General features: G+C 37.3%; 5 protein-coding genes across 9 annotated transcripts in view; 1 reads left to right on the top strand and 4 right to left on the bottom strand.

Moving 5' to 3' along the window:
- Positions 1 to 3,545: 3,545 nt before the first annotated feature.
- car15 (carbonic anhydrase 15) lies at positions 3,546 to 8,988 on the bottom strand. 3 transcript variants are annotated; one of them, XM_061733381.1, is made up of 8 exons: positions 8,608 to 8,988; positions 8,448 to 8,477; positions 6,403 to 6,579; positions 6,177 to 6,322; positions 5,196 to 5,288; positions 5,043 to 5,109; positions 4,050 to 4,210; positions 3,546 to 3,968 (listed from the first exon to the last, which is right to left on the bottom strand). In XM_061733381.1, exons 1-8 carry the CDS (start codon positions 8,657 to 8,659, stop codon positions 3,744 to 3,746), a joined length of 951 nt encoding a protein of 316 aa, XP_061589365.1. In that variant the 5' UTR covers positions 8,660 to 8,988; the 3' UTR covers positions 3,546 to 3,743. The 3 variants fall into 3 exon arrangements, with proteins under 3 accessions (XP_061589365.1, XP_061589367.1, XP_061589366.1); XM_061733383.1 differs by having other exon boundaries at positions 4,151 to 4,210; XM_061733382.1 differs by lacking the exon at positions 8,448 to 8,477.
- A 2,556-nt stretch (positions 8,989 to 11,544) lies between these two features.
- Positions 11,545 to 35,501, bottom strand: dgcr2 (DiGeorge syndrome critical region gene 2). 3 transcript variants are annotated; one of them, XM_061734202.1, is made up of 11 exons: positions 35,135 to 35,501; positions 25,359 to 25,391; positions 23,538 to 23,660; positions 17,482 to 17,568; positions 17,192 to 17,402; positions 16,046 to 16,122; positions 15,755 to 15,952; positions 15,469 to 15,672; positions 15,217 to 15,369; positions 14,760 to 14,996; positions 11,545 to 13,891 (listed from the first exon to the last, which is right to left on the bottom strand). In XM_061734202.1, the coding sequence occupies exons 1-11, from the start codon at positions 35,214 to 35,216 to the stop codon at positions 13,659 to 13,661; spliced, it is 1,638 nt and encodes a 545-aa protein (XP_061590186.1). In that variant the 5' UTR covers positions 35,217 to 35,501; the 3' UTR covers positions 11,545 to 13,658. The 3 variants fall into 3 exon arrangements, with proteins under 3 accessions (XP_061590186.1, XP_061590187.1, XP_061590188.1); XM_061734203.1 differs by having other exon boundaries at positions 15,770 to 15,952; XM_061734204.1 differs by lacking the exon at positions 25,359 to 25,391.
- A 3,795-nt stretch (positions 35,502 to 39,296) lies between these two features.
- Positions 39,297 to 46,115, bottom strand: ess2 (ess-2 splicing factor homolog). The gene is made up of 11 exons (XM_061734201.1): positions 46,070 to 46,115; positions 45,785 to 45,982; positions 44,652 to 44,820; positions 43,413 to 43,496; positions 42,171 to 42,340; positions 41,145 to 41,262; positions 40,925 to 41,058; positions 40,673 to 40,775; positions 40,302 to 40,411; positions 40,095 to 40,210; positions 39,297 to 39,933 (listed from the first exon to the last, which is right to left on the bottom strand). Exons 2-11 carry the CDS (start codon positions 45,926 to 45,928, stop codon positions 39,654 to 39,656), a joined length of 1,428 nt encoding a protein of 475 aa, XP_061590185.1. The 5' UTR covers positions 45,929 to 45,982; positions 46,070 to 46,115; the 3' UTR covers positions 39,297 to 39,653.
- A 2,670-nt stretch (positions 46,116 to 48,785) lies between these two features.
- Positions 48,786 to 54,905, bottom strand: LOC133454447 (homeobox protein goosecoid-2). The gene is given in 5 exon segments (XM_061733178.1): positions 48,786 to 48,863; positions 48,947 to 49,182; positions 49,264 to 49,569; positions 49,572 to 49,620; positions 54,717 to 54,905. Coding segments are annotated over 5 exon segments (858 nt in total).
- A 4,964-nt stretch (positions 54,906 to 59,869) lies between these two features.
- LOC133455250 (uncharacterized) overlaps positions 59,870 to 62,182 on the top strand; it is a 3,634-nt gene continuing 1,321 nt past the window's right edge. The window contains exon 1 of the mRNA XM_061734198.1: positions 59,870 to 60,058. Coding sequence (XP_061590182.1) covers positions 59,929 to 60,058 — 130 coding nt within the window. The 5' untranslated portion in view covers positions 59,870 to 59,928. The remainder of the gene's footprint in view (positions 60,059 to 62,182) is intronic.

The following is a 62,182-nucleotide window of genomic DNA, read 5'->3' as shown; positions in this document are numbered from 1 at the left end:
GGTGGCCCCCAGTTCCTTCAGCTGAGCCACAGGAGGAACTGTGGAGGTCAACAGTGGGACATCCACTGTGTTGCTACTGCAGACCTCTAAAATGTCATTTCAGTGGGGAAATCAGAAGCCTTTGCAATCAACACGGCTTCCCCGCAGGTGGGTTAAACTACGGTGCAGGTAAAGTTAATCAGTCTGAAAGGATAGCCTATGGCTCAGCCAGATCAGCTGGATCCCAGCTATGTTGAAGCCCTGGGGGATTGCAAGACAGAGATCAATTAGTCAACGCACAATTAGCACAACATGCACACAGCTTAGGTGCTTTATCCTCGGACCCTGCCACGTCAACCCACAGTCAGTTACTGTGGTCTGTCGGTACAATTAACAGCATAACAAAATATATTCTCATTAGAATATGAGTGACAATGCTCTGTTAAGTGTTTATTCACAGCTCAGAGGTCAAAGCAATACAAAGCGCTAACTAGCTAGAAGTAGGGTTGCCACCTTTCAGAAATAGAAATAAGGGACGCCCTGATTTCAGCAGCACAGGAGCCAAAAAAAAGACCCAAAACTTCTAAACTGAATAAAAATGTGTTTATTTTATATGAAAAAACAAAATGCTTTGATTTGAAGTTTAAAGTGCTTTAATAGCATTGAACTTGCATGACTGTACAGACAGACAACCATACTAGCAACTGAAATATCCTCCTATGCTACGTATGTCCATATCAGCCCAGATGTAATATAGCCTACAGGTGAAGAATATGGTGTAAAAGTTAATTTATTTCAATAATTCAACTAGAATATGGTGTAAAGGTTAATTTATTTCAATAATTCAACTAGAATATGGTGTAAAAGTTAATTTATTTCAATAATTCAACTAGAATATGGTGTAAAAGTTAATTTATTTCAATAATTCAACTAGAATATGGTGTAAAAGTTAATGAAAATACGGTACAAATCGTGTCCCGTATTAGTTCAATACGGGACGCAACATTTCTTTCTCAAATAAAGGACAATTCCGTATTTTACGGGACGGGTGGCAACCCTAGCTAGAAGGACAAAGTGGTATTACAAGACTATGCAGACCATCCACACTCATAGCAGTTCAGAATCATTTCCTTCTGACCATGCCCCATTTTAGGTGACAACAAATCCCACAAACGCCAAGTTGGAAACCCAAAGCTCAGCTTTATCTGGCAAATGACAAGTCAAGGGGCACTACAACAACATTTTGAACATGCTAAAGCTGGAAGGGACCTGAGGGCCAGGAGAGAGTTCTCATCGAAGACATCAGAATCCCATTTGTAACTCTGCAAACACTGAAACTCTGCAGCTTGACAATGCCTTCGCCCCAAACACTGGATCCAAATTCAGTTACAATCCAAAGAGAGACGCCTTACAATGTGGCCTGTGATTCTGTGTGTGTGTGTGTGTGTGTGTGTGTGTGTGTGTGTGTGTGTGTGTGTGTGTGTGTGTGTGTGTGTGTGTGTTGTTCCAGGGCCGTGACAGGAGGAGAATGGTGTGACTACAAGCAGAGAGGCAGGGCTGAGAGAGAGAGAAACCGCATGGGAGCCTAATTCACACTCATCTCCATCTGCCTAACACCATATCAAACACACCCATAGAGCTGCGCACGCCTCCACGCTGAGCCAGCTGATTGGTGGAACATCATCACTCCAACAGCCCAGTCCTTTTTCCAGCTCTTCTTGCAACCACAGACCTCAAAATGTCTCTCAAACAGAACACTGTCACTTTAAGTAGTTAATTTAAAGATGTACGAATGTTGTCTCCACTGTTTAAAATTTCTTACTACGACTGTCGTCATTTAGCAGACACTTTTATCCAAAGCGACCAGAGGTGGACAGAGTACTCGACCCCAGTACTTGAGTAAGAGTACAAATACTACTGGTCAAAATTTACTCCGTTACAAGTAAAAGTAGCTCAGTCAAAATATTACTCGGAGTAAGAGTAGAAAAGTACTTGCTTTTAAAAGGTACTTAAGTATCCAAAAGTAAATGCTTTTAAATTTACTTTAAGTAAAAGTAAGAGTAAGAGTAAGAGTACATTTCTTATTTTCCACATCAGTAAATTACTATATTTTTTCTAAATTAATTTAAGGATCTTTTAACTATTGTTTCTGAGAATTAACTCTTTGAAACCAGCTGCACTGATGTGCTGCTTTTAGAACCACAATGTTATATAAAACCTGCAGAAACACCAAAAACAAATCAAATGAATGGGATCATAAGAGGACAGCAGATGATGCAGAGTTTATTAACAATCTTGCTTGTGTCCAATAGGATTTTAGGGAAAAAGAAAAAAGAGCAGACCTGAAAGTAACGAGTACTTTTCAGCCTTCCTAGAAATTTACTCGAGTAAAAGTAAAAATATTTGTCTTGGAAATGTATTCAAGTAAGAGTAATAAGTACCAAATAAATCTAATACTCAAGTAAAGTACAAATCCTCTGGATATGTACTTAAGTACAGTACTCAAGTAAATTTACCCAGTTACTGTCCACCACTGAAAGCGACTTACATCTGAGAAAACAACACAAGCAAGAAATAACATGGGATGTTTTGCCTTTGGATGTTTAGAAAATTCTGGTCAGATTTTCTGTCGTAGTGAACTCTGAGATGAACTTATTGCAGACCAAAGGCTCTATTTTAATGTGCAAAAATCGGAGGCAGTTGTGGTAAGGACACATTTTATTTTATTTTATTTTAAGCCTATTTTCACACCTCAAAGCCCCTTTTAGCATATGTGGCCAGGCCACACTTATTGCGTTGACATCAGACATCACAAAAGTTATGTTGATTTATGAATGCAAACAAAATGAGTCATTAGTAAAGTATTATTACACTTTAATGGGCTCTATACCCCTTCATTGGAGAGGACGTTAAACACAATCTTGAGGTAGGGCTGAAAAAACATCAACACCATCTCTGCTCACTTCACATTACACTGTCAGCAAATAACTGCACATACCAGAAACAATGAATACAGTACTTATCTTTCACAGTTTGTTGTAATATTTTTAATGTGATGATTAGGAATGGGCGATATTTTACCGTTCACGATATACCGTCAAAAAATTCCTCACGATAAGAATTTGTCATGACGCGGTAAAAACGATAAATTCCCGTTGATGATGTTTTTGTGTAAAGCTGATTTTTGGAAGGAAGGGAGGAAGGAAGGAAGGAAGGAAGGAAGGAAGGAAGGAAGGAAGGAAGGAAGGAAGGAAGGAAAGAGGAAGGGAAGAAGGAAGGAAGGGAGAAAAGAGGAAGGGAAGAAGGAAGGAGAGAGCAAGAGGAAAGAAGGAAGGAAGGAAGGAAGAAAGAAAGAAAGAAAGAAAGAAAGAAAGAAAGAAAGAAAGAAAGAAAGAAAGAAAGAAAGAAAGAAAGAAAGAAAGAAAGAAAGATAAATTCCCGTTGATGACATTTTTATGTAACAAACATGGCGGATTTGAGAGTGAGATAGATTCATAGTTAAAAAGATGGAGTTGAATTGGTATTTTTTTTATCGTCATTTTTATCGTTATCGGGATAAATGCCAGAAATTATCGTGATACATTTTTTAGTCCATACCGCCCAGCCCTAGATCCTTTTATTGATATTTTTTTAATATGGTACCTTATTAAAACACACCCTATACTTGGAGTAATATAAGCATCACGCAGCAAAGATTTTGGGGAACACAGCCTGTGAGATCATATGAATAACTCTTCTTTGGGCAATTTGCACTTAATACAACGCTAAAGTCCAGGTATGAAGCTTCCCAGCACAAGAATCTGAAGCAGGAGCACCAAAGCTTTTGACCTGAGGGGCCGATCCGCTGTCCCTTTGAGGAGCGTGGCATCTCTGGAGGCCGACACACTGCGGCTGAAGGGAGGATGGATGTGCCTGAAGTTGTTTTGCAGCGGTGTCACCTGCTGAGCATCCTCCTCGGTGGAGAAGATCTGGGAGGTAAACTGAGCCAACTGAGGAGAAAAAAATCAATCAATCAAAACAAATGCTTCTTTTTTGTTCCTAGACATCATCAACTAGTAAAAATGAGCTACTTGAGTCCAGGAGATGTAGATGGGCACTTCATATAATGTCCAGAGAACTGCTTGAGAACAAGGAGGGGTGGTGAGGCTGCCGCTGTAACGGTAATACTGACTCATGTTGGACTCGGGCAGGAGGCTCATCAGAGGAAACGGCTTCACCTTCGTCGTTTGGCCTTAAGGAAAAGGATCATGAGAACATAGTTACAGGCAGTACTCGAGTTGTAAAAAGAAATCAGGGGGGATGGTGGATTTTATCATATGGGGACAGATAATTTGTGCTGATTACAAATAATATAAGATATTACAAATAATAGCAGTGACCAAAACACCTGCAGAAATACTGCAGGAATGACATAGCAGCAGTTAAATGCAGCCTTCTGTAAGCTTTAAATATCCACTGGGCTTACATCAAATACATCAAAACACAACAATAAAAAACTGTTTTCTGAACTTATCAATATGACTCTGTCCTTCACAGGATAAGTAAAATGGATCACTGCAAAAACTCAAAATCTTAAGAATATTTGTCTTATTTCTAGTTAAAATGTCTCATTTTAGTAAAAAAAATCTCATTACACTTAAAACAAGACTCATCACTGGAAAAAACCACAATTTTCACCTGTTTCAAGTAGATTTTCACTTGAAATAAGTAGAAAAATCTGCCAGTGGAACAAGATTTTATTGCTTGTAATAAGAAGATAAATCTTGTCCCACTGGCAGATTTTTCTACTTATTTAAAGTGAAAATGTATTTGAAACAGGTGAAAATTGTCAAATAAGTTATTTTTCTGGTGATAACTCTAAATGTTGAAATAGCAGTAAAACCACATTCATTGATGAAATGACATAAGGGATGGAAAGGGGGGATGGCAGTTTTACAGGGGGATGATTTGGACCGTTTTTATTTCAGGGGGGATGCCATCCCCTCTCATCCCCCCTCAACTCGAGTACTGGTTACAGATAACAAAACAGTGGGCTGAATTTGAATTTCTTTGTCTCCTCTTACCTCTGTAAGCAACAGAAGACAGCATTCGGGATATGTGTCCAAAGTGCACATTGTCTGCATAAACAACCTGAAATAGCAGACCAAATAAGCACTGTTTTGTACGGGGAAAAAAGTGGAAGGTATTCAACATTCAGGCTAAGTCTCACAACTGACGTCAATGAAGAAGCCAAGAACAGCAAGTCCTGTTGGATCGTCCAAGGCTGCTGAAATGTTTGGATGGATGGATTTCATATTGACTATATGCATCTGTCAAAAAATAAATAAAAAAATTGAAAAAATACCAGAAACATTAAGAGCGGGCTGCACTGAACCAAGTTTCTGAAGCATCTGACACATGACCAGTGGCGTCAATTCAGTGGAAGCTAAGGTATGGCAAGGTTAGGAGTCACAGAACTTAACTAGAGGATCAATCAACACGTCCAGCAAATACTCATCACAGAAGTCTATGTAGCTTATCTGTGTGGTCAAGAAAATTGGAACTTTTTCAAATGCAGTCTCGCTCACTGCAAAAACTCAAAATCTTACCAGGAATATTTGTCTTATTTCTAGTTAAAATGTCTCATTTTTAGTCAAAAAATCTCATTACACTTAAAACAAGAGTCATCACCAGAAAAATAACTTATTTGACCATTTTCACCTGTTTCAAGTAACTTTTCACTTGAAAAAAGTAGTAAAATCTGCCAGTGGGACAAGATTTATCTTCTCATTACAAGCAAAAAAATCTTGTTCCACTGGCAGATTTTTCCACTTATTTTAAGTGAAAATCTACTTGAAACAGGTGAAAATGGTTGTTTTTGAGTATTGTCTTAAATGTAATGAGATTTTCTTTGACTAAAAATTAGACATTTTAACTAGAAATAAGACAAATATTCTTGTTAAGATTTTGAGTTTTTGCAGTGTATAATAACTAGTGAAATCGATCATGTTGTTCTGATTTGCATTTGTAGTTATTCTATATGTATTAAGTAATAGAATAATCAATACAAATAGACAGAGTAATTCCATAAATGTATTTAAAAAACAAACATTTACATTTTCCCTTGAAGCCAAGGTGTGGCGGCTGCCGTACCTTGCCATACTGAATTGACGCCCCTGCACGTGACAATGCAGAGCTGCCTACTAACCGTACTGTACCTCCATTGGGTATCTGTGTCCGTCCACTGTGTGCTCAGAGCCGTTGGTGGCTGGGCCTCCCCAGTGGAAATGCAGCTGGATTGTGTGGTACACTTCTGGAAGGCCTCCGCCACTCACCGCCATGCCGCCGGCCACCTGCAGCACGACTGAGAGCAGCAACAGACACGTCAGCTCCCGCACAGGCCAGGCTGCAGGACTCTCTCTGAGAGTATGGCGGCTTATTCACCGGTGTGACCATCGTTGGTGAGCGTCCAGTGCCCTGGTGGGATCACGTCGAAGCCTTCTAAATGCAACGGCCCCAGGGAGTCGTTCCTGGCCATGTGAGGATCCAAATTGATGGGAGAGTGGTGGTGTTCAAGTAAGGGGTGACATGAAGGGAAGCTGTCTCCCCATGCGTAGGGATCTGATGGTGGAAGAGAAACCACATATGCATCATATCGTTACCTGAAATTGTTGGTATTAACAAGGGCTTTGCACTTTTACAACACGCATTTTGTGCATATTAGATACTTACTTTGATACACTGCAAAAAAAAAAAAAAAAATGGCGGGTCTTTATGATGAAAAAGATTTTTTTTAAAACTGCACCCTGCACTCTGCACAAAACTGCACTTTAATTTCTATTTTTGGTGTACCTGAAGATTTTAATAGTTTTACTAAGAAGGAGATTAATATAATTGCTTTTTCCTCTCGTGTAGCTCGTAGACGTATTCTACTTCAATGGAAGGACCAAAAACCTCCATCTCCCAATTCTTGGTTGAAAGACCTGATGTCATTTTTATATTTAGAGAAAATTAAATACGGTATTAGGGGTTGCTCTGATAAGTTTTCTTATATTTGAGAACCTATTCTTTCTTTTGTTAATTCTTTGGCATCCTTGGAAGATTAATTTAATCTGATTTAACTTAATTACAGAGAAGTATGATATTGCTAACCATGTCTAATTTCTTTTTAGGGTTCCTCTTATGTAAGTTTATTTTAATTTTTATTTATTTATCTTATTTTTTTTTTTGTTTTTTTTGTTTTTTTAAACTTTTTTTGTTGCTGCTGTTTTCGTGTCCTGTATTTTAGTTTATTACTTTATTTTTCCTATTATTATTGTCTTCAGTCAGAGTTTGATTGGTAATCGGTACTTACTTTGGGACCTGTTTATAATTACGTATTTTGCAGTGTATGTGTTTTGGGGTGTTTGTTATGTTAAGTTTTGTGTCCTTATTTATTTTATTTATTTTTATTTTATTTAGTTATTTATTTATTTAGTTTTTTTTAGAGTTTTTAGAGTGTGTATGGTAAAATATAAAACGGGGTATTCTGTCGAACCCTTTAAAAGAAATGTTTATTGTGTAATATAATTTACATGGATTACCCAATAAAGAAACATGTTTAAAAAAAAAAAAAAACTGCACTCTATGCAACTTCTTTCTGGATTGCCACAGCAGATCACTGATCCACTTATTGATTTGGTATAGGTTTAACATTGCACACAACAAAACCCCAGCTGAACGGTGAGCGGTGCAGTGCACCCGTTTTCTACAGTAAAGCACGGTGGAGGTTCCTTCACGCTGTGGTGTTTCTCTGGTTCACTATAATGATCGTGAAATTGGGGGAAATTATCAAATATTTTAGAGAATTGAGTCACCAAATCTAGAAAACTAGGTTAGATGAAAAGCTGTCATGTATCTGACCACAAAAGAATAGACTATTTATTTTTTAATGGAGTTTTGAGCCAAATCACAACAAAAATATTGAAAAGTTAGGGCAAGCATAAAGCAGCTGAAGGACATAAAAAATAAATATAGATCAAAGTCAGTAGAGAAAACAGCAAGAAACAAATACAATCTAAGTGAACGGTCACAATTGCAAAAAATAGTTCAGTTTACGTTTCTTCGTAAAGATGATCTTGAACCATCACATTGACCAGAACCACATTGATGTAAGAAATATCTCATTTCTTTTCAATTTTTTGGCATTCTCAGAGGTTTCCATTACTATTCACCGTTGTCATGTTTGCCAGGAATCATCCTGTTGTCAGGCGTTATCACTGATCCAGATGTGGAGAAAAGTCTTCTGATTCTGAGCAAGAGCATCTCAACAGATCCTTTTTGTGAGATTGTTTTTTTTAAACAAAAGAAACCTCTGATTGTTGCTTCCTTTTATCCTTGAATAACCTGAATAAACTGAACTCAAATTTCATTAAATGAGCCTAAATATCTCTCATGGGTATATACGGGTTAAAAAGACAGAAAAAAAGGCTGATTTATATTTTACTTACCACAATGTGGCTCATTGTAACAGTAGTCCTCTGGAACATATAAACAGCACAGTGTTGGCAAACACATTCGTCCTTTCTTTTAAATTACATTAACCAGAATTAATGTAGCAGATGCTAAATATCAGGACTTATTTGACTTAATGATGACTTAAACCCCCACCTGAAGCAGCAGACGGAAGGACGAGGATGAAGAGAGCTGCAGTCCAGATCATGGTAGATCCCAGCGGTCCAGACAGGTGTCAGTGCTCCAGGTAGACTGGAAAACCGCTATGGACGCCCTCTTTAAGTAGGAGTAGAGGTGAAAGCCGAGTTTGATTTCCTCCTGATCTGATCAGCGAACCATGTCATTAACAGTCTAGTGGTCTTTTCTGATCAACAGGCTCATTGATGCAGAGACAGCTCCCCCTCCTAGTCTGCTGCCAGCAGAGATGCCCGGTGACTAGTAACAGGGGCCATTCATCTCATGGGAAATGACTGAACATAATATATACACAGTACTCGAGTTGTAAAAAACAATCAGGGGGGATGGTGGATTTGATCATATGGGGACAGATAATTTGTGCTGATTACAAATAATATAATATATTACAAATAATAGCAGTGACCAAAACACCTGCAGAAATACTGCAGGAATGACATAGCAGCAGTTACATGCAGCCTTCTGTAAGCTTTAAATATCCACTGGGCTTACATCTAATACATCAAAACACAACAATAAAAAACAGTTTTCTGAACTTATCAATATGACTCTGTCCTTCACAGGATAAGTAAAATGGATCACTGCAAAAACTCAAAATCTTAAGAACATTTGTCTTATTTCTAGTTAAAATGTCTTATTTTAGTAAAATAAATCTCATTACACTTAAAACAAGACTCATCACTGGAAAAAACAACAATTTTCACCTGTTTCAAGTAGATTTTCACTTAAAATAAGTAGAAAAATCTGCATGTGGAACAAGATTTTTTTTGCTTGTAATGAAGATAAATCTTGTCCCACTGGCAGATTTTTCTACTTATTTCAAGTGAAAATTTACTTGAAACAGGTGAAAATTGTCAAATAAGTTATTTTTCTGGTGTTATTTTTCTGGTGATGACTCTAAATGTTGAAATAACAGTAAAACCACATTCATTGATGAAATGGCATAAGGGATGGCAGTTTTACAGGGGGGACGATTTGGACTGTTTTTATTTCAGGGGGGATGCCATCCCCCCTCAAGTACTGTATATACATCTATATGGCTTTAGGTTAGGGATGCCATAAAAATGTCTACCACCTTTTTAAATGGTGCTTTTACAAATTCATCTATTAACTGTTCCCCATATTTACCAACATAATCTGCTGTTAATATTACTTAAAGAATGTATTCTAATTGAATACAGAATGAACATTGAGAAACAATGATCATATTGACATGTAAAAACATCCATGTATCCACTAATGGTGCAGGTGTTTCATTTCTGCCTCAGAAAAACCAATGGAGCAGCTCAAGTGTTGCGTCCCCCCGATATACGAATAGATTGTGTGATTCTGTCACTACTCGGCCCTCGTGCACAAAGCCTCTTTTCTTCACTGACAAAGCTCTTTAGCAGAGTATCACTCTCTCTCTCTCTCTCTGCTCCGCCTGCTGCCTTATGACGCGCTACGCGGTGAATTATATCCACTTTGTTTGAATCTTCTGATGGCTTTTACATTTGCCCACAGCTAGGGTTGCCACCCGTCCCGTAAAATACGGAATTGTCCTTTATTTGAGAAAAAAATGTTGCGTCCCGTTTTGAACTAATACGGGACACGATTTGTACCGTATTTTCATTAACTTTTACACCATATTCTAGTTGAATTATTGAAATAAATTAACTTTTATACCATATTCTAGTTGAATTATTGAAATAAATTAACCTTTACACCATATTCTAGTTGAATTATTGAAATAAGTTAACTTTTACACCATATTCTAGTTGAATTATTGAAATAAATTAACTTTTATACCATATTCTAGTTGAATTATTGAAATAAATGAACCTTTACACCATATTCTAGTTGAATTATTGAAATAAATTAACTTTTACACCATATTGTAGTTGAATTATTGAAATAAGTTAACCTTTACACCATATTCTAGTTGAATTATTGAAATAAGTTAACTTTTACACCATATTCTAGTTGAATTATTGAAATAAATTAACTTTTATACCATATTCTAGTTGAATTATTGAAATAAATGAACCTTTACACCATATTCTAGTTGAATTATTGAAATAAATTAACTTTTACACCATATTGTAGTTGAATTATTGAAATAAATTAACTTTTACACCATATTCTAGTTGAATTATTGAAATAAGTTAACTTTTACACCATATTCTAGTTGAATTATTGAAATAAGTTAACTTTTACACCATATTCTAGTTGAATTATTGAAATAAATTAACTTTTACACCATATTCTAGTTGAATTATTGAAATAAATTAACTTTTACACCATATTATGTTATATTATTTATTTGTCTTGTTGCTTGTATGGATGTTTATTGTATTTTTAATTGTATTTCTTGTGTTTTTATTCTGTAAGGTGACCTTGGGTGTCGTGAAAGGCGCCTCCAAATAAAATGAATTATTATTATTATTATATTCTAGTTGAATTATTGAAATAAATTAACTTTTACACCATATTCTTCACCTGTAGGCTATATTATACATCTGGGCTGATGTGCACATACGTAGCATAGGAGGATATTTCAGTTGCTAGTATGGTTGTCTGTCTCTACAGTCATGCAAGTTCAATGCTATTAAAGCACTTTAAACTTTAAATCAAAGCATTTTGTTTTTTCATATCAAATAAACACATTTTTATTCAGTTTAGAAGTTTTGGGGCTTTTTTTTTGGCTCCTGTGCTGCTGAAATCAGGACCTCCCTTATTTCTATTTCTGAAAGGTGGCAACCCTACCCACAGCCTCCGTCTCACTGCTGTGGGATTCCCCCCACTCCCAGGTTTCACCTTAATCCTCTCTGACATTTGGTCAATGCAGGTGGAGGAATTTCTTTGAGTGAGAAGTGCAGAGTGCCTAAATGTCACAACTGATAAGATTCGGTGTGGGGTCACTGACGCACGAGTCGTCCTTTGTGGTTCAGTTTATTTGGCGTTTGATGAGATGTACATTTACATCAGAAAAACAGAAGCTCCCCGGCAAGTACAGCGTTTTTTTTCTCTTTTTTAATTTAAAGGCTATCAAATAAAACAATAAATTCAGCATTAGTTGTATTACATTTATAACATATCAAACCTTCCTCAAATTGTGTTTTCGCACCCCCGTAGTCGAACTACAGGGTGCATGAGTCTGTTTAGGTGGAGCGCAGGTTTTCAAAGTATACGCAGGACGCTGAACCTGCCCGGTTTCTCTCAAATGAAAAAACAAAAAGAAATTTATCTCAGCATGCCAAAAGATTAAAACATGCACCAAAAGGTCCATAAAGATGGTCGAAAAATAATATTTAGGCAAACCTGGTGCAAAAAAAAAAAAAAAAAAAAGCCCAAAAACAGTACATTACGTATTAAAACACACATGCACATTTTAAACAATTTATGAGACCATGATTTTGTTTCTCGGCTAATCCACTGTGGATTGTCAAAGCAAAAGAAAAAGAAGTAAAAGAAGAAAAAAAAAACAAGAACCATTTTAAAGGGGAGGTAAACTGAGCTTAAAGAATTTAAAAAAAAGAAAGAAAAAAAAAGAGCCTTTTACATTCAATACAAATGTGCAGTCTGACACATGGAGGGTTGGTTTGGATGCTGGTGGTGGAGGAGCCCATCTGGCCCGACAATCTGACTGAATGTTGTCCACTTGTTCCACGTATACAGTCTGCACTCGTCTTTTAATAAAAACTTTTTTTTCAATTTTTGAAAAAAGTGGATCCTGCTTAGAAAAAGGTAACAGACCCATCAATAACAAAAAAAGGGCTCACAGCTATGATCAGCAGCATCTTTCCATCAGTGGGTGAAAAAACCAAAAACCTTTATAACTGAGATCACAGATGAGCTGCGTTAATGTGGGGATACAATTTTTACGTAGCATGAACAGAAATCAAGAATTGAGGGAAAGCATCCAGATATTACGACTGATCATTTTTCTTGAAAACCAAATTTAATGAAGGGATAACGGAGCAGTTCAGTAGCAAACCATCCTGTTAAAGTAACAAGGACATAACTGACTTAAATGATTGAAATCGTCACTTTAAAACAAAGAGATTTTAAAATTTTATGGACAGAATATTACCCCTTATCTTCACATGTATGCTTAAAAAAAAATAATTTCTTCTTTGATCAACAGTGAAATCAGCCTATGTCTATCCCACAAACAAACAACCATAATTACAAACTACTCTCATAAATCCCACGAAATAAAATTATACCAAATTAATATTCTTATTTTCCGTATCACAACAATCTTGATACCTAAAGCTTTGTCAGCATTAGCCCGTAAAAACCCGATGGCATGAAACTAATCGTACCTGCTTTGCAAGGTTTACCTGTCATCTACAAAATATCACGTTCTGCAAATATGTGCTATAAATGTGGAAGACAAGTTCATGTATGAGATGATGAAAGTAGGGGGGCAGAAGGTTATTAAGAGCAAAACGTGTAGATGTTATTGTAGATTAATACAGATCCATCGCTTTGAAATGATTATGCAAAGAAAGCACACAAGCAGAAAAAGAGCTAGGATTTCTGTCATTATTTGCACTGCGCTGGACCCCGACACACAGTTCTGATGAGCACAGACCTGTGGGGGTATTTACAGCAGTGTTTAGGCCAATCAGGACACTTTGGAGCTGTGCTGAATCAGCGCTAAATGTGAAAGTGCAGCCACCTCAGCTTGAATGGACTGGGTTTTTTTTTTTCTCCTTTCTCTGTACAGTATTAATCCTCTGTGCTTCCCTTAGGTGCCAGTGTCTTCAAAACAAAACAAAACAATACATCAACACTTTGAAGAACAGATGTCTTCAGAAAGAAAGCATCCTGCCGTTGCTTTAACAGCTCAAAGAGAACAGCTGTTCCACCTTCTGATGTCTATAGAAACTGAAAGTCTCCTCCCTGAAGTCAGCGTAAAATGACAACAGTCTGCTGTGTCCTCCATCAGTGCAGAACACACATATGACCTTCCCCAACCAGCAGGTAATATCTGAGTATCTCCCTCCAGTTTGTTCCCAGAGATCCTATACCACCGTGCTAAGGGAAGAGACGCAGTCTGCAGGCGTGGGGTTGGGGGCGTGGCCATCTGTCGGTGTGTCAGGTCCCACCAGGAGGGTGCTGCTATCTATGGAGTCCTCCCTCTCCTGAGTGGACGGGGCTGAGTTTGGCACGGGACCAGAGGTGTTGGGAATATTGGCCTGGAGCCCATCTCCCATAGCGTTCATCTGGCTCTGCACCATGGAAACACCGCTGTGTCCTGAAGGCAACAACCAAGAGTGTTAGGAAGGATGATGAGATATTAGCACTCACAAGGAAGGAAGGAAGGAAGGAAGGAAGAAAGAAAGAAAGAAAGAAAGAAAACAAGAAAGAAAACAAGAAAGAAAACAAGAAAGAAAACAAGAAAGAAAGAAAGAAAACAAGAAAGAAAGAAAGAAAACAAGAAAGAAAGAAAGAAAACAAGAAAGAAAGAAAGAAAGAAAGAAAGAAAACAAGAAAGAAAACAAGAAAAAAAGAAAACAAGAAAGAAAGAAAGAAAGAAAACAAGAAAGAAAGAAAGAAAGAAAACAAGAAAGAAAGAAAGAAAGAAAGAAAGAAAGAAAACAAGAAAGAAAGAAAACAAGAAAGAAAACAAGAAAGAAAGAAAGAAAACAAGAAAGAAAGAAAAGAAAAAACAAGAAAGAAAGAAAGAAAACAAGAAAGAAAGAAAGAAAGAAAGAAAACAAGAAAGAAAGAAAGAAAACAAGAAAGAAAACAAGAAAGAAAGAAAAAACAAGAAAGAAAGAAAGAAAGAAAACAAGAAAGAAAGAAAACAAGAAAACAAGAAAGAAAGAAAGAAAAAACAAGAAAGAAAGAAAGAAAGAAAGAAAACAAGAAAGAAAGAAAACAAGAAAGAAAGAAAACAAGAAAACAAGAAAACAAGAAAGAAAGAAAGAAAGAAAGAAAGAAAGAAAGAAAGAAAGAAAGAAAGAAAGAAAGAAAGAAAGAAAGAAAGAAAGAAAGAAAGAAAGAAAGAAAGAAAGAAAGAAAGAAAGAAAGAAAGAAAGAAAGAAAGAAAGAAAGAAAGAAAGAAAGAAAGAAAGAAAGAAAGAAAGAAAGAAAGCACAAGAGGAAGACAGATGCCTCACCAAGGTCCACGTAGAGGAAACTGTCAGGGTTGATGGAGGCTTCGTATGGAGGAGGAGGGTCGTCTGGGTCCTGGATGTCGGGATATTTGTATGCTGCGTATGGTGGTGGAGGCTCTTGGAAATGAAAAGCGCCTCCTTCTCCATCATCGGACAGGTGTAGAGGGGTGAGACCGGTACCAAAGGCATCTGGGCCGTAGTCAAAGCCCGGGACTCGCCTTCCGAGGTTAAAGTGGTGCACTGAGCAAGCAAACACAGACACAGATGAAAGGGTTAATGTGACTGCCTTACTGCAGTTAATCTATTTAGAAAACATGTTTTCCTCAATGTTTTAAATATTTCTTAAAGTTTTACTGTTTGAAAAGACTGAAATACAGTTGTTGCCCATTGCACTAATTGAAAATAATATTAAATCTAAAACATGAGCTGCACACAAGCGAACTGATGACACAGTGCTCACAATTGCCTCCGATTAGCGTTTCGATCCGTTCACGTCTTCTCTGACGAAGTCTGTGCACCATGAAGAGCAGCAGAGAGAGGATGAGGAAGGACGAGATGCAGCTGACGATCAGCCTCATCCCACTCGCCATCGAGTCGAAAAGACTGTTTCCATCTGACAGAGGTGGAGAAAAAAGAAAAAAGAGGGAGAAAAGTTGCATCATCCTCTTAGTTGACGTCTGAGAGCTATCAGTGAGATGCAGCACAGCAGTACCTGAATCCAGACAGGTAAACTTGCAGCACTCTTTGGGATCCTTCCGGAAATGGTGGCAGCCCTGCGGCCGCTCACACAGCGCAGCCACGCACATCTCTGGCTCGCCGTCGTGACATGTGCAGCTCAGACATGGATCGTCTCCCTTCGGGGTGAAGTAGTAGCCCTCATTCACTACATTGTCCTTGATGTCGACGCATGTTTGCCCTGTGGGGGGAAAAGCAACATCAAGACATTGTCCAAAACAGGAATCGTGTAGCTGCTTTGACATTTATGAGTTTGCAAATACCAAATGTGGACGTACTCCTCTTGCACAGGAATGGAAACTTCTTGTAGCAGTTCTCGGCATGCCAGCTGTGCAGGCCTCGATCATTCATGTTCTTGATCTGAAAGCGCTGCAGCTGGGCACAGAAGACGTTGTCCTGAGAGGGAGACATTTCCCCAAGTTCTTCCAGACCCTCAGGTGGCAGAAACACCTGCATGGACCCTAGTGACGAATAACACCAACAGCCCAGTCATTAACATGATGAACAGAGTGGAGACAGCATAGGTAGTTATTGGAAAACTTAATGTTTACTACCTTTGTAAGCCACCTCCCAGCGGCCTTCCAGGGAGTGGCTCTTATTGGTGATCACATACTGATAGCCCACCCAAAACCTACAAAGAAAAAAGAAAAAAAAAGAAAACGAAGGCTGCGTTAACTTTTACAGAATCAAATGGTTTATGAATTAACCAATTATCACCACTAGATGGCCTGAACTATCACAGCACCAATGCTCCCTGAGAGTGATGCACTCCTTAAGAGAACCTTCGCACATTCATATTTGACATATTAAAGTTGACTATCAAGGGCAAATCGCCAGTTTAAGCATGACCCCTACTTGTAAACATAGTAAATGAAACATAAGAGAACTGGGGCCGGATTCACAAAACATTCAACTTAAGAAAAAAAATCTTCTTAAGTGTCATTTCTTTTCTTAAGTTCAGTCTTAAGAAGGAAAAAGAGAAGAAGTCATATTCTCCAAAAAGTTCTTAATTATTTTCTCAACTTTCTTCTTAAGTTTCTTCTTAAGAAAAAAACTTAAGAATAAATGGTATTCTTGAAATAAAAGTTCTCAAATTTGTTCTTGACTTTTTTCTTAACTTTGAGACAACCTTGACCTGTCTTAAAATTATTTCTGTGAAAAGGTAAGACTCTAATATCACCTTTTTCAACACATTTTAGACAAGTTTAGACTAGTAGGTCATAGTTTGAGGATATACTTTGTAATTAATTACACAAAGAGCCTGTTAACTGTTTGTTAGCATGTTAGTTAGCGTGGTAGTTAGTTATTATTAATTTTCCCCAATAGTAATTTTTTTCGCACATTAATCTCATCCACCATAACCTTGAAAAGTTCCTGCATCTCTTTTTCTCCTTCTCCATGTTTTGTGAGTGACTGACGGTTAAGACCCAAACTACCTGTATAAATGTTTGTTGGCGTGTGCAATGACATATTTTAAGAAGTTCTTAAGTAGGAAAAATAAGAAATTCGTAAGAAATGACAGTTCTTAAAACGGTTCTTAAGAAAATATTGAGGAATTGCCCTTAAGAACCTTCTTATGAACTTCTTAATTTTAGATCTTAAGACATTTCTTAAGATCGTTCTTAAGAACATATTGGTGAATCCGGCCCCTGGTCTGTGTCAGAAAAGGCCACATCAAAAGGGAAAAAACCCCAACTCACTTGCACTGGTCTTTGCGCTCACAGACTTTCTCATCAAAATCCACCTCAATCTTCAGTATGAACTGCAGCTCCTCGTTTGTCACGAAAGTAGCCAGCGAGCCGTTGACTTTCTGGCATGTATCCACAGCCTGCCAGTAGTTCTCGTTCCTCAGATACACTTTGTAACAGCTGGCTGTCTTCTCGTAGTGGTGCCACCCACTAGGACATTTCTCTGCGGAAAGAAAGATGGAGAATTTGAGATGTGGTGGATACAGGTGCACAATCTGCTGAGAGAAAAGGGAGATGCTCACTGTTGAAGCGCACAGGCTGAGCCACACCCATGACATCTTCCACTGGTTCATATCCATTCCCAAAGCGAAACCGTTCTTCCTTTATAGCTGCAAAAACATTTTATTTTTTTTGTCATATAACTCATGTACATTTAATCATGATGCAGGAAATTTAACAATGCTATTAATACACTTAAAACATGGATTTTTGAGTCAATTAGAGACCAAGAAAGCAAATACAGATTTAATGATGGAAGCAGAAGCAAAACCTTGCAGATTGAGCACATTTTATCCTCCCAATTACGATGAATACAAGATTCAAAAGGCTCCTGATGGTCTGGTACAAGCACAGCCGTGATAAAGTGGTATTTTGAAATACTGTTAGGACTTTCCTAAACCAAATCGGCAGATAAATGCAGTTTTTTTTTGTAGATATCAAATGTATTTTGTTACTATTGAAAAGAGGACAAGCCCTTAATATATTACAATTTCAAGCAGTAAAATATTGGGGCATAATCCTCTTTGCTGTAGTTTCCAGTTGAAAGGCAACAAGTCTTCACAGCTTTCCTAGAAAAACAGAAGATTTAAAGAAAGCTTCCTAATGATGTGTGTGTTTTTATCACGTCTTCCCACCTTCATCACTCTGAACTAACACAAGAGGACCCATAATAAACTGTCATGCCTACTACTTTGTCTCACACTGAATTTTAAGTACAGCTAAGTAATAACGCTCAAATAAAAAAGCAGCCCAGCCTTCATTTGAGCATATCACAAACAAGTCTCAGCAATGGAACTTTTTGTAATTTGCACACAGACTAGCCAATAGCGCCTAAATCCATTTTAGCACACCCTCATACACAAGCAGTGACTTCATCTGACTAATTTCCACAGAAAGCTCAGTCCCAGTAATCATTGTTTGCCAAACTTTATGCTGTTCTCAGCTGTGCGGATCTTGAAAACCATGCAAAGTTTAAACTGAACTAAAATTGCATCATAAATTAACCGTTTGAAAGTGCATTTAACAGTCCCACAAGCCTTTACTCCACTACATTTAACCTGAGCAGCTGATGAAGTGGAGCTCGACACAGTCAACACTCTCTTCTGCTAGGACTGAAAAGCAGCCACTCTCTTTCATCTTGGTGTAGATTTCTTCAGTAATGTCTTAAATATAGTGTTTTTCACTTGTTCCATGCTCAGATTCAAACCAAGGCTGAACAAGTCACATTTATCCCACCACAGAGTCCAGAAAGTAGAACTGTGCCAGCCAACTGCCATCATTTATTTATTTATGGTTTTAGACCACAACAGTTTTTCAAGGAGACGATGAGAAAAAAAGTAGACTATGCTCACTTTTACAGACTGGAGCACAGCGCCGTCAGCGAAAACTGGTGTGCGCACCCAGGGGTTGTATTCCTCATTTATGCCACGTTTGAAACATTGATTATCTTGTTATAAATCAATGTGACCTTGATTCTTTGCAGGTCAGCCTGGTACTTATTATTACTCAGTTTATGATAAAATAATAGGGGTGTAACGATACACTAATCTCCCGATACGGTACGATACACGATACTGAGGTCACGATAACGATACGATATTATAGCAGTATTTTTTTAACAACCTTGAATGAGGAACATATGACTGGAAAAAATTGTCTTTTATTTGAAAGACACAAAATACAAAACAATGCTGTGCATTTGCCCTATAGTTACAGTTTGTAATGCTTTATAACTGTTTAGGTTTAAAGTGAAAGCCAGGCCAACCATTTTCCATAAAACTGAATTAAAAGTAAATGTCAGGTTTGCAATATGCATCTTCAGTTTCATACAAGTACAAATATTTTGCCACAAACTGAATAGTTTCTCTCATGTATGATTTGACTTTTTTCTTTTCCAGAAATGTAACAACTAAAATAAAATAAATAAATAAAAGTAAATAAATAAATAAATAAATAAATAAATAAATAAATAAAATATAAATAAATAAATAAAATAATAATAATAATAATAATAATAATAATAATAATAATAAATACATTCTACATCATAAAAAAGATTGATTCATGCTCACCTTATAAGTGTAAGAGGACATTTATTTTTGTAAAGAAGATAATTTTGGTAATTCATGGTTCATTATTTTATAAATATATTCTTTATATTCTGATGTAAATCAGGGACTATAATGACACTAGTCAGTTTATCTGTAGTGTTTAGTATGTTTTAGATTGGGCGGAGTGATACGCCACAGTACGGCACTAGGTGCTGTGTTGATGCTCTAAAATCCTACGCTGTTGAGCGGACATTAAAGTACACTCAAACTCAGCAGAAGTTGTCCCCGTGTTTATCCTACTCACGACCCCAAAAAGGCTTAATTTAATAAGGTACGGCTTAACTCTACACCAGACTTAAAAGTTCAGAGCTCAAAACCCTGCTAGAGTCCCGTGATCGGGCCGCAAAATGGTACTAGTTTCTTCTGAGCGGAGGAAGATTTTGGTCCGCGGGTCGAGTCGCGGTCGGCACGCGCGGTCGGATGCGCGTTACTAGTCAACACAATAGATAAATATTAATAACCCAATATCGCGATACAGTTTGTCACCTCCACGACACGTATTGTGACGTTTTTGTATCGCGAAATGTTGTGGCACGATATATTGTTACACCCCTATAAAATAAGTAGTGAAGGCTTTCTAACAGATCATTTGCAGGTGATTTCCAGAGGTGGACAGAGTACTCGACCCCAGTACTTGAGTAAGAGTACAAATACTACTGGTCAAAATTTACTCCGTTACAAGTAAAAGTAGCTCAGTCAAAATATTACTCGAGTAAGAGTAGAAAAGTACTTGCTTTTAAAGGTACTTAAGTATCCAAAAGTAAATGCTTTTAAATTTACTTTAAGTAAAAGTAAGAGTAAATTTCCTATTTTTCCACATCAGTAAATGACTATATTTTTTCTAAATTAATTTAAGGATCTTTTAACTCTTGTTTCTGAGAATTAACTCTTTGAAACCAGCTGCACTGATGTGCTGCTTTTAGAACCACAATGTTATATAAAACCTGCAGAAACACCAAAAACAAATCAAATGAATGGGATCATAAGAGGACAGCAGATGATGCAGAGTTTATTAACAATCATGAACTGAAACCAAATGAACCTGCACCATCCAACTAAGTCTGGATCCCCCTCAAAGACCACTGCTTTACAAAAAACTACATCTCTGCTTTCAATAACTCAATGTTGAAGTCACTTAACTTTACAGGAAGGACATGTACCAGTACAATATAGCAATATAGAGCATAACAAACTGTCTCCCCATGTCTGTCTTGAGAGCGTGCACTGTGATAGGTCTCCTCCTTTGACAAAAACAGCTTGTGTCCAATAGGATTTTAGAGAAGAAGAAAAAAGAGCAGACCTGAAAGTAACGAGTACTTTTCAGCCTTCCTAGAAATTTACTCGAGTAAAAGTAAAAATATTTGTCTTGGAAATGTATTCAAGTAAGAGTAATAAGTACCAAAGAAATCTAATACTCAAGTAAAGTACAAATCCTCTGGATATGTACTTAAGTACAGTACTCAAGTAAATTTACTCCGTTACTGTCCACCACTGGTGATTTCAGACCAGATTACCAGCTGATCAACTGAAATAATGTTTGTCTGTCGCACTTGACTTGCTAAAATTATAACTTTTGACAGTGTGACTCAAGAGTAGGGCTGCAGCTTTCAAATTTTTTGGTAATTGACGAATATTCCATTAATTAATCGGATTAAATTTACTTTTGCTTAATTAAAGCCCAATTATATATATATATATATATATATATATATATATATATATATATATATATATATATATATATATATATATATATAAATGGAAAACAAGACAGACCATTTAATAAAAACAACCAATAAGTTTCCTTTATAATAAATAATTACCTTTATTTACATTTTGTGCAAACTAGTAAACTGTTTGTTAAATTTTCCAATAAAAATAAAGAAAACTGTTTCCCACTAATTCTTTCTAAGTATCAAAAATAGAATAAAAAATATTCTTAAAACACTGCGTTTAAATTGTGCAACTTCACATTCAGAACCAGTAAGTTTAAACAGAAATGCTTGGCGTGGCCCGGGATTTCCCAGTTATACTTCTGCCAACGATGTTCCTCTTTTCAGTTACTTCCCAGAAGTTTCTTTTAGTATTCGTCAATCCAATATTATTGGGAGTGATTGCACCACGTTTTATGATTATTCCTCAAAGAGAAAATTCCCAAAAAGACCATTGATTTCTATTAATTCTGTCAATTAAACAGTAACCCCTTCATAATGGACAGTGTAAGCGTGGAGATCTCCTGTATGGAGGTCACATGCTGTACTCAATCCTTTCACTAATTCCCATTATGTGGTTGGAGATCTGGGGATAAGTATTCTGGATTTAAGCGGAAACAAAAGGATTTTGGTCAAAGGTTGAGAACTGCATCATCTATACACTGTTGAAGAGATCAACGGTAAACAAAACCAGATACACATGTACACAGCCACTAAGGATGTAACCCTGCCTCCTCTTGTTGTCTGACTCCGTCCATCCAGACCTAGTAGTTCTGCATCCTTATTCACTATTCACTTACCCTGCGTTCACACTGAAAGCGTCACGGGCGTCATAGCGTCCGACTGCCATTCATTGTCTATGAAAACGCGCGTCGAGAAGCGGCGCGTCAATTTGAAGTTGAAAAATCTGAACTTTATGCAAATGAGCAGCGGCGACGCCGAGGCAGCGTCCAATCACAGACCGGGATTCCCGAAGCGAGAACTCTCAATGCTGATTGTACTTTCATGTTCACACAAACGTACACTCATTTACATGTGTACATGAGCAGAGCTGTCACTAACAAACTTATTTTATCAGGAATTAATATATTTCATCCAGCAAACTGACATTTTTGCTGATTTGACTGCCGTTTTTACCTGAACTGCTCACGTGAAACACGTATCTGATGGGTGAGGAGCTGGATTGTCTGAACGGTTTTATTTGCTACATTGATCCAACGAAAATTCATTAAAACCCGTGCTTATTAATCACAAAACAGAGGTTAAACATCATGACCAAATCCGCTCCGACCCGGTGTGTCAGTGATCAGCGCAGACAGACTGCAGCTTCGCCAGAATTATGGTTCTGCGTTAAATCGACGGCGTAGGGTCGCAGTACGGTGCGCGTCGCCGCATACCCTACGCCGTCGGTTCTGCGTTGGTGTGACGTGGAACCATAAATCAGCCTAGGCGTATTAATGGTTCACCGGGAGCAAGGGCTCTGGCAGTTGATGTTGATCCGCGGACCAAACTTGTTAAGGAGCATCAAACTCACTCTTATCTACGCGGAAATAAGGCTAAAATATAAAGAAGGCGTCCCAAAGTGTCATCTATGGTGAAATAGGAAACTGAAGATGTGCAGCTATATGTGTAGACTGTTCCCACTGTTCCCTCCAGTTCTGCAGCGCAGCTTTAGCCCCGCCCACTGCAGCTTTAGCCCCGCCCACTGCAGCTTTAGCCCCGCCCACTGCAGGCGTCGACAGTACATGCCGCTTTCAGTGTGAACGCTCCAAACAGCGAGATGCTGGCGTCGGGAGATTTTTTACGCTTTCAGTGTGAACGCAGGGTTATACTTATTCACTATTCACCCTGAAAAGTCCCGTTCAGTAAATGCAGATTTAAAAACGCCAACCGAGCCGTTTGGTGAACGCAAATCAGCTGGACTGAAATGTGTTTTGGGTGTTGGGAGGTTTACTGGAATTAAAAACACACACAACAAGTACAACCCTTTTGTCCAGCAGGTCAATCAATATCAACTTTGGATTCATAATATAATTCAAGACTGTTCAAATGCATTCAAGTAGCACAACTGTAGATCTAAATATGTGTTGGTGAGATCCCGGGACTATCTCAAGGCATTTTAGCTGCAATGAAACTTGTATTTAAAGTGTCTCAGCCCTTATTTGATCATCTTTTGTGTTGTTATTCTCTTCAGAAAAATCAATTCAGTGTTATAGATACTCTGTAGCATAAAGGGCTTCACTGAGATAAACTCACAGGGACATTCCAGCTCGTCACTCTTGTCCTCACATGCCGTCCAGCCGTCGCACTGCCAGGACATCGGGATACACTGCATCTTCCCACTGCGGCAGGCGAACTGCCCGGGGCTGCAGCGCTGCTCTGAAACACAACAAGAGAGTTTGTGTGGTCAATTGAACGCATGATTAAGAACTTTTTTTTACATTTTATTTTTCTTAAAGCCACAGAAAACCTGCAATGCCGTAAAGGCAGTAAATAAATCTTAGATAGCGTTGGGGTGGAAATCTGAGGCATGGAAAATATAAACCCATTGTTAATGTTCCTCTTGATAACAAACCTGCAAACAGCACATCAGCATTACCACGGCAACTAGCGGAACAAACTGAATCACCAACATCTGAACAATACAATGTCAATGTTTATATTAATTTACACACACACCCACACACACGTTTTTTCCAGTCATCCTGACGTCTCACTCAATCAAACACTGGTCTAGCAATGAAGAAGAAAGTGCAAACAGATCTAAAGATCCGAGACTGCAGTTGAGTCTATGGCAGAGACGTGGATAGACCAAAGTAAGAACATTTTGTTACTCATAAATCTGCAGACAAGTGTAATCTTGTCTAAAAGCTACTTCTTTGTGTCAGTAGATGGATGTTGGCACCGTATTTTTCATAGAGCAATTTATCACAATACAAAGGATCAAACCAATGAAAAACATGAGCACTACTTTACTACAGTAGATCATGATCAATTACAAAGATACCTGAGGACTAGGAATGGGCGATATTTTACCGTTCACGATAAACCGTCAAAAAAATTCCCTACGGTAAGAATTTATCATCTCGCGGTAAAAACGATAAATTCCCGTTGATGACATTTTTGTGTAAAGCTGATTTATGGTTCTGTGTTAAATCCATGCACAACGTACGTGAAGGAAGGAAGGAAGGGAGGGAGGAAGGAAGGAGAGCAGGAAGAAAACAAGGAAAGGAGGAAGGAAGGAGAGCAGGAGGAAAGAAAGAAAGAAAACAAGAAAGAAAGAAAACAAGAAAGAAAGAAAACAAGAAAGAAAGAAAACAAGAAAGAAAGAAAACAAGAAAGAAAGAAAACAAGAAAGAAAGAAAGAAAGAAAGAAAGAAAGAAAGAAAGAAAGAAAGAAAGAAAGAAAGAAAGAAAGAAAGAAAGAAAGAAAGAAAGAAAGAAAGAAAGAAAGAAAGAAAGAAAGAAAGAAAGAAAGAAAGAAAGAAAGAAAGAAAGAAAGAAAGAAAGAAAGAAAGAAAGAAAGAAAGAAAGAAAGAAAGAAAGAAAGAAAGAAAGAAAGAAAGAAAGAAAGAAAGAAAGAAAGAAAGAAAGAAAGAAAGAAAGAAAGAAAGAAAGAAAGAAAGAAAGAAAGATAAATTCCCATTGATGACGTTTTTGTGTAACAAACATGGCGGATCTGGGAGCGAGATAGATTTATAGTTAAAAAGATGGAGTTGAATTGGTATTTTTTTTAATCGTCATTTTTATCGTTATCGGGATAAATGCCAGAAATTATCATGATACATTTTTTTAGTCCATACCGCCCATCCCTACTGAGGACAAACAGTAGCCTTAGGCCTACAGCTTGCCCATCTTTGACATCTACGGTTTGTCCATTTTCAACTCTCAACATATGTCAAACACAAACACTTTCTCAGGAAATGAAACAACAGGTTTGTCAGCAAACTCAACAAGCTTTTGGATGATCACATGTTCTCTTTGTGGTTAAAATTGTGTAGTACTTCTAATTGCAAAAATCTAAATTAAAGAACAACCATTTGTGTCATTGGTTTATGACACAAACTACTTGCTTACCTGACAATAATCTTGCCAGAGCTAGCCGTGGACCTGAAACAAATAGAAAACAATAAAAGTGACTAAACTGTTTGTCAGAAAGTTTTAACTGGAAATTAAAATGATCAAACCCTGAGTGAATAATTTTTCAACAATTATTTTGTGTAAGCTCAACGTTTTATCTATAAGAATATTAAATACTAATGCTGTCAAAAGCTCTACAGGAGTGTTTCCATTAGTGGGGGGGTCTGGGGTAGTTTTATGGGGCCTCAACTGTTGGTGGTTTTCTTCCTTATCAGGAACATCCCGCAACGAGAAATTTCAGTAAAATGTCTCTTTGTGGGTTTGGTATTCTGAGGTGACGGTGTTAATCCACCTCAATATCCCCTTCAATATGAATCCTCTCTTCTACATCATCACCACCATGGAGGTGCATCCAAACAGAAATGTAACCACTCTGCTCCGTTGATGGGTATCTTGTCTTCTTGGTTTGTTTTTACTTCTTTTTATTTTTTCCCATAGTTTGCAACAGTGAAAGTGGAGCATTACTACCACTGGGTGGTTGTAGGGTAGTTTGCCTAATCAGACGCTCTTACCCCATCCACCATAAATGGAGACATGGAGGATGAAAGGACAGAAGGACGTTGGCTCTGTTACAGTTCCAGCCAAAGTTTCTCAAGGAATCTGTGAGATTATTCGCACACGGCTACAGCAGCACTGGAATAACAACACCTGTTTGATGGGGTGCAGGTAAATATGCACCAACAATGAAGCCAAGTCACACAATTGACAGAAAACAAAACAAAACACCACACAGACTAGACTTTCAGCTATTGCTGTCAAGTCAGCATAGAGCCTCAACATTTACTTTCATGGCGAACACAACTTCACAGGCTGTGATATTTTCTTTCAACAAAAACAGATACAATTAATTGATACATTTATTAAGAAACAAAACTATCCTATTTTCTTACTTAATTTTCAAAGAACCAGGTGACTGCTCAAGAATTTCAAATATTCCTAATATATTTTGAAGCCAAGGAATTTAACATACTATATTAGGGCTGGGCGATATATCGAGATTTTAATATATATCGATATATTTTCAAACGCGATATGGTACGAGACAATATCGTTTATATCGATTTTAATTTTTTTTTTTTTTTGATTTTGATATAGCTTATTTTGTGACAAATTGACTTGAATGTTTTATTTGAGATTTGCACAAATGTTTTGTTATTTGCACAACTGTCAACCTCAGTGGAAAAGTCTGCCTGTTACTGTCTACATTGTATTAATTGCACAGTGTATTTTAATTTAATTGTTATGCAGTAAAGGGATATTTGTTTTATTTTATTCAAGAAGCATTTTTATTCTATATATGCAGGCAGTTTATTTTTATTTCATTTGTTTTATACATTTTGATATTGTGCAGACCTCTGTTAATAAAGGTACCTGTGTGACATTTGGCACGAGGCTTTGTATTAAAACTGACTGTTTTTTTAAGGGTTTGCCTCAGAAAAAATTAAGCTAACAGAGATGCTATGCTATAATGCTTTGGGGGAAACCCCAATTTTGGCACAGAAAAAATATCGAGATATATATCGAGTATCGCCATTTAGCTAGAAAATATCGAGATATGACTTTTGGTCCATATCGCCCAGCCCTATACTATATGTATCCTGTTTTCATCTGTGACTTCAGCAACTGTTTTAAGAGGTTGCACAGAAGCCATGTCTAAATAAAAAGGAAGCAAGTAAGAGCATTGTCTTAAAAAATCTGAACACCCCTATAGTGAGTTTAAATAATGGCACAGTGGTTTATTTAACAAAGCTAAGACTATATTAAGCTACACCTAATGGTAATGTGAATGGATATTGAAAGAAAATGTAGGTAAGTGAGTAAAACTACACTACTGTATGAACCTGACAAGATCATCCTGCTAAAATGTGTTCCAGACACCATAGTAATGTATGCAAGTGGATTGAGATGCATTTCAGATCCATACTGGTCTCCGGGGACGGATGTTGGTATCATGACTGAGTGCCAAATTGATGGATCAAATTATAAATCATGGATTTCCAATTTAATACCCATCAATAATTCATGCACCATGAATATGTAGGGCATACATTTACGTGAAAAGATTAAAAAAAAAAAAAAAAAGGATTTTTTGGCCATCAACTTCCTGATGTATAAAACTTCCTGGATGAAAATGGTATGGGACACTTTCGCAATATGTAACTTGAGGACTATGCAAATGTACTAGATGATGTCATAAATCCTTGGGTTATTCAACTCGGTAAAATGTTTAATTTATTGTTATGAATATTTTGAAGCAAACAAAGCTCAAGTCCAGCACTATTTACATTGTATCTGGCTCTTTAAGCTGCACCTGCGTGGTGTTGTCCCGTAACCACAGATAAATGCTTGGTTGGTGTCTGACACATCTGAACTCCATTTGGATCAGTGTTCTGTGCATTTCTAATAACTGTGACGCTGGAAACTGTACAAGGACATAATTTATTGAAATGCTTGCAACTTTTAGTGATTAGATTCAACAAAGTGAAGACAAAGCTTGCTCATAGAGAGCTTTAACAATCTTTCATGCATACCAGCTTCATATTTAAATTATGTCATGATAATTCCTTGTTCGATGATCAGAATTTCCTGATACATTGAGATTGAGCATCTAAATGAGGTGAAGTTAACAGCCCTTAGAGAGCTCATTTTTCTCTTAGTGTGAAGTCAAGATTTTATAAGAGAGACACATGTTTTTGTAGCACAGCTATTTCTTATTTATATATTCTTATATTTATTTTACACTGTCCAATGGCTTAAAACTAACCATGTCAAATGGGGAGAGAGAGAATGGGCACGCTCAAGACAAACTGCATCAAAGCCTGCTGCTGTATAAAATGTGATGTATCTGCGAGGAAATCATAGCAATATATGATGGGTATCAAGAAACAGGCCTTTTTGACCAGAGAACTGTTTTTTATTTTTGTATAAAAACCAAGTTTCAGGCATTTGAGCCAAAGAAAATTGCTTGAATATGAACCTATAATACCACTTCAAAACAAAAATAAATGCCCACCTGACTAATGGGAGTCAAACAAATTGAGGAAAAGGGTGTTGCCTGAGGCATCTTTTCCGTATGTGAATTCATGTTTTAGGTTGAATCAAACTAATAATGATTCTGAGTGTTTCTGCATTTTTCACGTGTTCAACAGACTTGTTTCATTGCAATATGTTCATAAAAATAATGACATGTTGGACTTCAACTGCACCTTTAAGAGTGTTTAACTATGACTGTGACACTGATGGAAATCAGTGGGCTAATAAAACGCATTTCAGTCACGTTCTGAGGAAGAGGTTAAGCCTTCGGTCTCCTCAAAATTAAAGAAATATTGGTGGAGACAACTCAGCAACCAAAGAAAAGTATCCCTGGTGGTTTTCAGGTGTAGGTAAGTGTAGGTTCAAAGTATCTTTTCAGACCCTAAAGGTCCATTCAACAGCCTTAATGGAGTGTTTGGTCAAATGTGAAGCAAACTGAATGGGTGGCATATTTACACGTAAAATTGATGGAGGGGTGCAGACAGGCACTTTTGTAACACTAGACAATGCAAAAGGATGCAAATACATGACCATGCAGGTTGAACAATCTAAGAATCTTCAAACCTTAAAAATTACATCTGTCACATAATAATAGCAAAACTTCAAGTATACAAACATGTCCAAAACTAAAACTGATAACTGTTCCCGCAGTGCAGTCACAAAAAAGTAGGGGAACTTGCTCAAATAGGTATGAGAACTATGAATAAGTGCCAGTAATCTGAAAGCACCTATACCGGGGGTCGGCAACCCGCGGCTCCAGAGCCGCATGCGGCTCTGGAGCCGCCCTAGTGGCTCCTGGAGCTTTTTCAAAAATGTTTTCCTTTTTTTTTCCTTTTTTTTCTTCCTTTTTCATTTCTTTTTTTAATCTTGACATTTCGATTTTTTTCTCTGAATTTTGACTTTTTTCTCAGCATTTCTACTTTTTTCTCGAGATTGTACTTCAACATTAATCTCGACATTTCGACTTTTTTCTCAACATTTCGACTTTTTTCTCGAAATTCTGACTTTTTTCTCGACATTTCGACTTTTTTCTCGAAATTCAGACTTTTTTCTCGACATTTCGACTTTTTTCTCGAAATTCTGACTTTTTTCCTCGACATTTCGACTTTTTTCTCGACATTTCGACTTTTTTCTCGAGATTGTACTTCAACATTAATCTCGACATTTCGACTTTTTTTTAATCGACATTTCAACTTTTTTCTCGAAAATTCTGACTTTTCTCGACATTTCGACTTTTTTCTCGAAGTGCATAATGGAAAAAAAATCTTCCCCCAGTTCTAACTAATATAGATACATGCAGCATGTGTTGTCTTCATTCTAAAGCTGATACAAGAGTTTTAATTTTTTGCGGCTCCAGACATATTTGTTTTTTGTGTTTTTGGTCCAATACGGCTCTTTCAACAGTTTGGGTTGCCGACCCCTGACCTATACAGTATGCAAAACTTGGATCTGGTTCTTGGGGTGAGGGTTAAACTTTTTTTTTTTATTTAAAAAAAGATAGTTTATTCATTACAGATCTCACAAGTGGTGCATTCAGTTATACTAAATTGATTATTTGCTGGTCGAAAAAAAACCCTGTGATGGATGGGGAAGAATAAAATCCTCCTTTACTGTGGAGATTTTTCTCCGAAATTCTTAATTTTACCGTGCATCCACATATTACTAAAAATCTGTAAACAGTGGCTGCCCTGAAAATAAAATACTGCTTTGAGCCTCTCATCTAACCAACAGGAAGAAAAAGAAGAAGAAAAAGACTACAAGGTTGCCTACGACTCAGTCCAGATGAAGCATTTATAACTGCACAGTGAAGTGGCCTTGTGCACAGACTCGTCTCTAGCCACTGATGATTCAACTCTGGGGTTTGCCGTTAAAAGCGAGTGAGTGGGCTTGAGCAATCATTTTCATTGTGCCATAACCTCACATTTAAAACCATCATTATTCCCTACACTGCATGTATGAACGCAATGCTGATCCTTCAAAACACAACCCAAGTGAATCAGTGTTCAGATATGAACGTACTGCACAAAATGAGTGCAATGATGTCTGAATAGTTCAAATGCGCCAAAAGCTTTCGAGTGGAATTAATTAAAAAAGTGAATGAAATGCAGAGCAAATTCTCCCAAGGAAGTTTATGGATTAATATGTCTTCATTGCACAGTTTACTTGAGAGCAGAGGTGCGCAGAGAGTACTCGACCCCAGTACTTGAGTAAGAGTACAAATACTACTGGTCAAAATTTACTCCGTTACAAGTAAAAGTAGCTCAGTCAAAATATTACTCGAGTAAGAGTAGAAAAGTACTTTCTTTTAAAGGTACTTAAGTATCCAAAAGTAAATGCTTTTAAATTTACTTTAAGTAAAAGTAAAAGTAAGAGTTAGAGTAAATTTCTTATTTTCCACATCAGTCAATTACTATATTTTTTCTAAATTAATTTAAGGATCTTTTAACTCTTGTTTCTGAGAATTAACTCTTTGAAACCAGCTGCACTGATGTGCTGCTTTTAGAACCACAATGTTATATAAAACCTGCAGAAACACCAAAAACAAATCAAATGAATGGGATCATAAGAGAACAGCAGATGATGCAGAGTTTATTAACAATCATGAACTGAAATCAAATGAACCTGCACCATCCAACTAAGTCTGGATCCCCCTCAAAGACCACTGCTTTACAAAAAACCACATCTCGGCTTTCAATAACTCAATGTTGAAGTCACTTAACTTTACAGGAAGGACATGTACCAGTACAATATAGCAATATAGAGCATAACAAACTGTCTCCCCATGTCTGTCTGAGAGCGTGCACTGTGATAGGCCCCCCTCTTTTGACAAAAACAGCTTGTGTCCGATAGGATTTTAGGGAAGAAGAAAAAAGAGCAGACCTGAAAGTAACGAGTACTTTTCAGCCTTCCTAGAAATTTACTCAAGTAAAAGTAAAAATATTTGTCTTGGAAATGTATTCAAGTAAGAGTAATAAGTACCTAAGAAATCTAATACTCAAGTAAAGTACAAATCCTCTCGATAAGTACTTAAGTACAGTACTCAAGTAAATTTACTCCGTTGCTGTCCACCACTGCTTGAGAGTGAGCATTCCTGTTGAGGTTGAATGCATCACATCTTCCCCTGATTTCAGGTAACAGACGTGCTGTGAAAAGCCAGAACAGCTGTCACTTGCTGTGTCTGTGTTTTTGGAACACTGCTGATAAATGCCCCCCCTTAGTGTTTTGACTGCTAGGTCAAACAGTCTCAGGTCTCCTCCAATGACAAAGAAAAGCCTTGAGATATGCAGAAGGACAGAGCTGTCTAATAGCATCCTGCAGCAGGAAATAACACCTGAAAACCCACTACTTACCCCACAGAGCAATAAAAGGAGAGCCACAGCATAGCTTCATATGCGGCTGCCGCTCAGTTTAAATCTGTATTCAGTAGCTGCCAGAATACACTCACAGCCATAAAAACGTTTCCCACATACCAAGTTTCAAATAACTGCATTATAAATATTTAAAAAATGCTCATCGCTGTAATGATTTGTGCCCTCTTACAAGACAGAAGCATAATAAAAGCAGGTAGACCTCCAATTTTCTGTGCCAAGCAAGACGTGAGGGTAACTCGGGTCATTTAATTAGTTCAGACAATCGGCCAAGTCCAGCTGACTGCTTACTCAAATTGATGACCGTCTCTGGCATGTTTGGTTCAATCAGACTCTGTTAACTTTGTTCAAATATGTTACTTTACTTATGGGTGTTGACCATCTTGAACCTACTCAAAAGCCTGGCTGAAATACTGCAATCAAATTATGAATGAGATGTTTCTGCTCGCCAGCTGTTTAATGCTAATCCTGTCTTTATATCATGGGAGTAAAGCAATTACAGGACAAGCACATAAACAGTGAGCCTGTGTATTTAACCAGATCTGTTACATATATGAGTGGATTATGTAAATACTAGGAATGGGAGATATTTTACCGTACACGATATACCGTCAAAAAAATTCCCCACGGTAAGAATTTGTCATCTCGCGGTAAAAACGATAAATTCCCGTTGATGACGTTTTTGTGTAACAAAGCGACGAGCTCGTTGTTAAACAAGGCTCCAGCTCCATTATCTGGAACTGGTTTGGATTTAAAAAGAGTGATGAGGAGCAAACATCATCTATTATATGCAGAGTCTGCAAAAAAACAGTGAGTGCAAAGGATGGCTTTTATTTATTTGTCCTGTTTCTTTATCAGGTTGTATTTTTTTCCTACTTTGTGATTTTATAAGAAGAAGACTTGAAGGACAATGGTACTTTTGCTGTTTGCACTGTTATCCCACTGTTTAAGCCATACAGTTTGAATAAATGTTTAATCTGTTCTTACATTTCAAACTTGTCATTACAGTTTTGCAGTACAGGTGTACTAATTTAATTAGTTTTTAATAATTCAATTTAATTGGTGTAGTTTAGTAGCATTTAGTATTCCTTTAGAGCAGTGTTTTTGGGGCTCCAAAGACTGAATGTGGTGATAGATTTATAGTTAAAAAGGTGGAGTTGAATTGGTATTTTTTTATAGTCATTTTTATCGTTATCGGGATAAATGCCAGAAATTACCGTGATACATTTTTTAGTCCATACCGCCCATCCCTAGTGAATACAATAGCAAACATGAGAGTTGCACTATTTCCTTGTGAGTATCACCTGACCAACAAAAGTGATTATGGTCTCATTTTGTCACTTAAAAAGAAAACCACTACAGTGCATGTACATGAGTGCCATTAGGATTGGCTTTAGCAGACTGCTAACCCACACCCATGGATGGATAGGTGTTTCTTCTATAAAAATCATTAAGATGGTTCAATCTGAGTTATATCTTTTCTTTAATTCATTTGTATTCTAGACAACTTATTTACCATGTGAAAGTCCAAGTTTAGCAGCTAAGCTTAGGGAAACCACAAAAACACACCCTATGACACAGCCAGTGCAAAATATCATCACCCAAACAACCAGCAGTGGATTCAAAACATGCAATGAGCAAAGCGCTGGCAATACCTTTTTTTTTTACATGGCTGAAATGTCCTGAAGAAAATAACATTCACTTGTCAGATTACTCACTCTCATTATATAAATTAATTATGTTGTATTGACTCCAGGACTTTTAAGCAATTCTGAATTTGCTCTCAAAACCTGGCACATATTTAGACACAAGCTGGATGAGACGAGAGCAGTTCAAGGAAAAAGAAAAAAATCAACACAAATGAAAAGTGTTTTGTGTTTAATTTGTTTTCTTGTAAGAAGGTCAGTCTTTAGTTACAACCAAACAATAAACCGTTTATCCATGAGCTGAAGTGATAACAGTTTCTCTAATCCACACAATTGGCAGGATCACAAGACCAGGCCTAAGGAAACCACAAGAAGCATTTGTGCTCTTACTGCTTAAAGAACAGTTAAAACTTGTATTCAAAGCAGAAGTAAAAGCTCTTAGTTGAGACAAATTACATAACCATTTCCTTGTTTGGTTCATAAAATAATTTCCTGCCCAAGAACAGGGAGGATGGTAGTGTAGTGCTGCGCTGCATGTGGATAAAGGTTTTAAAGAAATCAGTATGTGTGTTGAAATATGTTATACTGCGTTTCTTTGACATGTGTTGCATATTGAATGTTTCCTCAGTTAATAAACACATCATTAGCCAGGGTTACTTTCTGTACAGTTTGTCTGTTAACCATAACCTTTTAACTTTTGAAAACTTTGTGAATTTTAGTAGTCTTAAACTGGTTTTTAAATGTTTACATAATCATGTTTCACCCCTGTTCTCTGAAGTGGTTATTAGGCATCAGAGCTCTGGTCTAGTCTCTAGTCTGTTTTTTCTGTGAAGGGTGCAAAACTCTGGAATTCTTTACCGACTAATTTAAAATTAGAAACGTGTGGCAATATTTTCAACAGAGGACTCAAACTATGGCTCAAGTCTAAACAACAGTGTCTACATGAATAGGTCAGGTCTGGTTCTGCTCTTGAATGTTGTCTTTGCTTTATATCTTATGTCATCCTCTAATTTTAATGTATATCTTATTGTATTGTATTTATATTATTTTTTTAAAAGCCTCCTGTGGACAAGTGTTGCAAATTAGCATGTATGCTAAAACACTCAAACAGTGCATTTGGTTTGTCCTATGTTATTGTGATGTCCATACCAAATAAAGACTTGGTGATGCAAGTCGTGAATCTTTGACATGCATTTCAAATTACAGAGACCAACCGGGATATGAAGAGAATGATGGATGCACAAATTGTTTTTTAGCAAATGAAGATGCTAAATTTTGACGAAAAAAAACCCCATCTCTGTCAAATCAAACTGAACTGCCTTCGGGACGAATAAAGGGGTGTTTGAATTGAAAAAAAAAAACAACATCTAATAGAATAGAGAACTACACGCACTGTAATATTTTTTAATCATTTTCACAGAAAATAATACTGTGGGGACTGAATGGAATATAAAGTTCTGTTACGTGGTTGATGGTTGATTTAGTTGCCTCACTTCTAGAGGAAAACGTGGCCGCAGCGCCTACAGCGCGGCGGCCGGGGACCGGCGGCCCCTCGCGGCCGGGAGCTCGGCTCTAACCCGCCCGAGCCCCGGCTGCCCCGGCAGGCCGGTCCGCCGGACCCCCGGTCCCCGAGGGAGGGCAGGACAAACAACCGGGCTCCGTTTACCTGTCCGTGGTGGGTCCGTTAGCGTGAGGACGAAGAGAAGAGAGAAGAGGACGAAACTGCTGCTATCAGACTTCGGCAACATTTATCCTCCATTCATAGTAACTCGTCTATCCAGAAATGTAAAAATACACCGCGGACCTGCAGCGCCGCCGCCCTCTCGGATTATACAGATACACGCTGGACACGATTCATGTCCATTTTCAGCCACTTAAACTGTCGAGTAAAGAAGCAAAACAACGTTTACTGAGCATTAGTCGCATTATCTACGCAGTGACACGGATTGTAGTTAATCTGTTGTGGCTTCACTGTGGACGGAGTCGTCTTCTGCTGCTGCGGAGCGACGCTCATCCAAGATGGCGGCGGCCTCCCATCACAACAATTCCAAACATCCGACGGTTCAAAACACGCATGCGCCTCGTCCGCTGGGGGCGGGGCGGGTCGTGGAGGGGGCGGGGAAAGTGCGGGGCCTTCTTTTTTTTTTTTTTAAGAAGCTTTATTGAATAGTTCTCATATTACAAAAAACATAAACAGACAGACATACAAAAGTCATTAATACATAAAAGTACAACAACACAGGAGCCAGGGGGATTTTTAAACAAACACATTAAATAGAGAGCATAAATTAACAGTTTTGACAGCTTTTTTGTTATTTGAGTCAGAGATGGAACTCAAGTATTGTTTGGTTTCATTCTCAAAAATTAAAAAAAGGGGTTTTGAATGAATGAATTTGGATTTATGAATATGAAACTTTGCAAGAATAATTATTAAATTGATTACAAAATATTCTTTAGATTTGTTTCTTTCATTGCTGATGAAACCAAACAATAAATTTTTCCAATACAGAGTGAAGTCAGAGTCAATTTTATCCATAATAAATCGGGATACATCTTTCCAGAATTTGTTATTGTAGGTGTGCGGGGGCTTCTCAACCAACTGCGTGGTCCAGCTTCTCCACTGTTCAGGTTCAGAAAACTTTATTTATCCCCGAGGGGCAATTCCAAAAACAACTAAGCAGCATGACGTTGAAAGTACAGAATAAATGCACTGTTTTCATAATAAAAAATGTGAACTGGAGCCTACCTGTCAAGTCTCCCGTTTTGGCCGGGAAACTACCGTATTTACACCTCTTTCCCGCCGTACTCCCGTATTAGTATATTCCCGTAAATCTCACGTTTTATAATATACGCCACAATATAATAGTTTAAAGGAGCTGTATGTAAGAGCAATAATAAAACGAATCATAAAATGACCCCGATATGTCAACAGACATTTAAAAATCATGTTAATTTCAAATACTTATGTCACTGACAACAGCACTCAAGTCAGGATATTCCAGTTTAAAAAGAGGAGTTGCAGCCCTCAACTGGTGTTTATGTTGTCATTTTTTGTTTTGGCCTGAAGCTCCACCCTCCACCTATCTCCCAATCACCAAGTCAGTATTGTTTCTGAAGCTCCACCCTCCACCTATCTCCCAATCACCAAGTCAGTATTGTTTCTGAAGCTCCACCCTCCACCTATCTCCCAATCACCAAGTCAGTATTGTTTCTGAAGCTCCACCCTCCACCTATCTCCCAATCACCAAGTCAGTATTGTTTCGGGATCCGGGTTGCCAGCTCGGCTCTAATTATCGCAGCCATGGCAGCCTACGTTCCTGCTGCATTCTGCAGCCTACCTGGCAACCTCTGGTCGGGGGGAGGAGGGGGAGGGTACACGCCGCTCAACAATATTTTGAAAGTGACTGCAGTACCAGTTTTGACCATTTCTTACAGACGGCTCCTTTAAACTGCAAACTGAATTGTCACTAGCCTCGCGAGAACTGCTGCTTGCTGCGTCATGGGTGGCAGTTATCGCGAGGTTAGTGGCGACAACGGGAGCAAACCATGGATCTATGGAGCAAACTCGGAACAACGAATCAGAGATGGATGGATGTAACGAGAGAGAAGACATTTCTGCTTAAAAAAAGCGAAGACTGGGGATGGGATTGGGATAGGCTATTTCATGTGGAGTGTTAATCAAAATGCAAAAATATGCAAATGTAGGAGGGGTGATCCTTTCCGAACCTTTTTTTAAAGTTATATCTCAATTTTTTTAACATTGTTTATTTTAATAATGGACAAAGATTTTCACCTGCTGCAATTTTCATCAAATTGTAAACAATACACTTCGTTGTTGAATTACTTTTTGTGCTTATTTTCCAGTTCTCTGCATTACTGCACACTGACTTTGTGTGGCTTTACTTTTTAGGGATTTGGCACTTTTAGAAGTAACCCATTTCTTGTACTCTCCTTAAAATGATCAATGAAGTTGAAAAAAATGAAAAAAAATGTTTGCACAGAAAGAAACATAACTTTTCCAGCAAGGGTTTAACTACTTTTTCAATGAAACAATGGAGTATACTGATATTAAAGCGTAGCGGATGATACATTTTAGTAGACAGAACATTGGTGTTCTAATCTTGGTTTGGGCAGAGTACTAGTCTGCACCTGTAGTCGACCAAAGCTATATTCTGAGGTTCTCTCTGCAGTTTTGTTTTCATCAAGTATGGGAAACATTTATCCATCACAACTTTACAAGTATAGGAATAATTAAATTGACATTAAAAAAAACAGATGCGCTTTTAAAAAAATTCAAAAACATGGCTCTTGAAAATGTATGATATTACCCACATTTTAAGTCTTTCCCCTACAACCAGTGGAGAGAAGCTGCTCTTAGAAAAAGCAAGGGTTTAACTACTCTTTCAATGAAACAGAGAAGCATACTGACAAAGCGTAGACTAGAGGATGATACATTCTAGTAGACAGAACATTAGTGTTCCCACCGCTAATCTTTGTTTGGGCAGAGTACTAGTCTGCACCTGTAGTCGACCAAAGCTATATTCTGAGGTTGTTTGATTTGATATGATTTTTTTTTCCTGTCCACCAGCAGAAAAAACAGATGTGCTTTTTAAAATTTCAAAAACATGAAATGTATGATATTAGCCACAACTAAGTGGAGAGAAGCTTTTCTTAGAAAAAGCAAGAGTTTAACCACTCTTTCAATGAAACAGGAGCATACTGATATTAAAGCGTAGAGGATGTTATATTCGAGTAGACAAAACATTGGTGTTGCTACTGCTAATCTTGGTTTGGGCAGAGAAGTAGTAGCAACTGTAGTCGACCAAAGCTATATTCTGAGGTTCTTGGCAGTTTTGTTTTCATCAAGTATGGGAAACACTTTTTTTCCCCCATTACAACAAAGTATTTGAACAATTAAATTGCTGTACATTTCAATGCTCATATATGGACCTTTTCTGTTTTTATCTGAAATTACCTTTGCCTTCAACTGGTTTTATACAAATAAATCAAAAACTGAACTGTTCAGTCCAGATATTCCAGAAATATTCAGAAACAAACAGTTTTGCAGTAAGAGTCAAAAATCCTTCTCATCTACACAGAAAAAACAGGACATATTGCTTGTTGATTTTTCCTGCTAAATTGGGTTCTAAGAGTTATTAAATTGAAGTTATTTTTTCCAGCCTTTACTGGCTGCTCTTTAGTTTATTTAAGAGGAAACTTTTTTGACCTAAGGTTTGCAAAAAATTGGTACTTAAACAAAGATCCCAATATTGAATTAAAACAGTACATTTTGTTTAATAATTCCTAAATATCAGTTTTGAAAAGTATATACAGAGTTTTGCAGAAAATTTTAGCCAACACATTTCAGTGGTATTGTTTCACTGTGAAGTAATGATTGCAGTGGTTAGTGCGGGAATGCACAAATTGTTTTAACAAGGACAGAATTCAGCCGTTCTTCTGGAACTCTTTATCAATGACAAAAATTTCCACATTGAAAACGAAGGGCGTCAAAAGATCAAGAGAGAGCTACAATTCACAAATGTAACGCAGAAAGTGAGTAAAAGCGTGAATTTCTCCTGGAAGAAACGTTTGCATCACAAACAGCGACCTATGAAGCACAAAGGATGAAGCTCTATCTTTCGGACGTGTTCAACTTTTTGTTGTTTGTTTTGTTAAGAACAGAAATATACCTTCTGTTATGTAGTAAACCTTTATTTTACCAGGCAAGAATTGCTAAGAATACATTCTTATTAAGGCAATGGCCTGGTAGGAGGTGAAAGACCTCCTAAGGGGAAGGGAGAGGGGGAGTAACATTAAGATAAGTTATCTCGAATATCACACAAAACAGACTGTGTGTAGAAGTAATTCTTGTAAAGAGGCCATCCAGTGATTGGCTGTATTATACTGTTTTTCCACAAATTTTTAGTCAATCATATCTAGTAAAATTTAAATATTTTTAGGAAAGGGAAGTAGAGAGTGGTGTTGCAGGGCTCAAAGAGGGTACCGGGAAACAACATAAAAATGTCATAAAAATATCATCAAAAAAAGATTCCCTCCATGGTTTTGTTTTCCTGTCCAGCAGCAGAAAAAAAAGATGTGCTTTTTTTGAATGTCAAAAACCTGGCTCTTGAAATGTACACAACATTTTAAGTCTTTTCTCTACAACCAGTAGAAAGCAGCTTCTCTTAGAAAAAGTCTGAGGCTTTCCGTCTCTTGGGAAGTTGGAGCAGATTGTCTGTGAGTGACGTAAGGTCCTGGGTGCTTGGCGTCTTGGCTTTGGTGGGTGTCGGTGTCCCTGAAGGAGTCGCCGGGCCTCCGAAGGGAGACTTGCAGCTGGTTATTCCGTGTGAAGGTGAAGGGGTGTAGCTTGCTCGCAGTGCTTTGTCCGTGTATTTGCTAGATGTCCGATTTACAAGCCGCTGCAGGGCGGGTGTGAGGGCTGGGCTAAGACCTTTAGGAGTGAGACTGTAATACAAAAATTGATACACTTTTATTAACAAATACGTCAAACAGGTGGTGTAAACACACAATCTTTAATCTTAATTGAATGTTTAATCAAATGGAAATATTAGGGATGTAGTGAGTTGTTATAAGATGCAATCAAAAGACAACCAGGTATTTTTTACCTTGCAAGGTTCTCTGTGACTTTTCGTAATGCCTCCTGTTTCTTTGCACGGTTTTTAGCCGCAGCTTCGTTGGCCATCTTCAAACCCAGCCTCTCTCGTCTTCCTGGTTCTGGAATCTGGATGAAAAGCAACAAACATCATTGATATTTCACAGCCTGAATAACTGAAAATAAACAGACACTTAATCTAACAGTAAATAGTAATCACCTTAAATGATGGACCATGGTTCCTCTCAACGTATGGAGTGTCGGATCCATCCAAACGAAATGGAGTGCTCTCAATCTCACCCCAGGTCATCAAAGGAGACTCAGCTACACCTGAAGGAAATCACAGACATGTCAGTGGCATGAACATAAAGACTGTCTTAAGGTGTTTTCTCTGCTGTTATTGAAAATAGATGGAACTGATTTTAAAAGGCGCAGATCTGATGGTTTAAAAGAACCTGTTGTATGTTTCATTAATTAATTAATTCCCTTTTCACAAAATATTTATGTCTATCTGGTGAACTCAAGAACTTTAGATTGACAGAAAAATTCAGACTCAAATCTGCAGCACGTGTGATTTCAAGGCCCACTCACCGGGTGCAGGGGAAGGAGTTCTTTCAAAACCAAATCCATTCACGGTTGGGGATTCATGCGGGATAAGCTCTTTCCCATCAGGGCCCACTTTACCCTGTTTAAACTGGAATGAAAACACAATGCATTTGCAACATAATTCAGGTAAATATCATTCAGCTGTGAAACAGCTGCCCTGCAAAGATAGCAATCAACTGTCAAACATGAGCTAAATTATTTGGAATTTTATACACAGGGTCAAATTGGTAAATATACCTGAGCGTTGAGGGCTGCAGCCTGTTGAATCTGGCTTTTGTTGAGAGCTTTGCTGAATGGGTCTCCTACGAAGCGGGTGTTCTTGTGAACTACCTCTCTTGGTTTCTTAAACATAGCGTCATCATCTTTAACACCTAATAAAAAAAAGGAGAAAAAAACATGCCTTTAAAATAGAGATTTGAGAGAGGGGAAAAATACAGCCATCCAAGTTTGAGCTTACCCTCTGGATAATACATCAAGGCATTTTTTGCTTTGTACTCCCATGTCTCCAGTCCAGCTTTGACACATTCAAGAGCAGCTTTCTCAGCTGATGGTAACGCGAGATTTTCCTCATGGCGCTGGAAAAAGATCAGAAATGTTTTATTTCTCAATGACAGACTGCTACGAGACAGATCAAGATAAAGTAATCTTTTAGTCATCAGGATTGTTTTAATCAGAGAACAAACTATAAACGTTTAAAATGATGTAAATGCTCAGCACAATGACATTATGACAGGTTTGTTGCTCAAAATAAGGCTCTCCAAAAACCATCAATAGGATTTTGAAGCTTAAGTTGCAACTAAGGGCTGTCGTGGATCATATCATGGTTTTTGAACAATGGGGTTGGATTCATTCAATTCAATTTTATTCATATAGCGCCTATTACAACATAAGTTGTCTCTACGCACTTTCCAGAGGCAAGGCAACTTTATTTGTATAGCACAATTCAACACAAGGTAATTCAAAGTGCTTTACATCAACATTAAAAGCAGCACGTGCATCTCTTGGTTTGATGCGGACTGTTGGTGACAGGAAAGCCAAACTGCTCCCATACTGGTGACTTGAATGAAAGGGGCTTTTCAGGCTCGTCCTGCTCTGAATATTTCCTACTACTTCTTGCATCTTAGCACTCACAACCAACACTGCTGCCCCAAACCTATGTTGTCTTTTGTAGTGAGAAAGATTGTACCATGGATCGATCTGAATCGTTTGCAATTTATTACAGACCTAGTTGTGATAATAAAGCAAAATAAAAGTAAACTAAAATTCTAGGGACAACAATTCCAAAATGAAATGACAAAATATTATCAAAATAATATATACACAATAAAATAAAATATAAGGCAGGTTATTGTGGTCAAATTGGAGGAAAAGCCAATGGAAAAAGGTGAGTTTTTAACAATGATTTAAAAGGATCAGTGGTCTGGACAGATCTGACACTAAAATAATGGCATCTATATTTTAATAATTGTGTTAATTAACCAACCTGTTTGAATTCAGCCTCTGCCTCATATAACCAGGCATGCTTTAGTTTCTCCTTGTCTTTTGCCAGATCCATTATCTGCTCGAAGGACGCATTATCCTCACTGGTATTTTTAGCAAGGAAACGGTCCAGACAGGGAAGTTTGTCTTCTTCCTTGTCGTCATCCTTTCTCTCTATGAAACATAATTGATAAAAAAAAAAGGGTTTGTATTATGCTTCACCATGAGCAAGTAGTAATTCAAAGTAACAAGTGTAGGGTTCCAGAAACTATATATATTTAAACTAGTGATGCACCGATTGTTCGGTAACCGAAATTGTTCGGCCGAAAATGGCAAAAAAAACACTTTCGGTGTTCGGTGGCGTTGTAATGTAAATAGACTGGCCGCTCCGTAACTGTTGCGCACCACATAAATCGTTGGCCAACCAAAAACTAACCACATAACGCTCCCGTAATGGTTGCGCACCACATAAATAGTTGGCCAACCAAAAACTAACCACATAAAAATTTAACTAACATTCACCAGCAGGTGGAACCAAAACAACATAAATAAATCTATTACAGGTGCGTTTAGATGACGAAATCAAACAGCGAAGAGCGTGGAGTGAAGTGGTCGGTGCAAACATGTCAGCAGTGTGGAAGTATTTTAGAGTGGCAAAGAATAATACAAGAATGGTTGTTTGCAATGAATGTTCTGCTCAAATATCTAGAGGGGGCACATCTGCAAAGTCTTTCAGTACTACAAGTTTGATTTATCATTTGAAATGATAAAAAACCCTGAGCGCTTTGATGCATTTTTATTGTTTTAAGGCCTATGTTACAATGTTCAGTAAGTTAAGCCTAACGTAAGCTCAAAGATGGCCAAAAAATTTATTTTGCTAATTTATTTATTTTAAGTTATTGTTCTTTGCTGGTATAATGTCTGCTGGAATATTTCAGAAATGCTGGGAAATTAAAAAATGTTCAGTTTTTTTATGTTCAACAAATGTTTTCTACCTTGTAATTTTGTAAAAGATTTTTTTCTTTTAAAAGCATGCCTAAATCAAATTTATTTGATTTATGCAATGGTGCAAAAATTGGCAAAATAAATGAAAAACTGCGAAGAACCATGTTCGGTATTGTTCGGTATTGGGCCAAGTGTTTATTATTATTTTCGGTTTCGGCCACAAATTTTCATTTCGGTGCATCACTAATTTAAACCATATATAAACCATACGGTGTGAACTATTTCAAACCTTGACACTCACCTCCATCTGAACGTTTACCGCCATAAGTGGAAGATGGAGATCTTGCGCGTTCCACTGGTGTCTCAAAGCTAGCTGGAGTCACGTCTTACACACAAAGATGCAAAATATAATTAGTGCAAAGTACAAGTGTGGGAAGCAGAATAAATCTTTTACAAACATTTAACAGGCAATTTTATCGGTTACAACTGTTAAACTGCTCACTGAGTCACAAATCTAACCAGCCAATCACACAGCAGCAGTTCAGTGCATTTAAGCATGTAGAGTTGTTGTTTTTAAAACCGTATAATGCCCATATGATGCAGTCTGCAGTAGCAACCCATTCCAATATGATCTGCATCCTACAGATTGTACAGTTGTTTGCCATAAAAAAAAAACATTGTCAAGGGCAAATATCAAATTCCCTGGATGAAAAAGCCAAGATGAAGTCACGGGAAGATAGACACATTGGTTAGAGATGACTGAGGGGGAAATGGTAACTCAGATAATCACTCATTACAACCAAGGTCTGCAGAGGATCCAGTCTGGGCACAGCTTAACTTGAAGCAAATGAGCCACCGCAATAAAAGACAAAACTGAGTAGTACTCCTGTCAATTATAAACAGAATAGTTAGACTCGTATTCATGTGCACTGTATTCTTCCAGTGTACCCAACATAAAAGGATCAATTATTCCTGGTATCAACAATCAAGCCTGATGCCATAGTGTGAGGGATAGTTTCTTGACATACCCCTTAACACCAACTAAGCAGTTTATAAATGCCACAAACTATCTGGGTATTCTTGCTGACCATCTCCATCCGTTTATGACCACAGCATGTAAACCTTCTGATGACTACGTTCAGCTTGACAGCGCACCACATCTCACTGCTCAAATCATTTCAAACTGGCCTCCTGAATATGACAATGAATTTCTGTAATCAATCTAACAATGTCCATGGTTACCAGATCTCAATCCAATAGAGTATATTGGATATGCTATGGGTTCTGTGCAGTCTGTTTTTATTTTATGAGTCTGTCTTATTTATTTTATTTGATGTTGTACGGCGACCTTGAGTGCCATGAAAGGCGCCCTATAAATAAAACGTATTATTATTATTATTATTATTATTATATATAGATGAATGGGAGATTTGCATCATGGCAAACAACTCTGCAATAACATCACGTGAACATAGACCAAGATGCCCCACAAACAAGTTGATAAAATACTATGTTAATTTCAAAATATCTTTGTACTCACATGGTGCAGCAGACTGTGGCGTAGATTTGCTCAAAGATGATCCGAATCGGATGGAGATCTCTCTCATTCTTTCGAGATCTCCAGTTTCCTCGGCTTCAAGATAGTCCTTTTGTGCTTTCAGTTTTGTCACATCAGGGAAAAAGTCTCTCTGGATTATATTCTCCAAGCTCTGTCAAGGACAACAAAGTACAGAACGTGAATTCAATAGCATTTAATCAATTACAAGACAAAACAATCAACATTTTAGACAGCAGAATGCTGAAGAAGGCAAGGCAAGTTTATTTGTATAGCACAATTCAACACAAGGTAATTCAAAATGATTTACATAAACATTAAAAGCAGCAAAACACATTTAAACAGTAAACATTTACATTTTCTTTTTAAGTTGTCATTTTCACTCATGTGGCTCTCTGGTATTCACTGACTGATGACACAGACCCATGTTTCTGTATCTCCTCTTTAGGAAAGTAAATTATCCATTCCATTTTTAGAGATATTTACAGCAAGTCTTTTTTGTCAGAAATGCCTTCTCTCTCGTTACATCCATCTATCTCTGATTTGTTGTTCAGAGTTTGCTCCCGTCGCCACTAACCTCGCGAGAACTGTCACCCAGGCTACAGCAGGTGACAGTTCTCGCGAGGTTAGCGACCATAACACCAGAATTCACAATTCAGAATTGTGACAGAATTCATTAAACCACATTAAATCAGCCCATAATATGATTTTTTAATAATTACTGTTTTGTGATATATAGTCTAGATGACCATGAACACATCACAAGTGGTTTGACCAAAATCAGTGGTATGTATCACAAGTTTTATGGGTGTTGAATTCATCATAAAACCACATTAAATCAGATTCATCATAACACCACATTAAATCAGCCCATATATATGATTTTATAATAATTACTCTCTTGTGATATATAGTCTAGATGACCATGAACGCATCACAAGCAATATGACCAAAATCAGTGGTATGTATCACAAGTTAAATGGATGTCTTTGAATGTCCAATATCCAATATCAAACCAGTTCAACCGCGGTATGTATCATTATTTTCGATATAACCATTCCAACTCGTGTTTTACTCGGTCCACACGGCGGCCCTGGAACAGCTTGTAGGTGGCTCACCTCGATGTACTCTTCTTCATCGAGGACTTTCCTGTCCAGCCTCCCCGGGTCCGTCTCCGGGGGCGGGCGGAGCGCCACCGCCGTGACCGCCGCGGGGACGAGAGTCCCGGACAAAGCTCTCCTCACGCTGGCGCTGCCCTCCATGGCTGCCTGCTCCGGCAAACACCGCTCCACACGAGCCTCGGGCGGCTTCTCAAGCTGAAACACCGTTCACACCTTTAGAAACTCTGAACACGACTAAACATTCAGAGAAGCGCACATTCTAAGGTTTTAGTGTTAGCCAACCTTTAGCAAAAACACCAGCGCACACAAAACGTAGATACGTATTACGTAATGACGCACACGCCTACGTCACCGGAAGCCCTGGTTTTTGTTTTTTTTCTCGATTGACATTAGCTTTATTCAGATTCAGAAAAACTTTATTTATCCGAGGGGAAATTGCAAAAACAACTAAGCAGCATGACGTTGAAAGTACAGAATAAACGAGTTGATTTATACTTTAATTAAATGTGTTTTTCTTGGAACACTAAGAACAAAAACAATATTATTCGTAAGCATTTTCAACAAGACATCATCAGTACACCTTCTTCACTATCTTACTGGTCTTCTTTTGTTGGAAACATTAATTGGGAAAAAGTCTGGCTATTACCACAGAAGTTTTTCCTAACTAATAAAGTCAAAGAGATTTCCTTTAAAATGCTACACAGATTCTATCTTACCAATCATTATTTACAGAGACTTAAGAAAGACATTGATGTGAGTTGTACTTTTTGTGGTTTTCCCAATGAAACACTGATTCATTTATTTTGCTCTTGCCTGTACACAAAAAAACTGTGGAGTAAATTGTCCCGCTTTATTGTAGATCACATCTACCCCCAATTTAATTTGTGCTGGAAAAATGTATTGTTTGGATATATTGAATTTGACAGGAATCTCAACTGTAAATTTTATTTGATCAATTTGCTCGTTATTTTAACTAAATTCTATATCCACATATCCAAATTTTTAAATAAAAAGCCGAATTTTCCGGAGCTGTCCGCATATATCAAACAATACATATTCTCCATATCTGATTCTGTAAATAAAAAAGCTGTTAAAACTTATGACCTTTGTAAGCTATATAAGATATTTGTTTAATTTAATTTAATTTGTTTAATTAATTTTTTTCTTTGTCAATGACTAATTCCCCTGGCGTATTTGTGACTGTATAATTGTGTCGTTTATGTTGTATACACATATGTCTGATGTTGCTCTCAATTCTGTGTATACTTATGCCTTTTGCTTCAATAAAGTTGAGAAAAAAAGAAAAAAAAAAGAGTTATACTTTAATGTCCACTAGGGAAATTTGTTTTAGGCATCAAATACATGCATAGCGTATAAAACCACATGCAATCAACACATACAGACAGCAACAGATATCAAACTCAATACCACAATAAAATTAGTAAGAAACCAAGCAGCAGTGAACGATATTGCACACACACCCTAGGAAAAAATTGCATCTATCCCGGAACCTCATTTCATTACATTTCATTATTGGTACAGTATGAAAAAAAGCAAGAACAACTAGAATAAAAACAAGCCTTTTCCTCATTTCCTCATTAGCAGCATGGTAGTAAAGATATAAAAACAAGGACTGACTACTACTGGATCAGTCAGCAGCTTAGTTACAGCAAACCAAGTTAAACCAAACCGTAACACCTAGTTTATCTACATTTGAAAAAACTTCTCTCACAACTCAACATCTGGATTTTGTTTTTTCAGGACACAGAAACCAACTAATGGATAGAAAGCAATTAAAAGACAACCATTTAACAAAATGATTAAAGGTTAAAAGACAAAATATTAGTATTTTAAATCCTTTATGTTTTTTAACTGTGAATGTTTGTGAATACCACAAAAGAGAAAAAAAGGAACATCCTGCATCATAACTGAGATGACTGTGGATCAATGGGTGAAGTTAGTTGCGACAGAGCTTTTGCAGCAGTGACTCTCTCCCTCTGGAGCTCCTTTCCTCTCACCCTGAGATCTGATGACTCTGATCTATTTTAAAACCAGCTAAAAACATTTCTTTTTAAACTACTTTTTGCTTAGTTTTATTTGTTTTTATATTTTATCCAGTGTTTTATTATGACACACTATGTGATTTTTATCCTCAAAGGTGCTACAGAAATACAATTTTACTTCACTTAATATGTGTCAAAGTGTCCTTGACACTGAACCCTGTATTGCCATCTGAGTGTAAAGATGAAAAATATGTGTAAATGAGACTAAATGAGTTTGTACATTTTATACAACCTGAATAAGGTTCCACAAAATGACCTACATATGTGCAAGCAAGACCATTTAGAACAAGTCTCAAAGAAATTATACATATGCAAAATGTATCTGCAGAATTTTTGAGATCCCAAATTTCCTCTTCAATTTAGGCGAAAATTGCATATTAGAAAAAACAAAACAAAAACACGTCTGTAAATCATTGCCCCGTTCCACCAATCACACAAAAAAAAATCACTATTCAATCAATATTTCAATATTTCAAACACTTTGGAAAACCACATATTTATTGGTCAGAATACCTATTTGAACACATCAGCATATTTTAATTCCTACTGTGAGTTTACAGCTATTTCAAGCTTTATAATGCCTTTATGCAGTAGATTATATGTTTAATGAAGGAATGACTGCATAACATAAAAATAATTATCTTTATTCACAAGGATGCTTTACAGAATCTCTGGAGAAGACAATTTGAGGTTTAGTTTTCAGCATCAGTATTAACTTGCCAAGCAAATACTTACATGCACTCAACCAATTAGACTCAAAAATGGGAAACACTTCACTATAATATCACTTGATGAAACTGACGTGAAAAAGATCTGTTTAACTGTATACTATGTCCTTAATACTTAATGCATATGTCTGAATATGACTTTAAATAACAAAATCAAGAAAAAAAGCTTTATTTCTTCAATAGTGTGGTTCATATATAGTACAAAATTTAGTTCTCTGTGTTTCCAACAACAAATGAAAGTCTTTTCTGACGTCTCCACTTTGCTCTTCGGTTTTTAAACCAAACCTGCATTACAGAAAAAAACGTGGTGTTATTGACTGATACAGATATCTTTATCAAGCGTCATCCATGACTGTGACAGCTCTTACCTCCACTCTTTCTTCTCTTAAGTGAGTGCGCTGTGCGAGTTTATCTCGTGTATTCACATCTGGATACTGGTTCTGCAGGAACAGCTCCTCCAGCGCTTCCAACTGATCCTCAGTGAAAATGGTACGGTGACGTCTGGTTCGCCTCTGCACCTGACCTAATGGCAGCTCCTCCTTAAGAGTGTCCCCCAGCCTGCACGGCTCTGAGAGCAGCACTGGGCTCCATCCATATTGACAGGCTGCGAGGAGGGGATTTAAGGTTTAGATGCAGAATACCGAGGATTGGCTTGTGCAAAAGGATGCTGATGGAAGTGTCTTACCTTCATGAATGAAGTCGGTGTGGAATATGTCAGGACAGTGGGAGCAGCAGCAACAGCACAAGCAGGCATGATGCACAGACTCCGTGTGGCCTGCTGCATGAAACTTTGTCTTCTCCTTTAGTTCAAGACCACTCACTCCACCTGACTCCTTGTCTTCATTGCTGTTTGGATATTTGCTGAGAATATTTTCAATAGTGAATGGAAACTTTTGTCTTTCCATCCTGATCATTCCACACGTCTCCAAGAAACTCCCAAGAAAACGCAAAGAAGCGACTATCACAGCCTAGTGCCACACAACACTGATATTTCAGCCTCAGTTGCTCCTCTCCGTCTCGTTCTACAACACCAAGTCAGGCCCTTATAGGTACACAAAAAAAAAGAAAAAAGAAAAAAACCATAATCCCCCTGCAGACCAGACACATAAAATGGTTGAAACTTAATTCCTAGCTAATCTGGGCAGTTTTGTGAAGAGGTTAGGGAGGACGGTAGATTCAGTTAATCTTCACTCATTCCTTTCTCCAAAAGAAATCAGATTTCACTGCATAAAATGAGAAGTGGGGAGCTCCTAAGATCCTTATTGTTGAGGTTTTAGAGAGGAGGGATTTCTTGGTATTAGAAACCTGGATTTAAAGATGAACATTTTTGGTGTGGCCTAAGACTTGTGCGCGATGAATTTAAGGATTAGCCTTTAAACTCATTTCAGACTACCACTTTTCCAGTTTGCCTTATCGACAAATGATCTTGTATAAATGTATTGATTCTCTGCGAAAATTACAAAAGATGGTGCTGGGCCGACCATAAAATGCACACTGCAGTTATTAGGGACTTACAGATGAATGGATGACTCACCTTTCCTAAGTCAGTGATGTGCCATGACATATATGTAATGGTGAAAACAGATAAAAACACAAGTCAGAGTTAGGCATCCATCTATATTTGTATTCACAATCATGCATCCCGTGTCTTATCTTTGAGATGCAGTCTTTCCAGTTTGACATCTCTGACAATGTGTACAGCTATTACAGGTTAAATTCACCCATCCCCAATTCCCCCAGCAAATCCTGCGATTTCATACAAGGCAATGCACCTTTTTTTTTTCACTCAGGGAATTAATGGATTTCCACAATCTGTCTTAAGCCCTCTTTATAAGGGCTTTTGAAAACAGATAACAATAAACACCACCTCATCCTTTTCAGTTGTGTTTAATAGTGTCCAGCTTGTTGATGTATGGTTAGCGCGGCATGTGAGATTGTTATCTGCAGTTATTGTGGCTCTCAATAGAAGGAATTGTGCCACATCCTTGTAGGTTCAAGGAGTTCAAAATTCATTACTGGGGATTAGAATGATAAAGGTTCGTGTTGTTGTTGTATGCAATATTTGATACAAGAAGTAAAGTCAAGGGGGCTATTGCCGCTCAATGGCAGATTAAGTTTTTATAGGTTTATGAGGAGCTGTTTGGACCAAAGTCTTCAATCTATAGTTATTTTTAACCAGTGCTTTGTTCAACAAAAGGAACAATTTCATACACCATAATTCTTGCAACCATGATTGAAAAATACAACATAATATCAAGAGGAAAAGACCCATTATAAGCAACTGAATTGTTTTACCTAAATAATAGTTGTCACTGCCTTACATACCCATAACATTAGATATTTGGTATCTGACATATCAGAAGGCCATTTAAACAGGAAGATGGAAAAGAAAATAAGAACAGAGGATACAAATCAAATTCAGCACAATGCCAACAGCAGATATTAAGTTATAAATACAACCACACAAGTGTTGAAAGCAGCAGAGAAATAAATCCAACTGTTTAAGTGTGATAATGATCCATATTTTTTTCTTGCTTCTGGACCGTCACTACACCTCCTGGAGAAATTATATTTGCAGCTGTGGGACCCGGAAATGCAGACAATCAACCTTCCTCTCTATTTGTTTTCTTTGCGTTCCAGATAGATCAGAAATCCCTTGCCAGACTTGAAAGGAATCAGGAGCAGGGTTTTATAGTTACAAGTCCTCTATGAGAACAAGTGTTTCTGTCTGTTGTGTTTTTCTCCTACAATCCTCCTGAGATTTGAAAATGAGATCTGGGATCTGGTGTTGAGTTTATCCGACTTTAACATCCTGCAGGCGAAGATGGTGCTGAAGTCGTAGTTGTATTTATTGTTGATAACATAGATTTATGTTTTAAAAATTTAGATGCACATACTGAATCCATACAGATAGAGATGTATTGTATGGAGGCAATGCCAAATAAATGTTACCATGTAATGGTGCCTTTTAAACTCTAAAGTTTCTTGTTTTACAGGCTAGTGATTTGTTAAAATGTACAAACTTTTTAGCCTGAAAATGAGCAATTTCTATCTCCAAAGATAGATTAATTTATATATATATATATATATATATATATATATATATATATATATATATATATATATATATAGAGAGAGAGAGAGAGAGAGAGAGAGAGAGAGAGAGAGAGAGAGAGAGAGAGAGAGAGAGAGAGAGAAATTTAAAGTTTGAATATATAGAATGAAAGGTGAATATATGGACTGAAATATTTAGAATCCGTGATGCTATAGTTAAAATACTTGTTCCCAGAGCTCACTGGCTTTGCAAAATGGCCTCAGCTGAAATATTACAATACTTTGTTGAAGGAAAACTTTTTTGCAACTGCTGATCATATAGCTAATGACACAAACAGTGACATCTGTATCATGTCACCTTGAGAGTCATATTTCCATTATTGCAACATTTTAAGTGCTCTTGAGTGACCATGTTCAACAAATCATTGCTGAAAGAACTGTATGCATCATGTTTGAAGGAATTTACAAGGCTCATGGGGAGATGTTGACAGATTTAAGCCTTAGGGTAGAAGCCAATATTCAACTACATTGTATGGACACCCATTATGGATCTCAGAGAGGAAGGCCAAGGTGAGTTTTAAGAATGATTTGGGGATAGAGGTGGTTGTAGTCTAAGAATACAGAACCTCAATTTAGTACATGCTATGATTTTACAAGTATTACAAAAATGTATTCCCACTATGTCAATGAACAAATTTGCTTCTTTAATTTATTCTTTTTTTTTTCAAAGGTACAACATAAGCTGCTCAGTTGATTCACATGCAGGATTTAGGATTTAGCTGGATGGCTATATCTCGAATACTGTCTGTAAACATCCGAACACTGTAGAACCACAGGGTACAACTTGGTTTAGTGGCGTATGGGAGTTTCACCAACATTTCAACTAATAATCTTGTTCATCTAATTTCTGAGATTCTTCTCCAAACTCCTGGCTCTGGAGAAACGTACATCACGGGTGGTATAAGAGGGAGAGGGATCAGAGTTCAGCGATGGCGAGTCCGAGATCGTTTAAGAATAGTGGATCCAGTGGGAAGAGCCTTTAGAAGACAAAGAACAATTCAGCGTCGGGTTTACAATGTTTCTGGCCCAAATCAAGTGTGGTATGTGCTGTTTTGAAGATTTGATCAATATTAAAGTAATCACTCACTCACTTCCACTTGATGGTAAAATGCAAATAATAATGCATGAAAACAATACATTAACTTATTAAACTAATATTCCAATCATAATGGTTTCTGAGTTATTAAAGGTATTTATGTCTTCTTCATAGGTAGATCTGCAATTAAAAGGACACCCGGACCAGTCACAGCAGTGCATGTGTATTCTGCATGAATTCTTTGTGATTTTATCACGGCTGGGGCCCTTTGAATTTACATCCCAAGAGGAGCTGACTTTATTTGGAGGGCCACAAAAATGAATAAGGCATAAACAGTATGCTTAGTTCATTGTGATAACACTGCTTACTCCTGTGACTGGTCAGGTTTTTGTCCTGTCCCTTTAACTTAAAACAGACCTAAGCCTATAAGAAAGACACAAACATAATTCTTGCATCAAATCATAATCAAGACTGATGATGGAAACTATGGAATAGAACTTTTTTTCACAGCATGTAACCTGCTTGAGAGGAATACTTCTAGTCTAGTCTAGTAAGTAATTTTGTTGGTGTTTGGCATATATAAAAGTCACTGTCATTCCAGAGAAATAGTTTATTTTCATGTTCAGATGTAAATCCAGTGCTGTTATTCTGTAAAAGTCAAATAAGATTATTTTTAATATTCTTTCAGTTGTGCCTGTTAAAGGACAACACTGGATCAGAGAAGGTCCTAGAACAGATGTATAACTGCTTAAATTGCACACACACATGTAGCTCCTCCAACCACCACCATACGTGTAATGTGAAGCGTATAATATTATCATTTATTATGTGTGATATACTTTTACATAATGCTGCACTGTAATAATTAAATCCTACTGATGAGGACAAACTCTGTATTTGAATGAGGCCTTAATTAAATGCATTTTGTGTACAGTTTTACAACTATCTGGGAAAAAAAATAGAATAATATGACCTTTAAAAGTTGAGATGCACCTATCAAAACACAGTCAACCCTAAAAGGAGAATAAGCAGACAAAGTAGGAACAGAACATTTTATTTGGAGGGAACATTCTGCCATGATGGATCTGGATAACAATAATAACATATTTTATTACAAATCAAATCAAATCAATCTTTAATTGTATAGCACTTTTCATACAAATAAAAAATGCAACACAAAGCCCCCCCCCCACCCAACAGACACACACACACACACACACACACACACACACACACACACACACACACAGACACACACACACACACACACACACACCCACACACACACAGTATATGGCTGTAAAGACCCTTTCTTACATAAACATAAAAGGATTTTAAGATAACTAAATGGTGACCACGAGTCCGTTTCACAAAGGTTTAGTGAAAACTCTGAGTCTGTTAACCCTGAAATGAGGGAAACTCTGAGTTTTCCGTTTCACAAAGGGAGGTAACTCAAACCAGAGAAAGAGGAGTAACTCTAGCCCCTTTCACAAAGAGAGGTAACTTAAGCTCTCGGTCAGTTACCGTAGTAACAGACTCTCTGAATCTAATCTGGTCGGGACCAGGTTTATGTCAATGAACCTCGAGTTTCTCTGTGTCTCCGCCTCTTTCAGAGCCGCACGTGTAATAGTGATAAAATGTCTATCTAAAATCTATTAGTTCTGATTGGCAAAGGCCCTTGGATTCATGATGTTGTAGCAGGAAAAGAAAAAACAAACTAATATCATAATCCCTTTGTAAATAATGTTTAACCGTCGTTTTGTTGATCGTTTGTTAACATCACAGGAATACAGGAATAAAAATGTCCCATTGGTCTAATAACTTGAATGTTTTTGAATGGACAGTGCATTATTTAAGTACGTAAAAAAAATAGGGACACGATAAGTTAGTATAGAGTAAATCAATTCTGATAAATGTACAGTAAAGAAAGCCCATTTTTATAAAGCATGGACCGTATAAATACCGTATGAAATGTGACAAAAAAGTACAAAAGACCTGTAGGATGTGCTAGATGAGCCAGTGCTAGATGCAGTGGGTTGGGTGGGACCATGGGACACACCCGAGATGTTCACAGTGGGACCCACTGTCAAGCCACTAGGGTTACCAGCGCTGATGGAGGAAGTCCCACTGGACAAGAGAGCATCTTCAATATTGATGACAATGCCACCAGTGGACATGGCGAAGGTGTCAGCTGAGATTTGGCATCTGTGCATATATCTTGGCTGGCAACACACCACATAACATCATCCCCACTGGAGACGGGGGGAGTATTACTGGAGCCAGACTGGGGTTCAACAGTAGAGAAGGTTGAGACAGCTTCTTTGGAATGAATCGCACACTACCACTGACTAAAAGGAGAGGGAAAAATAGTAGATTCACATTGAACTGTTGAGTAACTTCATCAGAGCATTATATTTTGGGCTTGTACAATGTGTTGGATTTGTGATTTGTATTTTGTGTAAAAAATATTGTGCATACATTTGAATCACGTTTTGGCAAAATAGTGTGAATACAAAAACCAGCATTAAACCAGCATTATTTTAAGTTTCTTTCTGCTGTAGTTAAAACGTAGTTAAAAAAAAAAAAAAAAAAAAAAAAAAGACCACATTGGTCAGTGTCCAGTATTGCTGTGAAATCAGAGCTGCTTGCATGGCTACTGTCTCCATCAGAGGATGACTGTAGAGGCAGATTAATAGAACAAACTTTATGGATCCACTGCACTATATTGACAGCAAAACAAAGTAACATACTCCCATAACAGGTCAGAGATTACTTCAGGCATTGTAAACTATTAATTATTGTAACCATTTTTTTTAAATATGAATGAATCTTCTTTATTTCGGCTTGTACAGAACAAGATGAAAAGGAAGAAAAAAAACAAAATTTCCTTTGCCGAAAAGGTGTAGGCTGAAGCCGTAGCTTATAGTGTCTACCCTTTTTTCTTATGATCAGCTTAAATATGAGACATTAGCTTTTACTCAGTGAAAACAAACAATACATAAAGAAGAAAAAAATAAGTAAGACAAAATATAAAATTGACATTTCACATCCTAGAATGTTTTTGATAGTATACTTTATAATTATAGTGTTTTATATTTATTTACAATATTTTCTTTAAACAATTTCTTAAACTTGACGATAGAGCGACACATTTTTAGGTTGTTATTACAACTATTCCAAATTTCTCTAGCCTTAACTGATGTACATCTCTTTTTAATATTAGTTCTTGCTGTCGTCATCTCAAACATGAGTTTCCCCCTCAGGTCATAGCGGGTTTCTTTTATCTGGAACAGGTCCTGAATGCAGTTTGGAAGCAGTTTCTGCTGGGATTTAAAGGCAAATAAAACAGTTTTCTGCTCTATTATATCATGGAATTTTAAGGTATTATATTTAATAAAAAGATTATTTGTTGGTTCATAATAGTCGGTTTTATTAATTATCCTTAAAGCTCTTTTCTGTAATAGAAAAATAGGGTTTGTATTTGTTTTATAGGTGTTACCCCATATCTCCACACAATAAGTCATGTATGGAACTATGAGTGAGTTATACATTAAAAATTGTGCTCTTTGACAGAAAAAATTATTTGTTTTATTTACTATTGCTAGGGTTTTAGACATTCTTGATTTTACACTATTTATGTGTGATTTCCAGCTAAGTTTATCATCGATTATTACCCCCAGGAACTTATTTTCATATACTCTTTCTATTTCCATACCACTAATTTTAATTGTTATATGATTATTTTTTTTCTAGTGCCAAAAATTATGAACTTAGTTTTATACATCCAGTATAAGTACTGTCATAATTAGTTTTTTCGAAATGTTCATCACTACTTACAGATTCTTTGTCCTCATTTAAAATGGCTTTTCACAAGGTCTCCATTCAATGTTTGTTTAGAGGTAAGGGACGGCTCAACTAGTTTGTTGTAGCATGGCAACAGGATTTGTAACCTGAGGTAATGAAACACACTCTTATATAAAACTGATACAGCTAGAAGACTACAGTGCATATAGAGATTTTAGTTTCAATACATCATTTGTGTGTACACTGAAATGTACATTCTGTCAGTTTTTTAGGTCATTAACCAAACTTTAGTTCATTTAATGCAGCTTTAAAGGCCTTGTCATGAGCTATTTACAATCATAAAGTACTTAAAAAAGTACATTATTATCAAAAGTACAAAAGTAAAAACTGGATGTAAAAAAGGTTTTATTGCAAACACAAAAGTTAACCCTTCATAGTATATCATATTATTATTTTTTATTGCAGGACAGATAACATAAAACAGCAGACAAAAACAGATCCAAGGTTAGCTGCATCCCTCCACCATTGGCTGGAAGGCTGCTTGTATTTCCTGCATTACTCTGTCTGAGTCCCAGTCACACTCAAATCCCAAGGCAGATTTGATATGCCCATTCTCAAAAAGCCAAGCTTTCTTGGCACGCTTCGGCACATGTGCAGATATTTGGTCTGGCATGAGAACCACTTCCTTGGTGAAGGACTGAACCACTGGACGTGAATTCTTCATCTGTGCATGAAACCTGAGAAACATCAAACAGAATCAAGTAATTTCAGTCCAATTAAACATTCATGCATGAACAGTATATTCACTCGTCTGTACTGGTTCCAAACAGGCAGCTGTGTTAAAAGTGGATTTGTGTCTTACCATTAGTTTGAGTTGAACACTATTATTGTCTTACAGTAGTTGAAATTTAATCCAACGTCCTCGAAAGAATAAAGTGTGATAACCACATGCACAATCAGACATTTCAGCCTAGTAACTGTTACGCACATGATTCACCTTGGTTATTAAGTCTGGTTCTTCATGCAATGCCAAATTAATATGTTGCATGTAATTTACTGTCTGTAGTTACTTCATGTAACTGACTGTTCAGGGATCGTGGTCCCTGTAAAAGGTGTGATGATGGTTGGGTTGCTGGACAGCGTCTTTTTTGTTTGGTGTTTTATTCTCTCCAGCAGATGCCCGTGACCTTGCAAAGGTCACCCTGGCCCTGCCCCTTTTCAACCTTTCCCCGACCCTGCACCTCAACCTGGGACTTGATGATTGGGCCGGAGCTTCGGGAGCTGCGTGCTGGCCTGCGGTCCCCACCCCCACATATATTCAGACTTTCATTCCATATACTCAAATTTTTATTTCATATATTCAGACTTCCATTCTATATATTCAGACTTTCATTCCATATATTCAGATTTTCATTCACTATATTCCATGTTTTATTTCATATACTCAGACTTTCATTCAATATATTACATTTTTTATTTCATATACTCAGACTTTCATTCAATATATTCAGACTTTCATTCAATATATTCACTCGTCATATTCAGACTTTCATTCAATATATTCAGACTTTCATTCCATATATTCAGAATTTCATTCAATATATTCAGACTTCATTTAATATATTCAGACTTTCATTCAATATATTCACTTTTCATTCCATATATTCAGACTTTCAATCAATATATTAAAATGTTTTATTTCATATACTCAGACTTTCATTCAATATATATTCAGACTTTCATTCCATATATTCACTCGTCATTCCATATATTCAGACTTTCATTCAATATATTCAGACTTCATTTAATATATTCAGACTTTCATTCAATATATTCACTCTTCATTCCATATATTCAAATTTGTATTTCATATTCCCAGACTTTCATTCAATATACACATTTTTTTATTTAATATATTCAGACTTTCATTCCATATCTTCATATTTCTTTCATTCAATATATTCAGACTTTCTATTTCTACATATATCTTATATATATATATATATATATATATATATATATATATATATATATATATATATATATATATATGTATATATATGTATATATGTATATGTACCTCTCCTGGTCTGTCAACACCACTGCACTGGTGAAGAAGGCTCAGCAGCGGCTGCACTTCCTGAGGGTGCTCAGGAAGGTGAACTTGAACACGCAGCTGCTGGTGGCCTTCTACCGCTCGACCATAGAAAGCCTGCTGACCCACGCCGTGACAGTGTGGCACTCCAGCTGCACGGAAGCAGACAGGAAGAGGCTGCAGAGGGTGGCAAACACAGCACGGAAGATCATCGGCTGCCCTCTGCCCTCTCTGCCCTCCCTGTCTGACATCTACAGCTCCCGCTGCCTCAACAGGGCAAGGAACATTTTAAAGGACAACACCCACCCCGGTTTCCACCTTTTTGACCTGTTGCCCTCTGGGAGGCGCTTCAGGTCCTTACGATCCCGAACCAACAGACTCAGGGACAGCTTCTTCCCCAAAGCTGTGAACTTTTTGAACTCTTAAGCTACCTCACACTGTGCAATATTTCCTATTTCCTGTCCATAATGTCTATATATATTTAATGTGCAATACTCTTCCATCCTTTCAGTGCAATATTCTTCCACCCACCCAAGTGCAATATTCCTCCACCCATTCATTCATGTACATTTTTATTTTATTTTATTCTCCCATTCACTCTTTCCTTATAGTGTATATATATATATTTATGTTTACTTTTTTTGTTCATTTTTGTTGTGTACAGTCTACTTGTTTATATAGTTTATATAGTCTTTTTGTTTTGCACTTTGACGGAGCTGCTGCCTAATTCCATTGTAGAAATATAATGATAATAAAGGCTTTCTATTCTATTTCTATTCTATTCTATTCTATATATATATATATGTATATATATATGTATATATATATATATGTATATATATATATATATGTGTATATATATATATATGTGTATATATATATATATATATATATGTATATATATATATATATGTATATATATATATATATATATATATATATATATATATATATATATATATATATATATATATATATATATTATAGCAAGTGATTCCCTTGGTCCGTGGGGATAAATTGAAGGGTAAACTAAAATAGAGTTTAACGTTTTATACATGAAGTTAAGTGCCTACAAAAGATAACTCATTAATGAAAGGTGATTTTTTTTTTAAACGGCTTTGGTGGGGTGGATTATTGCGCCCCCTTGTGAGACTAGCCGGTATAGGGCTCTGTTGAGAGAAGGGCGCCGCACGCGGCACGCAGCCTGCCGCTAGAGCGTTGCGGCAGCAGCTGAGCGGAAAAGGCGGGAGACACTGCCGCTTCCGCGTCCGCGCAGCAGCGCTGCAGCACACTGGGGGAAGATGGACGATAAGTTAATATTGGCTGTGTATAATTTCCCCGAGCTGTACAACATCACTTTGCCGAATTACCGCTGCACGGAAAGTCGGACAAATGCCTGGAGGAACATAAGTATTGTCCTAGGTCTCACGTGTAAGTATTGTTGTTATGATTTTGTTTTAATCACAACTTAAGTGCCAGTTATGTTCGCTTTAGCTGTGCTTGGTTTGGAACACTAATCTGAAAAATAAATCAAATAGGGCGTGTTTATTGTTGTAAAACGTTTTGCACAACTGTGTTTTTTGCGGTTTTGCTGCAGTTTTTTTACACTACTTCATCCCGGTACCGCGGATGAAGCCGCCCGCGCGGTAGCGGCAGCGGGCGCCGCTCGCACGTTGCAGGCCGCGCCGTGGCCGCGCATGCGGCAACCGCGCGCGGCGCGACTACCGCATGCGCGGCCACGGTCTGGCCACGGCGCATGCGCCGTGGGCGGATGCTGACCCGCTCAGCGTCACGGAGCCGCACGTTTTCCGGTCCCTGGTCAATAGTGATGTTCGATACCACAGATTTTCTTTCCGATCCGGTGTTGTGCCAAAAAGTGATTGCCTGCCAGAATCTGATTTCTTCTGATTTCTGGCCGCGGGAGCGCGCACAGCAGCTCGTTGAACGATAGCAATAAAACGTCAGATTTTCAGATTATCAACCTCAAGAATGAGATCAAGTCATATTTAGGAAGAAACAACTTTTCATTAATTGTATTTGGCCTTCAATCAATTTTTGGCAGGTAAAAAGACCCATTTTCAGGGGAGAAATCAGATTCTGGCAGGCAATCACTTTTTGGCACGACACCGGCATTGAGTAAAATTCAGGCTGGTTTTGGCGATACTTATACATACATTGTGCAAATACACCTAATATGCCCGACAAATTTAAAAGCTTTAATAGCTTAAGAATATAAAACATCAGAGTCACTTATTTAGCTATTTATTTTAAAGTCAGGAGTATACTGAGGTAGCGGCCTCATTCACAATACAGCCAAGCTTTTACAACAACAGAACAACCAGAGTGTTTGAAAAAGGTGTTTCCATCACTAGAATCAGAATCATGTTTATTTGGCCAAGTCAGGTCAAACAAGACATGGAATTTGACTCGGTTATTTTCGCTCACTGTACAGTAAATAGGTAATAGACAAATGACAGCTCTTATTAACATATATACAATTTTAAAAAAAAGTGAAAGGTAAAAGGTGCAGCAGTATGAGGTAGACATGATTATTGAAAGGTGCATTGTCACAGCATATGATTGTTATTATTATTATTATTGCACGATGGTTGATTACTCTGAGACTCTATGATCTAAAAAAGATCATAGGATCTAAAAAAAGATCCTAAGTAAAATAAAACCATTAAAATAAAGAGAATAATAAACAAAAATAACTAGTCATAAGTAGTATAATAACTACTATAAAATGAAAATGAAAAAAAGTAGTTCCTACCAGGAGCGTGTCATTTAGACAAAATCTGAATAGTTAAATTACTTTCCACTGTTAATGCTTTTTTTTACTTTCCACTGTTAATGATATTACTACAAATGACTGAAGTATCAAAAGTATCGATATTTTCATTTGAGAATCGATTTTAGAGCATACAGATCTGTTATTGGCAGTACGGATATTTCAGTATTGATCCGCACATCACTACTGGTCAAACGCTGGAGGCAACGTGGAAACGTAGACAGCACCGTGGTCAGTTGGTTAGAACAGTGTTTCCCAACCCTAGTCATCGAGGCACATTGTCTTGCATGTTTCAGATGTTTCCCTGCTTCAGCACACCCTGATACAAGTACCTGTGTCATCAACAGAGTTGTGCAGACCTGCAGGACAAGCTAATGAAGATCATTAATAAGAATCAGGTGTATTGATGCAGGGAAACATCTAAAACATGCAGGACAGTGTGCTCTGACGACCAGGGTTGGGAAACACTGGGTTAGAATATGTTGTATCGGGAGGACGGATGTCCTCAGCCTAGAGTATAAAACATGTACAAGAACTGCAGCGAAAAATAAAATAAGGAAATACAATTAACCTAATCAGGGTATTTACTGTTGACGTGCATTAAGAAACTGCGCTCAACTAAGTCGTCCTCATTTAGACAACTTAAGTGCAGGGGAAAAAAGCTCCTCAAGGAACCAGGAAATGCCAAGTTATCAAAAGCAGCTCAGAAAAAATTTGACCTATATATACACATTTCCTATATATACATATATATATATATATAT

Source organism: Cololabis saira, chromosome 11, assembly GCF_033807715.1.
Source record: "Cololabis saira isolate AMF1-May2022 chromosome 11, fColSai1.1, whole genome shotgun sequence".
Classification (NCBI taxonomy): domain Eukaryota; kingdom Metazoa; phylum Chordata; class Actinopteri; order Beloniformes; family Belonidae; genus Cololabis; species Cololabis saira.
The sequence above is the reverse complement of the archived record's forward strand: the minus strand, read 5'-3'. Positions and strand labels throughout refer to the sequence as shown.

Bases quoted from the DNA above. Each gene is read 5' to 3' on its own strand.
- car15 (XM_061733381.1), bottom strand. From the start codon at position 8,659: ATGATCTGGACTGCAGCTCTCTTCATCCTCGTCCTTCCGTCTGCTGCT. The intron at 5,110-5,195 runs GTCAGTTGTGAG...CTGCTATTTCAG, and splicing joins TTCTTGGCTTCTTCATTGAC to GTTGTTTATGCAGACAATGT. The intron at 3,969-4,049 runs GTAGCTCATTTT...TTTTCTCCTCAG, and splicing joins TCTACATCTCCTGGACTCAA to TTGGCTCAGTTTACCTCCCA.
- dgcr2 (XM_061734202.1), bottom strand. From the start codon at position 35,216: ATGTTGCCGAAGTCTGATAGCAGCAGTTTCGTCCTCTTCTCTCTTCTC. The intron at 15,953-16,045 runs GTAGTAAACATT...ATTCGTCACTAG, and splicing joins CTGGGAGGTGGCTTACAAAG to GGTCCATGCAGGTGTTTCTG. The intron at 15,673-15,754 runs GTATTTGCAAAC...TTCCCCCCACAG, and splicing joins GAGGAGTACGTCCACATTTG to GGCAAACATGCGTCGACATC.
- ess2 (XM_061734201.1), bottom strand. From the start codon at position 45,928: ATGGAGGGCAGCGCCAGCGTGAGGAGAGCTTTGTCCGGGACTCTCGTC. The intron at 41,059-41,144 runs GTAAGCTCAAAC...TTTTTTTATTAG, and splicing joins CTTGATGTATTATCCAGAGG to GTGTTAAAGATGATGACGCT. The intron at 40,412-40,672 runs GTGAGTGGGCCT...GATTTCCTTCAG, and splicing joins AACTCCTTCCCCTGCACCCG to GTGTAGCTGAGTCTCCTTTG.